The sequence below is a fragment of the Phalangium opilio genome, unplaced genomic scaffold (assembly GCF_054372755.1).
Source record: "Phalangium opilio isolate 3A_F unplaced genomic scaffold, DU_Popi_V2 ptg000060l_1, whole genome shotgun sequence".
In the NCBI taxonomy this organism is placed as follows: domain Eukaryota; kingdom Metazoa; phylum Arthropoda; class Arachnida; order Opiliones; family Phalangiidae; genus Phalangium; species Phalangium opilio.
This window is the reverse complement of record NW_028324177.1, coordinates 5,880,157-5,952,245: the sequence shown is the minus strand read 5'-3', so window position 1 is coordinate 5,952,245 and position 72,089 is coordinate 5,880,157. Positions and strand designations below refer to the sequence as shown.

At 37.5% G+C, this 72,089-nt stretch overlaps 2 protein-coding genes, 1 long non-coding RNA gene and 1 pseudogene across 4 annotated transcripts; 1 reads left to right on the top strand and 3 right to left on the bottom strand.

The window, feature by feature from the left end:
- The first annotated feature begins 3,184 nt into the window (after nt 1–3,184).
- LOC149666828 (uncharacterized) lies at nt 3,185–4,767 on the top strand. 2 transcript variants are annotated; one of them, XR_016368240.1, is made up of 3 exons: nt 3,185–3,982; nt 4,074–4,170; nt 4,240–4,767. It is a non-coding gene; the product is annotated as an uncharacterized LOC149666828 (long non-coding RNA). The 2 variants fall into 2 exon arrangements; XR_016368239.1 differs by lacking the exon at nt 3,185–3,982 and having other exon boundaries at nt 4,020–4,170.
- A 36,218-nt stretch (nt 4,768–40,985) lies between these two features.
- Nucleotides 40,986–42,666, bottom strand: LOC149666827 (zinc finger BED domain-containing protein 4-like; annotated as a pseudogene).
- A 4,271-nt stretch (nt 42,667–46,937) lies between these two features.
- LOC149666826 (uncharacterized) lies at nt 46,938–47,975 on the bottom strand. The gene has a single exon (XM_089841639.1). It carries the CDS (start codon nt 47,973–47,975, stop codon nt 46,938–46,940), a length of 1,038 nt encoding a protein of 345 aa, XP_089697765.1.
- Nucleotides 47,976–65,160: 17,185 nt separating this feature from the next.
- On the bottom strand, nt 65,161–67,770 carry LOC149666825 (uncharacterized). Its single transcript, XM_089841638.1, has 5 exons — nt 67,476–67,770; nt 67,191–67,412; nt 66,291–67,115; nt 66,140–66,239; nt 65,161–66,031 (listed from the first exon to the last, which is right to left on the bottom strand). The coding sequence occupies exons 1-5, from the start codon at nt 67,768–67,770 to the stop codon at nt 65,161–65,163; spliced, it is 2,313 nt and encodes a 770-aa protein (XP_089697764.1).
- Nucleotides 67,771–72,089: the final 4,319 nt, after the last annotated feature.

Genomic DNA, 72,089 nt, shown 5'->3' with positions numbered 1-72,089 from the left:
GTTTTCCCCCGAAAACTTCCGTTTTTCGTTAATTTCAATTAGAATGACCGAGTTGCAATTAACGAGACCGGGTGCATTCGATAGAGGAGTTCAATTAGAATGTGTATGCTTAGTTTCAAGAAAATTCACCGTTCGTGGGGGAAGATACAACGTTTTCCCCCCGAAAACTTCCGTTTTTGGTTAATTTCAATTAGAATGACCGACTTGCAATTAACGAGACCGAATGCATTCGATAGAGGAGTTCAATTAGAATCTGTATGACTAGTTTCATGAAAATTCACCGTTCGTGGGGGAAGATACAAGTCTTTTTAATTTTAGTTTAAATTGGCCTGAAAACTGTTATAGGTATTTTTTGCTTTTTTGGTTTGGCAGAATTTCCGACACGTTCCCGACTTGATTCTGCCAGAACCATTCTGGCAAATTGACGGCGATGCAAACAGGTGCCAGTAGAATCAAACTAAAGACTTCGAATACACGAGAAATAGTACAAATAACTGGAAGTTAAGTTTAATTACCGGAAACGGAAGTTGTTAGATGTCCTTAGGTATAAAAAACCGGAGACAGAAAGATCCAGGAACCGATAAACGAGAACATAAACCGAAGCGCAAGTAGTAATACTAATTGTAATAATAATAATAATTCAATTCAATTCAATCTTTATTGCGTGTCCATAACACCCGTAGACTTTCTACAATGGGTCACGAGGTCTTAAATTAAGAATACACATTGCATTGTGTAACTAAATAAAATACAATGATTCGAAATTATTTTTTCCTAAAAATTGTTGATATTATGATGTTTAAAATTTATTTTTATGATTTTTCTTTATTAATTATGCCTCTGCCAGATTAAGTACTGTACAATTTATTTTCTGATGGGTAAATTGCTAGTTTAACTACTTAAAAACGAAATATTCAGTTAACTAAATTACCCCTTTTTTAAAATAATTTTCAAAATATGATATTGTATAAAAGAATATATCGAGATTGTTGTAAGAGTTAGACGTTATTTGTAGCCTTGATATATGATTAAGTTCTTGTGGTTTTTTACAGTAAAAATTAGATTTCTGGCGTGTATTCTGCTTTGGAACATTAAGATGGACTCTATATAGTAAACAGGAACAATCCAACTGACACATTAGTGATGTTTTTAGGAAATATATTTCATGCATATTTCGCCCAATTCTTAATGAATGTAGTCCAAGATATTCTATTACGAGACAGTATTTGTAAATAGTTTCACATTTAAAATTGAAATAATAATACTCTATAAATTTTCTTTGAATTCGTTCTAGTTTATGTCGACTCGACTCAGCACATCCTCCATAAATTAAAATATTATTCTCCAAAATACTTCTTACAAGAGATAAATATAGTATCTTAAAAACGTTTCCGGAATTTAATGATTTTGCAGTTTTTAGGGACATTGACAGCGTTCTCATACTACGAGATGTAACGTCAGATATTTGTTCCTTGAAAACAAGCTTACTATCTTATATTATTCACAGATCTTTATGGTAATTCGCTCTATGTTATGTAATTCTATCTAAAGTATAGTTGAAAGTTAACTTATTGGTTTTACGTGTGTAAGTGACAATAGTTGTTTTTTTGGTTATTTAATGGTATTTTATTAAGTAAACTCCACCTTTCAACGCCATCAATGTCTCCTTGGAGAGCTAAGCAATCCTTGTGCGTCTTAATTACTTTGTACAATTTTGAATCATCAGCAAACTGAGATATGTTAGAAGATTTAACATACTTCGATAAGTCATTTACGTTTATTGTAAAAAGAAGGGGTCCCAATGCAGAGCCTTGAGGTACTCCAACAGATGTAGTATAGGGTTGATTAGTTAATTAACCATTGCATTTAATTATATTTTGCCTATTTTGCAAGTACGATCGCAGTATTTATAAAATATCCCCACCCATACCATATTTGCCAAGTTTTCTGAATAGTATTTTATGGTCCATGAGATCGAAAGCCTTACTGAAGTCTAGAAATACGCAATCTACCTGCTCCCCTTAACAGGCTATTAGATACTTTGTCCATAAATTGCAAGAGATTGGTAGTTGTCGACCGACCCTCGCAAAATCCATGCTGGGTTGAACTAGCCAGCGGTTTAAACCAATAACTTTTATGTTTGTTAAGGACCATTTCAAAAATCTTAGCAAATCTATATCTATATTAATCAAAACGCGTCTTGGATTTAACCAAGACCTAAAAAGTATCGATAAGAAGAGAGTTAAGCAAGTGACTGAAGGCCCAGATATAAAAAGTTTTTTTTAAATTAAGACTTACATGCTTAAGATGCTGTTCGGACAGTGGGACAAAGGACGATCTTTCTCGTAGAGCTTAACATGGCGGGTGGGTAAAAAAGGAGAGGGCGTCGGCCGTCGGACAGCCCCTTTAAGAAACTAATGTTCCATCACCCTATTCCATTGAATAAACTTAATTTTCTGGTAGTCAATTTATTCCCTCTCAATAATTTGAAAAATTTACTTATCTCGGGTTTTCGAGCACAATTCCATTCCCCGTTTACATTTTATAACTACATTTATCATTTTTAGGAGAGTACGTGTATGGCTTTGTGTCGTTAATAGGTTGCTAACATATCCCCGTTCATGGTCTGAACGATTTATAGTGAAACCTTTTGTTTTTGTGCAAATTTGAACAATGGCGGCAAATTCAATAGGGACGTTATGATTTTTAGTCTTGGTTAAACTTAATATATGTAAGAGGGAAAGACACGGGGAAAATACTTTTCCTTCCATATCGCTCGATGGAAAGATCATAAAAAGAGTAGAGACGTCGAGGGGTCAACCCCCTGTATATCCCGATACTGAGGATTGACATCTCTCTTTTTTAAGTAGAAAGGGTCTATAGCAGCGGTATGATAGACTACGGTCACACGGTTCTATGCCAGGCCCATGGCGTCTCTATCGTTTCTATGGTTCGCAAGCAGTAGGGGGTGCATACTATTCGAAATTTTTTTGATATTCTTTGTTGTAAACTTGTAATTGTCAACTTAAGGGCGCTAAGGGTGTGAGAGTGTCAGCTGGACTTACTCAGCGCGGTCGTAGCCTGAAAATTCTGACTTGGCTAGTTTGCAATATAGCCTGCGTTCACCCAGTCGCGTGATCTAGGAGGCTGTGACTCGACTCTGCTACTTAGTCTGTATCAGGCTTGGAAATAAGGTTTATTTCTGAACTAGTCCTTCGGACCAGTGACCCCTGATGTCTTAAATATGAAACTGGTTCCGGGGTCAGTAACCCTTCCCCTATTTATTTTTCTACTGGTCCCAGGACTTGCGGCCGTTCTCTCTTCTAAAAAAATCTCTCTCGGCTTAGGGTTGTATACACAACTGGACTCATGGAGCCGAAATTTATGTTAAAATGAAAATAATTAAAGAGGTCCCCATATCAATTTTTAATAAAAGTTGGAATTAATAAACTAGTCATTGGGACCAGTGACCCTCACGTTTTGAATAAAAAAAGTGGTCCAAGCTATTAATAAACTGGTTTTTGACCTGTAAACCTGTCTTATTTCCTAGCCTGGACTTTGTATATGTTCAGGAACAAGGTTAATGAATGTATTAACGGTTTTTAAAGGAATATGGGATTTATCAGGGATAGCCCTGGATTTATATACTTGTCGCCGCGAATCTTCCTATATAAATGTAGTATTTCTAGTAGTCGCAGAGACTTCTGGTAGCACTCTGTACGCAATAGGTAGAATACTTTTATAGAAATTGAAATTATTATTATTTACAAAATAAAATTTGGTCGAATTATTTCGTAGTTGTCCTATTTCAAGCCTAGGAATGTTCTCAAAAACAATTATTATTTGGTGACGAATACCTTAAAAAGTACTATTCACACGGAATTTTGGAGCAGCTTAACGCGTAATTGAGTGGGCTATTACCTTGGTGACGAGGCCAGCGAAAGAAGGCACGAGAGTGGCACAAGGCGTACTTCTAGTCGATGTATACAACTATGCATCCTCCTTGTTCGTATCGGGCATAGCAGAAGCTAAAGCAGACTACGACTAAATCGTTTTGTCATTGTTACGTGTAGTTTTATGGTATTTTTCATGACGAAATCCCCTAAAAATGATAAATGTAGTTATAAAATGTAAACGGGGAATGGAATTGTGCTCGAAAACCCGAGATAAGTAAATTTTTCACATTATTGAGAGGGAATAAATTGACTACCAGTAAATTAAGTTTATTCAATGGAATAGGGTGATGGAACATTAGTTTCTTAAAGGGGCTGTCCGACGGCCGACGCCCTCTCCTTTTTTACCCACCCGCCATGTTAAGCTCTACGAGAAAGATCGTCCTTTGTCCCACTGTCCGAACAGCATCTTAAGCATGTAAGTCTTAATTTAAAAAAAACTTTTTATATCTGGGCCTTCAGTCACTTGCTTAACTCTCTTCTTATCGATACTTTTTAGGTCTTGGTTAAATCCAAGACGCGTTTTGATTAATATCTGTGACTTCGGTCTTAATTTTTATTAATTTTGTGTAGACACGTTGGTGATTTTATATTGATTATTTCAACGCTTATTTCTGCATGCCGTAGAATAGGGAGCTAACAGTTGTGACCCTGAAACGTCACACCCTTCTATCACTTACTGGAGTTTCATCCCCCTAACGGTTGGAAACGCGCAAAAATGACAACCAGATAGGGCCTGCGTGACGTCAGACTATCTCATCCCCTAGCCAGTTGTTAGCTCCGTATAGGAAGTAGTTCATCATTCAATAGAAAATTGTTGAGAGATCGGAGTTATGGGAACGTCACATGAATATTTTTAGTCTAAATTGTATGACCTGAGCTGACAAAGATTGTAGTATCACACTATAGAGATCTTTCAGTTGACTAGCAGTACGTCACACTCTCCCAAGTCTTACCGCGGTTCTGGTAGCCATATTGGGTGGTCTCAGCTTCATCCCTGCTTTAAACCCACCAATATGGCAGCGTAAATTACGTCACGAGACTCGGCTCCTCCTCCAACTGAAAGCTCTCTATTTCAGGTGGACCAAGACCAGATGCTCTATTACAAATTTTTGAGCCCCATTTCCAATGTCATTGTTTGAACAAGATCTTATTTAAAATGGATAATTTTTTTAACCTTGACGGGAAATGAAACATATAGAATATGCCATCTAACTTTAACCTAGTTTAAAGAACTAAGATAGTATTTTTTTTGTCGAAAATGGCATTAAATTAGTAAACTAGCAATACTTTAGCAATATTTCGGGGTGAAAACAAATCCAATTTTGTAATATTTTGGGAAAGATGTTAATTCGATAATAATAAGAAGAAATACAATAACAGGCACACATTCAGTCATTCAGTTTTAATGTTATTAGCTCCACCCTTAAGTACAATTCTAATTGGATTCAGCCTTTGGGAAATTGAAGTTGATGTTTAAATGATTTGCCGGAATGCTAGGAGGTCAGGCAATGGAAGTATGCTTTGATTTATCATTAAATATAGGAAATAACAGGATTAAATTATAATTTACTTGTAATCATGAAATTAATGGTAATTTTATGCGCTGTAAACTATTTTACTTTTAATAAAGTTAAATGACAGTTATGGTAATTTATTGATGACAAAAGTTAGGGTTAATAATATTATTTCATATAATAGTTAAAATACAAATAGGAATGTTTTAAGTAATGGCTGTTTAATAATTACTTTCAAATTGCATTAAGAATGTTTTTGTTTGACTATTTTCAAGTTTTTAAACACGCATGATTATGATATTGGAAGGCGCAAAAGATTTATCTAAAAAAACATTTGGTTTGATACTTGCCACGTTTATTTACAGCATGTAATTTGGGCTTAATTTCCCTAGTTGTTTTTAATTATGGTATTCATTATAAATTTATTCCAGTCAATAAATATATTGTTTTTTACGTTTAAAGGTAAAAGTTGCATATTTTAAAGGGTTTTTCCAAAGAAAATTGTTTTTTGACACCAGAAAGGCTTTTGAGGATAATTAGCGATTGCTAATTATTACTATTGAACTCAGATGGCGTTGGTTAATGTCATTAATTGTAGTTTTTTTACTGGTTCCATCGCTTTTGATTTTGTTTTGTTGATGTAGAATCTGCAGTTCAGTTCAGAGAATTAATGAGGTGCCTTGTATTTCGTTAGTGACATCTCCAATCCAGTTGATTTTAGGTTTTTTTTCTATATTTATTACTATTGAACTCAGAAGGCATTACTGCTTAACATCATTAATTGGCAGCATTTTTTTACTGGTTCCCTTGACCTTGTTTTGTTTGGCAAACGTCCGTTAAACAATGTAATATACCATCATGGTATATTACCTTTAAGGCGTTTTGACGAAAATTGAAGCCCAAGGTTAATCAGTTGGTATTTTAGAGTAACGAGTGAAGTACTTGAGGTTTAATCGGGTGGTGAAGGAGGGAGGATTTGGGGTATTTCACCACCCGCGGACGCGGGGTAGTCAGTTCCTGTAGGGTAGGCATGCTGACAAGCCCCTTATTCCCTCAAAACTTTGTCGCCCAGAAGCTTGGCTTACAGGAGTGCGCCTAACTCCCAACATAGTCAAGCACATAATTTTAGTAACAAACCATTGCTTTTCTAAATTTTAACAACGTTGAGGCAACTTTTTGCCCGAAAAAGGTTTTTTTGCGAATCTATAGCTGTTATGAACTTCTATTGTGTTGATGAACTTGTAGGCACGGCTTGCCAAACCGTAACGTAATTATATAGGGAAACCAAAGAGTTGACATGTATTATTTGGCCTTGATACAGCTTGATGTTCTTTAGACACTGACTCAAGCCAATAGAAAGGTTATTTCTTTGAATATCTTTGCTGTTCTTAATCCAAAGACGCTCTCACTCTGTGAACACGCCAGTATAAAGTGTCTGTTATTTCGATGGAGAAGTTGAATATATTTCTTGATTTGTCTATCGAAGTCTTGTTGTGGGTTTTTTTATAATGATGATGATCATCATATTTTTGAGCTGTGTAGGTTTAATCTTTTACTACACTGGTAATAGCTATGATGAATTATCTTTCTGTTGAAGCTTAGCAGTTGGCACGAGTTGATACGATACGCATGTAGTTGTACGAAATTAGTCTTTAAATTGTATGTTTTAAACTTGAAAATATACACTGCTTGTAGTATTTATTTCGGAATAATTTTGATCTTCGTTATATTAGTTACGTAAAGGGGCGGGGGTTGAAAGAAAACTTTACAATTTACTGGCAATTATATGTTCATTTAAATATAAGATTTTGAGGGTCTATTTTTAAAATTTTGTCACGCAACTCTTAACTTTAAGTTTGGAAACAGTGCTGCTAGAACATGGCAATTATTGTTTTGCGCGTGGGTTACCAAAGGGACAATGAAAAGGTTATTAATTTTTGGGAAAAAAAAATATTCCACAAGACTTTGCAAATTGTACCCCTGTTGGATTTACGCAATGCAACCTGCCACGCAGACTACCCCAGCTGGTGAGAAACACAAAGAGACTATGCAAAACTTCCTGGAATATTAATTGGAAAAATGGTTTAGTTGTTTTAATAACAAGGGTAATGTCTATATATATTGGTAACCACAATTTGGGAAATAATTTTCACACTTTATAAAAACAAATTATGCAACAATAGTAGGATATTAGTTATAGGACAAATTAATAAGTTCATATGGCTTTTTTTAAGCCTAACTAATAAATAGTTTAAAAATCAATTTTTGTAAGTGGCATCGGATTGGGACGGGTAAACATTATTGATAAGTTATAGAAAGAAAATGTTATATTAATAGATAATATTTAAACATAAAATCTTTGCTAATCTTTGATATTGTAACAGGATAATATTAGATTAGATTAATTTAATTTAATGTTTTTGAATGGTTTTAAATTGTTAATGTAAAAAAGTTATGGGCGTCTTAATTTAAAAAAAATAGCGCGCTTAAAAGAGAAAAAAATGGAAGATGCGAAACTGATATTTAGAAAACTCTTTGAATATATTAATTTTAATCAGTATTTATTTAAAATTTGGATACGAGTGTCTAAATCTCAGTTCAAAAAATCTGTTCAATGTTAACTAATAGGATGAGTTTGTCTCAATAGTTTCACCAGCTTATTAAAGAATTATATTTAATCACATAGCATTACCAACAGGGGTTACGTTTTTAGCGTGTTTTTTACATAAAACACAATTGGGGCAAGACTAATACAGAGTACTAAAAACCCTTCACTAGAAAATTCTAAAATTAATGCAAGAATCATCGCCTTTTTTTCGTTACAATAGCATGGCCCTACAATCCTCCCTCCTCTCCCTTTCACGGTTATTATAGTAGGCAACATCAAAATTACTCCAGAACCATCGTTAACCTTAAACTTGCTCTAGGATTAACAATCTTACCCAGTCATAAATTACTTTAAAGGGAATATGAAACTATTAGTATATCTTTGACAGATATGATGCTCCTTTCTGGAATATTGAAATTTTAAGCTTTACGCGGGGTAAATTTGATATGGATTCTTCAAGCACGTTAGATTCTCTTTAATGCGTCTGGACTCTTTCCAAGAGCAGAACAGTGACGTCAGTCAAGTTACTGACGAATCTCTCCCTTTTTCTGATCATTGTATCACTGACATCGTACCAGCCGTTGTCTTTTCTCACAAAGTTCACATAATGTCCCTCGGCCAACGATTCACCTTTATGAATAATCACCCCTTTAGTTTTAAAAAGCATCTTACTCATAGTGACATTTTGATTTTGAAAACTTGATATTTTGGTCGAAATCTTAATTGGTCGACCATCTTTGTAATCACCACGGAGAAGACACAAAAATATGTACTTCCCGCTGGATATCAATACATCACGCTCTTGTATTTTTGGGTTGTTACAAAATACGCATGGCACCTCTGTTAATCTCATTCTTTTTTCTAGAGATTTCCAATCAATTTTATCTCGGTTTTCTAGTGGAAGATTGAAAATGTTGCTTTCAACAATATTCTCCGAATTTTGTTCAACTTGACAATTGGGGCATTTGGTAACGTTTCGCGACTTTGACCAAAAAAGATCTTTCAGAGCTTTAGAGTAATCGGCTTCCATTTCTTGACTTAGTGTCGTCAAAAGGACCATCAAAAATTCACTGGCGTCTTGTTGATCGTTTAGCGTAAAATGATTTCCGACAGCCATTCTCAGTTCCAACCCTTTACGACTGAAGCTTCCTTGAGAACTCTCGATGTCGTTTATCGTGTTATGGAGGCAACGTAAAACTGGTTTTTCAACGAATGATCCATTGTAAGATTTAACCAATTCTCTTAATTCCGGCACTAATACGAGTAGTTGCAAAACGCTATTAGAATAGCACGTTACTTGGTCATCGTTAGCTAAACCCTTCAAGGGCAAACTATCCAAACTCTGTTGGGTTTTCCTTTTCTTCTTCGGTGTTTCTGCACATCTCTCTTCCTCGCCTTCTAAAAGGCTTTTAGATAGTGTAGGCGCACTTCTTTTCCTACCTCGACTTTCTTTCAACTCCGTTATTTCCAAAAGAGGCAGATCTGGCCTATATTTTTTGCGAAGCCTGTTATACTCCATAATGGCTCGTCCATCCACCTTAATTTTAGTCGGATCGAACTGTAATAGATGGAGTCCGGCTAAGGACGTCACTCTCGATAAAGCCACGTACGCCATGCCAGTTCCGAATAAATTCGGACCCAAATCCATAATGGCGCATTTTAAACTCATGCCTTGGCTTTTGTGTATCGTAATAGCGTACGCCAGGATTACGGGAAACTGGGAGCGTTTAACGTAAATGTTTGCCATGAGCAAAAATTTTACGCAAATTTTCTCAACTAAAAAGTCAGTGTTAGCGTCATCGTTATTCGGTTCGCGATCTACTCTGAGAAAAATACCAGTAACGTTTCCTTGTTCATCCTTCTTGAATCCAGTTACGAAACCCATCGTACCATTTACAACGCCTTTTTCAAAACTGATATTCCTTCTGACCATTATTCGACAGCCAACGCAAAGAAGTAACTTGCTCTCTAAACCGCCCGTTTTGGACGGTTCGTTTTCTAGCCTTTGCAGCCTCCCGAGAATGTTTTTATTCATTTTTTTCTCACAGTCTGCGAGTCTATCCTGACAAGGAATGCTTTCACCTTTCTCGCCGCTTTTTCGCAGCAAAAGTTGAATTTGTCGCACATGGCTAATTTAGGCATCAAACAAATTGGTTGAAACCCTTCATTGGACGGCTTAATGAAAAGCTCCGTAGCCACCTCGATGTTTTTATCTCCCTCTACCAATCTAGATGGTAAGGTTGCAACATCAGCTTCGGAAATATTTCCAATTCTAACTCTGCTTAGAATGTCGCCGTAACTTTTGTCGTTGGCTTGTCTAACATTTTGCGTTAGTTCATCGTATTTAAAAAAACTTCCAAAAATCACTTCCTCCGATGCAATTGAATCTAAGTTTGGCTTCTTCGGAAGTGATTTTCATAAACGCGGGATTTCCTTGAACCGGAGGCAATTGGAAAAAGTCTCCCAAAACAAGGATAAATACAACTCCACCAAATGGTTGGTTCATTTCCCAAAATTCGTTCAGCCTCAAGTGAACGTGAGTCAGTAAAACCGATGAGACCATTGAAATTTCATCAATAATTAACAGTTTTAAATTACCCAAAGTTTCTTTCATAATGCTTATATTCTCAGAACTCAGGGAATGGTATTCGGCGATACGCCCATGATCTACCGGCAACATTAGTAATCTGTGTAACGTTACGCCATTGACATTCAACGCTGCCAAACCCGTTGGCGCGGCAATGGTCACGCTAGCAGGATTTTGAAAGCGTCGCCTTACAGCGCTGGCGAGAGTGTCGATAAGAAACGATTTGCCAGTTCCACCAGGTTCCGACACAAAAAGGCACTTGTTTCTAGATTTTTCTCCCTCTTGGGAGAAGTGATTCATGATCTGATCATAAATTCTCTTTTGATCCGAGTTTAGTGACGCCACATTGTCAACATCAGTCTCGAAATTCATTTCCATGGCAGCTTCCACATCAGCCATCGCGTGTTCGGTTTCGATAACAATTTCTTTCCCTTGCAGCGCATTTTCATCCTCTTCACTTTCGTCGGCCTCAGAAATTATGGTTTCTGGCTCTTTCGCCTTTTTAGAAGCCTTCCGTTTCTTTTCAACTTCTTTGGAAACCGAGAGATTCTCGTGATATTCTCTCATATCTTTTAACACCGAAAGCGAGTTTTCGAAAGCATCGGCGTATGTTTCAAAATCGCCCAATAGCTCCGTTTCGTCACGCCACGGTTTGAAGAGGATCAGTAGAGCGTGACAATATTTTTCTTTCTCCTCTATCGGGTCGAGAATGTAGTGTTCCACTATGTAGGGCTTAATTCTCTTTCTCATGAAACCCAGATTGTTTTTCAACTGGATTACATTCGCATTTTTCTCGACACCTTCAGAGCGCATCGTATAATCGTAAAACCGACCAAATTCCCGCAAACTAAGATTTTCCAAGCTGTCGGGACGATTCGGATACTTGTCGTCGACGAACCCTTTTTGGCAAGTGTCCATGCTTTCGGGGTCAGTTTCCCTCAAACGCGCGGGTTCCTTGTAACCTTTCAAAACTCTCGATCGGTTTTCTTTCAAGTTAGTGTTTATAAATTTAGTGCTGTCGGACTTGTTGTAAAGATCTTGGCTCAGCATCATATCGAGAGCTTCATAAATTCCTATTTGCTTGCACGTCAAAGATTTCAATCTATAGGCAAATAATTTTTTGGACAGACTTTCGTTCCCTAATTCGGCAAAAGTTTGGTCCATGTCAGCCCGGTCTCCCTTTGTCACGAAAGCCGTGACATAGTTTGCCACTATTTCCGATTTGTCAGCGACAAATTGCAAATCCATGTTGGCTTTGGAAGCCAAAAGTAGCGTGGGATTGTAATCATTGATTAAAACTTCGTGCTGTTTTCTCGGCAAGTCGTACAGTCGTTTCTGCACCTTTTTCATTTTACGGTGACGAGTAACTGATCTAACAGAATTCATAGTGGCAACGTTTGTTACGTTTCGAGGGAAACCGTAACGACACACTTTCAATCCTTTTTTAGAATTTTTCACCTTCTTATAACAACTGGAGGTGCATTTGTGAGTTTGGAATTTTTTTACCAGCCGGTGCAGTTCCGGACTTACCGATGCTCTTGGCATCGAACACGTGACGTGTTTTTGCACGTAATCCAAAATAGTCTCGGTCGAAGAAGTTCCAATCTTTGGAGCGTCCTTGGCCCACAAAAGCATATGGTAGTGAGGTAAACCTCGAGATTGGTATTCAACCCTCCAAAAATGATGTTCTATCATGCCAAGAACTGGATTTTGCTTACACAAGACAAAGTTGTTTAACAGCGACCGCACTTTGTTGTGAAAGTGCAAATTGACGCTAAGTGGGTCTAAATTCAACAATTCAGCGACTGTTATCGACTCTACTCCTGGAACGTCTGAATTCACTTTTCTCAAGTGATCGTGCAGTTCCATATCATCGTACTCGGCCGGATTAAAAGTTAGAAGCCAGGTGGGAGGACCAAATTCCCGAATCATCGCTAAAACGTATCTAAGAACTTTATACCAGTAGTCCTTCGTTCCTCGAATATGACCCAAGAAAGTAGCTAAATTACTCTCAAGTTCTTTATCGCCAGATTCAACTCGATTGAGCAAACTTTCAACCCCAATAGGCATGGGTTTTTTAACACGAAGAACGTAGTTCAAACTGCTAGAAATCGCTTTCATTTCGCATTCTTGATAAGAATGGAACAAATAGGCGTAATCTCGTCTAAAAATTGGACTCTTGTTCAAAAGACGGGATAAACGATACTCGGTTTCCGTTATTTTCCCAAATGGTCTATCATCGTGCTTGCCAAAGCGACTCTTAGGGAACAAATGAACAAAGCTCATGTATTCCAAGTTTTTGTCCAAAGTGCTAACTGGCTCGGCTTCACGCACTTCATTTGGTAAGCGCCCAGTAAATCTTTCGGTGGTTGCACGTTCACCGGATGAATTGAGTAATGATCGTACAGATCATTGGCTTCACCCTCAGATAGTTTTCGCAACAAAGCCTCGGGCTGTGTTAAAATTTTGTAGGCGTTGCCTGGTGCAACCCTAGACTGATTTTCATCCTGCTCCTGTATGTTCGAAGCGTTTTGGTCACCTTGGACGTCGTGACTACTATCCTCTAGTCCTTCTGTTGGAAGGGCAGCGGAAGCGCGTGTCAACGCATCAGATCCTTCACTAATTAACGCAAGTGGATCTGTTACGCTCAGTAATTTTTCGGGAGTCAATGAATTTTCATTTCCATCAATTTCTTGCGTGCCACAAATATATTCCTCATTCATTGTCGAAATATCAATGTCTCTGTAAAAAGGGTTTATCTTTTTCAGCACACTGAATGCTTTCAACACTTTCCAGGCAAACAACCTGTTGCCAAACTTTTTTGTCCGCTGTGGGAACGCCATTCACCAAGATATGCAGTTCGTGATTTTTGGGCAATGTCTTGGGAATCATCTTCAAATTTTTTTCCACGGGAATTGGAAGATAAATTACTCTTACCTTCAAAGCTTTAACCGTGCCAAACTGCATGTTGGAGTTGGTTTTGGTGCCTAACCGCACCACAGTGTGGAAGGCCTTCACAAGCTGAGTTAAAACTTTCTCAAACATGTTTAAACTGGTGACATCTGGTGGAGGATTGTCAACCGCCAAGTTGTTCAGAAAACATCTGATGGGAACTTTACCCTTTCCCAAATCCGTAGCGCAGTAACGACATAGTAGCATGTCTGCTTCTCTCGTATCGGAATTATTCATTATCCAGCCAGCTCTTAAAATCAGATAGGCCTCGTACTCAAAAACAGCTCTGTTTACCAGTTTTTCTACTGCTCTTAAATCAGATTTTTTCAGTAATCTTAAACAGCAGTCGCAGGGCGTATCGTGAAACTCGTTGGTGTTTAGCATTGCCCGAGCGAATTGATTCTCGTAAAGACTCAAGATTTGACTTTCATCGAGACTCGGCTGAGGAGCGTTAACGCTTCCTTCGGGAGCATCGTTTTGTTCCTTATTTAAATTTTTCCCACGTGTAGCAAGGGTTTTCCTTAATTCCGCCATGACATTCGTCACAGACTCGTAATCACCACTTTCAATTTCAGTTGAGATTTTAGTTAACGCGTTGAGTAACGCTTTGACGTGATAAATATTATTCAGAATATTTCTAATTCCCGAATAGTGAGGAGCCAGTTCAGCTAAAGCACGCAAATGACTTTGGCACTCTTCGCTATCAGCGCAGTAAGCAGTGTGTCCTAGGAACGGAACTATTCTCACCACTATTTCGTCCCCATCTGGTGGTATAGACACGTTTGATTTTTTGCAAAATTGTTTTCTTAATTCGCAAAGGTCCAAATCAGAGTCAAAAATTTTAGTCAAAGATTTTTCATTCGCATTGGCAACTGTGTTTACGAAAGCTAGTACTTTTGCAATGGCTCGAGTTCGAACATTACAAATATCACTGCTTTCCCAATATACAGTTTTGTTTAAGGTTTCAATAAACCCACCTTCATTGATCACAAAATTTGCTTTTGGATTCTTCTCTTCAGTTTCAACAATGTTGAAGAGATTCGTAACAACACCCGACTCATTAACTTGTAAAACTAGTTCAACATTACTAGTTGCGTTATTGTTTTTCATGTCAACGATATTTCCCATTTCGTCAACAAACAATTCTTTAGTCGAACTGGTAGCACGGTCTCTCAGAACGTTTCTTATACTACCATCAGAATCCAATTGAAAAATTTTGCCGTAATGTGACTCATCGCCATTTTTCAATATTTTACCATTATTTCCAATCACATAATAGGTAGTTTCATGAAAATAGGCCTCTTTCATGCTACTGTGAAGCCTTTTCCCACCCACAACTTCTGCCAAATTGCCAGGGTCAATGGACCCAATTTCTTTGATTTTCTGAACAAAATCCTTAAATTCACTAACAATGCTCGTTAGTTGGGCGTGGTAAGCCGAATATAATTGCCTTTTCAAATGCAATATTCTACCAGCTAGCACTTGGCATTTAGCTTCGAGAGATAGACTTCGTGCGTTGTTTTTTAGTCTCACCGTTAAAAGACTCTGACGCCGCCAATCTTTCAGTGAGACGTTTGACTAAAAACCTTTTATAGCTTTCGGCTATAATGTTTTTGTTTTTCGTTTTGAAAATCCCCGCATTGAGGAGCTTTTTCGCAAAACCAAATTTATCTACTTTAGTTGGTTTAGGTTTGGGTTTGAATTTTTTTGAACAGAAACCAACATTAGTGGTGCCACCTGGTGCCATAGCCCTTTTACCACCTTTTGCTGTACCACGCGCAACTTTATGCTGAACATAATTAATAATTTTTTTCTCTGAATATTGTCTTGGTTTTTCAGATAGTATTTCTTATTTTCAAGTTGTCTACTTTGCTGTTTTTGCAAAGCTTTACTGTTAACTAACAGATCCAATTTATTTTGGGCTCTTTCTTTTTGCATTGCTAAGCATTTATTTTTTCTCTTTATTTTCTCCCGACAAACATTTTGAAAATTTACGAATCGCACAAGAAAGCGAATCTTATTCAACCCCTGCAGAGTTCTAGTCAGTACAAGCAGTACCGTATTAGACGCAGATTGCAATAGGTCACAAGGAAACCTTAATCCCACACTGGGACTTGCAATTTGGATACACAAAGAGATCCAATTAATGGGAGCACAGAGAACCCAATTAATGGGAGCACAGAGAACGCAATTAATGAGAGCACAGAGAACCCAATTAATGAGAGCAGAGAGAACCCAATTAATGAGAGCACAGAGAACCCACTTGCCAAACACAAAGAATTGGCCGAATAATAGGTACACAGGGAACCTTTTAGGCGCACAGAAAGAACCCAGTGTCAAAAAAAAAAACTTCTGACAAAATTGCAAATTGTAAAAAGAAAAAAAAATTCAATATAAATTAATGAAGATAATATAATTACAAGGGAAAGTGAAACCTATTAAGACTAAGAGTAAATAAGACAATTTCACAATCTGAAATGAGAACAAAAGTTATTGTACAATAGGAACATAAAAAAACCAAAAATACTTAAGTTTATAAATCATATAAAACCTAAAAAATTAAGATTCGTGGCAATTAATATTCTTTTACAAGTCTTCGGAATTGTAAGAGAACGGAACGAGGTGGAAATTGTAACAATTCCCGCCAAAATAGAAGCCAAGGCTGCCAAGTGGGAGGGAATAAGTCATAAGCTACTTGAATTTAGTGCCCTCTGGAGTAGTAGCATGGAGCAATTATAAATGGATACGTTGCTGTAAAAACATAGTCTCCAATCCCATTTTATTGCTCAATGCCGCTTCTCCTAGCCCAGGGAATTTTTTTGGCGGGAAAGTACTGTTACCAAAGCCCCTGCCAAAGCTATTACTTTATTTAAAGCAAGCTAGCGTATATCAACCTCGTAAGTATGTTTTAAACACAATTTCTAATAGTTAAAATTATTAATTAATGGGTTTTGAAGCTAAGTCATAAAATTTGAAGTTATAATGTTTAAATTTATTGTTAAACTTTAAACTAGATAGAAAGTAATTTATTGTAAACTATTCAATGAAATTTCTTGTTTGTCGGTTTGGGTTTAGTAATGGAAGGCAAAAACATAAATGTTGTTAACGCCTATTTTTACGGCGGCGGTCGCGGACGGGCCGGAGGACGAGGCGGCGGTCGCGGACGGTGGCAATGGGTCCGGACTTGCTACAAGTGCAAGAAGGCCAGCCACATAATGCGGGAGTGTCCGCAAAACCGAGGTACTAAATATTTTCGATTGCTTTTCCCAGGGCTACCTAAAAACTTCTATGCACTTCGTTAAAGGTCTCATTTAGGGAAACTAGTTTTAAATTTAATAAAATGTTATAGAGAGCTTTCACTTGGAGCTGAGTCTCGTGACATAATTTACGCTGCCATATTGGAGGGTTTAAAGCAGGAATGAAGCCGAGACCACCCAATATGGCTACCAGAACAGCGGTAAGAATTGGGAGGGTGTGACGTACTACTATCCCATCTGAAAGCTCCCTACTGAAAATAAAAAAGACAGTGAAGTTCCCTGCTATCCCTAGGTAGCCCTAATGCAAGCAAAATTAGTTAGAGCCTGTTATTGCCATGGCTTTCATAGCGTAATTTTGTTCTAATATTGGCAATAAGGTAGAAAGATATTCTATGGTATAAAAGTATCTAGAGAAAAGGGGATATTAGACTGAAATTGTAGGACAGAGAATCTCTGCATGTAAGACCAAAATGAAATATATAAAAAAGTATATCGCACACAAATCAGCCAAAGGTGTTAAAGGCTCAAGCATATATATATATATAGTTGTCTTATATACGGTTACATGATAGACGACCCGTTGCCGGTCAATACCACCACAACCACAACCACCACCACCACCTCAAGCACAACCACCACCACCACCTCAAGCACAACCACCACCACCCCAAACACCACCATCCCAACCAACAATATGGAAACATCACTGTAAGTATTTTGTAAGTATTAAACCACATTTAAAAAAGTTAACACTTTTATTATATTGGGGCACAGGAAAAGAAGTTACTATTGGGGTTTTTTTTCATTAATATCTTGAAAGCCAAAGTTTTAAATATTTTTGCATTCTCAATTCTTTTCTTGAGTTTCAATTAAATATTTTCATTGAAGATAATTAATATATTTTTTCTTATATTTTTTGTAGCATCATCACCATATTAATTTTCATTAAATTTTTTTGTCAAAAAGCATTTAACCAAATAAATTAATTTCATCCAAAATTATTGCATTCTTTTTAATTCATTTTAATGGACTAATATTCCATTCATATTAATCCATTTTAGAAAAGTTTTATTTCCTTTAAAATAATAAATGGTTACCCCAATCATTTGTTTATGCTTTGAACGGGAGAAATGGTTTCCCAGCCATTTTGTAATACCTTAAACTTAAGACACTTTTGACCCGCAATTACGTTATTCCTTGACTTAAAAATGGTTATCTCTTGAACCAAATAATTTTTTTCATCAATATTCATCTATTTAATAAATTAAAGGACCGTTCTAATTAATCCATTTTAATAAATTTTATCCCTTGAACCATGGATTAACTAACGCTAGGGATTGTTCATTCCCCCTAAAATATAAAGTATACATATTCCAAACGCCCCCTAGCAGCAGCTTCAATCCCTAACAGGAAGTTATAAGAAAATTGGACCAAATATCACGTGTCCTATGACGTCAAAATTAAAATCCCGCCTAAATTGGGCGCCGCCATCTTTAAAATCCGGAAAAACTGTTTATTTTGCCTAGAGATGGCGCCATATGTACATCCGTTTTGGTCCAATAAATTGGGGGAGTGAAGAGGGAAATCAAGGAATAATTCGGAACATGTAGTTGGCAATATTATTATATGCGAAACTCGGTTAGTGAACAATCCCTAGCGTTAGTTAATCCATGCTTGAACTTAAGAAAATGTTTCCCAGTGATTTCTTTATCCCTTGAACTTAAGAAAACGTTTCCCAGTTATTTCTTTATCCCTTGAATTGAAGACTCATTTTCCCAGCCATGTTGTTATTTTTAAAAAAAATTCAATTAACTTTCCCATCATTATTCCATTCTTTTTGATCCATTTTAATAAATTAATGTTCGTTCTAATTAATCTATTTTAATAAATATTATCCCTTTAACTGAAGAAAAGGTTTACCAGTCATTTCATTACCCCTTGAACAAAGGAAATGATTTCCCAACCATTTTTTTATCTTTTGAAAAAATAAACTAACTTTTCCTTCCTTATTCCATTCTTTTTGATTCAAAACCATTTAGTTTTCCAGTTATCTAAAAAATGGTTGACCCGTTTGAAGCTACAAATATATTTCATAAAAACATTTTCTTATCCCTTTAACTCCTATTAACAAAAATAAACAATTTATACCAATATGAATGTATCATTAATAGCTGTAAGCAAATATTAATAAATGAAACAATTTCTTTATCAACTCGCGTTAATCAATTTCTTCAATCTTCATAACTCAATCAAATGTTGTAGAATTTTAAAGCAAATAAATGGTGTGGTTTCGATTAAACAAACGTTACTAGATGGTACCGTAGTCCAAGAGTGGGGTTGACAGGGTTTATTTGTTTATCAGTGTGTAAAGGGATTTAATTAGCCTCTTTGCCTAATTGCTAATTAAGTCATAATTGTCCAATTGCTAATTCCAATTCAATTAGTTGCCAGTTAATTAGCACAGCTCTGGTTTTTTGGTGATACGGTTTTGTGATCGTGCGACTTAATCAATCATTTATTCTACCAGCAATTTGACAAAAAATTTATCTTCGTAGCAGTTATCATTGGCACCTGGTGAGAATTAAAAACAGGCTATTGCTTATTGTTTTCTTGGGCAATGTTAAAATAATCATTTTATAAATAAACTGGTCATCGTTTAATTTTTTCTTAGGTAACTAAATATAAGCACTAAAAAAATAATAAAAAATTTAATAGTTACCCAACAAAAATGATTGGAAGAGTCTGAATAAAAAATATTGGTTTGTTGACAGGGTTTAGTGATCGTGAGATCTATCGATTAATTTACCAGCAATTTCAACGAACAAAATGATGTACGTATTTGTTATCATTGGCCGGTGACACCAGTTTAGAAACCAGTTACGTAGAGTTTGCAAAAAGACATGAAATTTAGCACTTAAACTTAATTTTTTTCAAAAACCTTTAAAAATGGTCCTAGAAAAAGGTTTAAATTTTCATATGCAAGGCCTAATACCGTTTTGCTTGACTGCATGTCGCCGTCAAATTCCTTTTAAAGCCTAGATCATATAGGATAGTATCCACCCTTGATTTTCATTTCGCAACACACGTTGGATTCGTAAACCTCGACGCGCACAACGATTAGAAGCATTAAAATGCAAACACAACAACACACTGAGCGCATACATTTATTATAATAGTAAATAAAATTTCTCACTACAGCTGTTTTCAGGTCTGAAGCGACCGAAAGGCGGCGGTAAAGAAAAATTCTCCGGCCCATTAAAGGGAGGGAACGAAATTCAAATGCAAGGCGCGTCCCATCAACAAACAACATTGAATTCGTTTTACGCAATTATAATATTGAAATTTTATACAATTAAGTAATATTTAAGAAAACAAAGCACTACTTTCAAAGTCTAAACTTAAGTACGACGATACGAGAAGGCGAAGTAACGGGCAACGAGAGGTAAACATTTTTTTAAAGGGCAAAAATTAATGGTAAGCCAAGGCTTAGCGCAATTTCACCGCCTTAAAAAGAGTGCCAAGTTTAGAAATAGATTGTGGGACAATAAAAAGGTGGAAAATTATGAAATTAGGCTTATATTAAAGCTTGAAGCCTACTTTATATTATATTTAAAATCCATCCATGAGCAAATCCTCAAAAAATATGAAAATGGCAACGAAAAAGGACCCACTCTCAAATTTTTTTCCCCTTAAAAAAAATGGCGGCCACAAACGGGGTAATTTGTCACGGCAGCAATATTAAAGCAGTCTTATCTCACTATCGATAGGCCATTTCAACCAAAAGGCATTAAGAAAAAACAATCGGATTATTATGATGCAACTATACTTAAAAAAAGGCCATTATTGGTCGCGCTGATATTTACCAATAAAACAGCGTATCCATGCTAAAATATCGCAGATTGGGGTAGTTTTTAAAATTTAAAATTAAACATACTTAAAATTAATTTTTCTCAAAAAACTTAAAAATGGTCCTAGAAAAAGGTTTAAATTTTGATATAAAACCGTTCCCAAACGTAACAAACGAATATTTCATGTCAAAAAGGTGGCCACAAAATGGCTAAATTTTAAAAAAACTCCATGTTATTTCTATGGGAAAATTTAACTTTTTCACCAAAAACACTGACAAATTTATGCAAATGAAAACCACCCTTAGCAACTTTATTTTTTATAAAATAAACTAATGAGTGGATCTTTTTGAAATTTTAACCACATATTGAGGGCCCCAATGGTAGTTCTGTGGAATTTTTTCAAAGCAGTTAATACGATACAAAAAAAGTTATAACCAATCAAAAAACCATCCTTATACATTAAAGTCGGTATGAAGTCTTATCTAAGAGAGCTATCGCTCTCCTAGAATAACCAAGGAACGATGAAAATGGCTGAGAATCCAACAATCTCCGATAGATCAAAGCATATCGAACTAAGATATTTTTTTGTGAGAGAACTACTTGAAGATGGGAAGCTCAAACTCACGTACGTCAGATCAGAGGACCACGTAGCTGATCAATTCACCAAGATAATACCCAGCCCAAAACAAAAGTAGCATTTAAAATCGATGGGGATCAAAGATCCAGGAGGGGTGTGAGAATTGAAAATTTAAAATTGCGCGGTCTTATCGATTAAATGAACTTTTTAGACGTGGCGACATCTATGTAAAAATATGTCAAGATACGCACACTGCATTGTTGTACTTTTTTTTGTTACTTGTTATTCATTAAATAGAACTTGACGACTTAGCTCGCCTTAATCTAGCGTTGGTTATTTAATTATAACATGTTTATCACGAAGTGGATGATGCCAACCCCACTATTTCAACCCACCCCATCCTCCCGTTTTTGTGGGAAATTATATCGCGGGTCGGGGCAGAATTCGGCACAATATTTCGACTCCTTCCCCCTTTCTCCATGGTTTGAAGTTCTTATCGTATTTCTTATCCCACCACAAAGATCCCTGACTTGGGGGCGGGTTATAGATGCGATACTGTGCGCGAGTCTCTGCTTTACTGAACAGTCGAGTGACTCGAGCTCGAGCTCGACTGCTCGAGTCGTAATCCGTATGCAAAAGTCCAAGAAGTTAATCAACAGGTTTTTCGTCGTCGACTTTTCTATTTTGGAGCCGTATTTGGAACCAGATTTATTTCTCTCCACCCAGATCGGAGGAGGGTATTCGAAGATCTATTGAAGTGAATTAGAGAAAGTATTGGACGAATTTGAAAATGCAATAATCCCAGTTTTAAGTAAGTTTCTGAGCTAATTTGGACTTGAAATGAAGCCTAATGAGCGTATTAACCTGAAATAAGAGAATCTAACCAAAAGCAATGTCACGTCATTTTTTGCAGCGCGAAATTAGATCCTGTCTGTCAGGCAGTCACTCTTTAGACATCGCCTGCATACCCTTCTGGCCCAAATTGAAGACGAAATTAATGATACCAGAGATAGATAGAATTCTTCTTCCAATGATGAGGACAGTTTTGACGAGTAAGTTTCAGTTTTAATAGAGTTTAACTCTAAAATGGAAGAAGAAGGAAAATGAGGTAGCAATCTGAAGAGATTTTCTTTCGGTTTTTTGTCTTTGCTAGGTCAAGAGAGATAGGAGGGAAAGAGAGTCGCAAGGATCGAATGATAACCTAGATAGCTAGTCCAAAATCCAAACAGGTTAGACTAATTCATTCATTATCCTCCCAAGTTTATTTAAAGGGTTTGTCTGGAATGTTTTTTTGCGAAAATTAAAAAAATGTTTAGCAATTAAAGTTCAAGCCCTCTAGATTTAAAGGTTAATAAATGTTTCTTATATTTAATACTACAATAGAAGATTGAAAATCCTAGGCATACATGTGTAGCTAATGTGTTTTGCCGCCGTATAAAATTCTTTCAAAGCATGGCCCAATCGATCGATCAGATGCTGTTAACAGGCGGGACGTTCTAAAGAAGACGAAAAATTAACCTGGGCGTGGTGGGGGTTTGTTTTTTACTGAGAGGTGTGTCGCAATCAGTTTCTCTTTAAAGTGGGTTGTTTAGAATAGAAATATTTATTTCCAATTTCAAACTTTTATTTAGAGTATTTCTGGTATGGGGGGCTTCGAAAGCGAGAGCGCGTGATCGAGTGGGCTATGGTCAAACCCGCTGAGCGGCTAATCTAATTCAAGCTGCGAAATAAGGTGGCAAATGCCTGGACAAATGTTTAGTGTACTGGCCCTGTGACCACTTAATTAATTGAAAACGCTCCGAGGTTTAACCATGTCAAGTGGCCAGTTTTTAATTAAAAGTGCTTTGGCTCTACTGGTCATACGGCCAGCTTAAAAATAAAATCCTGTTTCTCAGCCTGTAATCTACACTTAGTTTTCGCGCTAGAAGGATTCGTACTATTTACACAAGGAGGCTTGACTTTCGACTCCATCCTTGTGTAATTGTTACGAATCCTCCTAGTCTGAAAACTGTGTCTATTTAAGCAATGTTTAATTAACTCGATTGAATGATCAAAAGGCTAATAGTTATTTGTCAAATTTACATGCCGCGTTTAATGGAAGTGTTGACTGTACAAACACAATATGCCTTTAAATTCTCTCAAAGCCAGCGATTGACACGCTGCTAATGTCCATTAAAGCAATTTTTAAAGGGGGCACCAATTTAGCTAAAATGTAGCGTCACGTTTCCTTTCAATTTGCCCCCCCCCCTTCATTGTTCCTCTAAACTGTAACTTGACGAGGGAAAAATTACGCGGGCCGATACTAGATGGTGCCATTTCTCGGTCACCCGATTTTTTGGGGTCAACTTGACGCGTTCCCTAGCTTCCCCTTACTTATTACAGGGTTGTTGTTCCGTACACTTTTTTATACTGAATTCGATGGTTGGAACTTTGGCAAAACCAGTTATAGCTATTTTTAATTAAAAATTCCAGAGAGGCTGGTATGGAATCAAATGCCTTTTAGCAACTAAATCTAAAGAGTATTTAAATTGAGATATCGCGTAGAGCAGTCGCATGAAATTTAGCTCTGATAAAACTTATCTAATCAACAAAGCAATACATAGATAAGAATTGGCTTGATAGCGATATACCGCTGTTTTAACCGGGTTCAACATGGCAATCTGCAGCGCTTGTGAGATTCTTTTAAATGATCCTAAAGAAACAATACAATGTAAATGGAAATGCGAAGCATTATTTCATGTCCGGTGTACATCAATTAAAACGGAAAAGAATCTACGAAAGCTTGCGAGTAAAAGAAATACGTGCATCTGCCAGCCTTGTAAAAACGAGTTCGCAGCGTCGGACATAAGAGACTTAGAAATCGTACAATCAAAACAAAAGACTGGTGAGCCAACCCTCTCAATTTTACTAGAGAAGATTAGCGAAATATCGGTAAAGCTAAATAGACTAGAACCAACTGAAAAGAAGCTGAGTTATTTCGAAGCAGCCGTGAGCTTTTGTTGCGATAAAATTGACGATTTCTCACAAGATATCGGAAATTTTAAGCAAAATCTAGATAAAATCGGCGAAGAAACAGCCGACCTTAAGATTAAGAATACAACCTTAGAACAAAAAATAGCTATTATGGAAACTAAAATTAACACCCTGGATCAAAATCAAATTAAATCTAACGTAGAAACTATTGGAGTTAATAAAACAAAAAATGAAGACATAGCTACTATTTTAAAGTTAATAGGTGAATTTATAGAGGTCAAATATGACCCAAAGGAAATAATAGACTTATAGACTACCTGAAATTAAAATTAGTCCAAATAAAATTAAACCTAGTAAAATAATAATTAAATTCATAAATGAAAAAGTGCAAAGAAATTCGATTAAAGCGTTTAAAGAAAAGCGGAAAACGGTAATTTACGCTAAAAATATAGTAACAAATTTGCCTAAAGATCCTATCTAAATAAATGAACAATTAACAGGCTACAATAGAAAATTACTTTATGCTACGAAAGCTTATGCTCAAAAAAATAAGTTTAAATATGTTTGGATTAATTCAGGCGAGATTTTTATTAAAAAAGACGAAAATTCCAAAGCCGTCCGAATAAAAAACCAAAATGACCTACATTAAATAATAACCTAATTATATATTATTAAAACCACTTATGTTAACACAACTTATTCCCTCAATTTCAAATACAGATAAATTTATACAACCTATTATAACTGAAATAGATTTATGCAATAACATTATGACTGCTAAAGGTACAAAATTCTTGCAAATAAATATTAGAAGCATATACAAAAATTTTGATGAACTTTGTGTTCTCATAAACGCCTTTAAATTTGAAATCGACTTTATTGTCTTGACCGAATGCTGGCTAAAAAATGTAAAAATTGAAATGTTTAAGCTTGAAGGATACCAAGTTATTCAAAGTACGAAATTCTCAAATAGAAGCGATGGTATAGTAGTCTATATACGGAACGGTATCGATTTTCACCACATTGAAGTGACCTTAGGACCGGCAAATTGTGTAAAAGTGGACTTATTAAATAGAAATATACCCGATCATGTAGAATCAAGAATACTTGTGATCTACAGATCACCAAATTCTGAAACCGATAGTTTTTTACGAGACTTAGAGCTTGAAATACGGAGTTGGGATCATAATATAAAGAACTGTGTGTTGATGGGTGACACTAATATTGACATATTGGATGTTTTACCTGGCTCTATAAATGAAGAATACTGCGATTTACTAGCTTCAAATGGTTTTTTGTCGTTTGTTACAAATATTATAAGGACTACGGCTAATGGTGGTTCGTGTCTAGATCATTATTTTGTTAAATCTAAGCCATGCCCTTTAAAAAAGAAATTAACTTTTAGTGTCATATTTGATACGCATATAACGGACCATCGTGTTGTCCTACTTAACCTACATGCAGAAAAGAATGTCACTATTGGTTCAGGAGAAAATGACGAAGTAAACAACGGACACATTAATTATGATAATTTAAAAACCCTAGTAAGCTTTGAAAAATGGTATAATGTCTTGAATGTAAATAATCCTAATTTAGCAACTCAAAATTTTGTTGATACACTGCACTTTTATATTAACTTAGCTAAAACCACAAAGCCTGTTATTAAGTTAAAAAAAAAAACAACAACCTATAAAACCATGGATTACCATTGGACTCATAACTAGTATACGAAAAAGAGATAAACTAAAACGCAGATTAAATAAGGAGCCCTTAAATTTAAACCTCAAAAATTATTACAAATCATATAGGCACAAGCTATCGTCTCTCCTCCGTCTTACCAAAGAAAATTACTATAAGAGTAAAGTAGATTCTGTGAAAAACAACCCTGTAAAAATGTGGCACATTATCAGAGAAATAGGCTCCTTGAAAAAATCGAAGGAGTCGAGTGACACAATTAGCCTGAAAGTTGGAAATAATCTAGTTACAAAACCCCGTGAGATAGCATCTACATTTAATAAATTCTTTTCAGAGATAGGTAATAATATGGCCAAGAATATTGAAGTTCCTAAGGATTATGACAGAATATTTCAGATAAAAAATGTGAACGAGAAAAGTTTATATCTCGAGCCTGTTAGTGAAGGTGAAGTACTAAGCTATATCAAGCATCTTAAAAATTCCTCGCCTGGTATAGATAAAATTGATATTATGTCATTAAAATCAATCCAAACCCTTATAGCATTACCACTAGCGTATGTAATAAATCTGAGTTTCATGTCAGGTACTTTTCCGGAGGTTTTGAAGAGAGCTTTAATCAATCCTGTGTTTAAAGCAGGTGATAAAATTAGCATGTCGAATTATAGACCAATCTCGGTTCTTAGTCATTTATCAAAGATCTTCGAAAAAGCAATGAAAAAGAGATTGGTTGGTTTCTTAGAGAAACATAGAATTATTTCAGAGAACCAATACGGCTTTCAATCAGGGAAAAGTACAGATGATGCTCTATACAACCTGACTAAAACTATACACCATTCATTAGATAGAGACAAAAAGGTTATAGCTATTTTCTTAGATTTGGCTAAAGCTTTCGACACCATAAGTCATAGAATTCTACTTGATAAACTGTCTAAGATAGGTGTCCGTGGACTTGTACTTAAATGGTTCTCAGATTATATATCAAATAGGTCTTCTTATGTCAAAATCAATAACGAAGTAAGCAAACCTGAAGTCATCACTTGCGGAGTACCGCAAGGTACAGTATTAGGCCCCATACTATTCCTCATATATATCAATCAATTATGTGAACTGAGATTCTCGGACACATTGAATGCATTTGCAGACGATACCGCCCTCTTATATATCGCAGATACATGGGAAGATGTATATAAAAAAGCAGAAAAAGGATTGGCTTCTGTATACACTTGGCTAAGGATAAATCTACTTAGTTTAAATATTAATAAGACTAAATTTATAAAATTTGGGGTGCAACCGAAGAGAGACGATAGCGGATGCTATAATGAAAAGCTTATCCTACATGATAACAATAAGTACTGTATTAATGATGGTGCTATCTCATGCCTCAATTGTAGCGAAATTGAAAATGTAAATAATATAAAATATCTTGGTATTATTATTGACCAAGAACTTAAATGGGACATACATATAAATAATATGTGTAGAAATCTGCGACATCTTTTGTATAGCTTTAGAGCCTTACGGAGCATTTTTAGTAGACAGATTATACGAACAATATATTTCGCCCTCTTACAATCCTCCATGATATATGGAATTATAAATTGGGGCTGTGCAACTAAAAATATTTTAAACCCACTTATTACATTACAAAACCGCATTATTAAAACGTGTATCAATAAGTCCTACCGATTTTCCAATATCACTGCTTACCAGAGTTTCAGAGTACTATCCTTGAGACAATTGTTTATTAGATCAATAATTATGAATATCCATAAATATAGAAAGATAGATAACTTCTTACTGCAAAGTACCAGAAATGTTAGGATGTCATATGTTATGAACTTTCAGTTACCACGAATGTATAAAGCAAAGACGCAAAAACAAGCTACTTATCTAGGATATAAATTTTTTAACATATTACCACTAAAATTAAAAATTGAAGATAACTCTCAAAGATTTAAAATTTCCTTAAACAAATGGATAATCGAACAATACCGCGAGCTAGAGAATTATTTAAATTTAAACTAAAACAAGCAAATAAAAGAAAATGTCTATGTATTGGAAAAAAAAAAAAAAAAATTTATAATAATAATCATAAGAACTAACATGATCTGTATAGATCTACGCAAATTAAATTAAATTTTGTCTCATGTCCCCCACTACGCACACGCATTTCGCATATGTAGTGGGGAAGAAAGTGCAATACATACCTTTGTAAAATAGGATGTTATATTCAGTGCATTAAAGTATATATATAATAATAATAATAATAATAATAATCTAGTACCGTTTTCTATTGACATTTTCCCTCAAGTAATATTAAAGGATTAACAAGTTTGGGAAACCAAAATATACCTCTCCGAGTCGAGACGAATTTACTTTCCAAACACAGGTCCACCATGGACGAACCAATACTGAAGGACGGATGGCAGAGGGAGAAAGTCGAAAAATACTTGTTAATTCGCCTTCTAGCGGCAGATAGTAGCAAACCGGATAGTGGGGGAATCAACGTTCTAACGGGGGAAGCAGCTAAAGTCTTATTTTGTCTAGATGGCGCTAGCGTTTTCCGGGATTTGACTCCGCATTTTCATAACCCCCTCCATTTTGGGGCTGAAAAGGTGGAAGTAAGCTTTACACTGGTTGTTTAGTCGCTTAGTAATGGGGGCAGTAATGGGCTGCTATTGGTTCTTCAGTATAACTTCGTCCATGGGTCCACCAGCCAATGAGAAAAACCGGAAATACGTAGCTCAAATTGGCGGGATATTGCGAAGGTCATTTGTAAAGGTTTGATCGTTTAACATTTCCCTGTGTATTCTCATAATTCTAATGAGGACCTAATATGTATCACTTAAGTGTGTAATTAACTTTCGGCTCACTCTGAACCGTTAACAACTCTTGTAAGAGGACACGAAACAAGGTCAATTCTGGTTTAAATCTAGGGTGCCTTATTTCATAGACCCAATCGCTTCAACACTTACAGAGAGGCGAAGTATTAAAATCCATACAATGCAGTGAAGTTAAAAGTTGCATTTACACTATATATAAATGTAGTAAAGCTGAATTAAAAAGTAAACACCAAATTTGAAATGTTAGTATCAAAAGATGTTCTTGAATATTGAGATGAAACAGAGTTTTATACCTACACAACTACTAAAAGAATCGTAATGCCGAAAATTATTTAAAATATTTCCATTTAATATACTGCAAAAAGGAAATGTTATCGTTTTGTAAGAGATCTTATCATCCTACTCGCTTTATATTAACTTTGATATGCGTGTAGTGTTTCGATTCAGATGCAATCTTCATACTCGTTCTATGTAAACTCTCACTTGTGTCACTTCAAAGAAATAAGTTTATCTTAAATAATTAATTAAATATAAATGATATTAATTATTTTAATCGCCAGTAAATAACTTTAAAAATAGTTAAATCGTTTAAAATAAAGTTGTTCCTATTATATTTCGAAACTTTGCTAATATTGACGTTTAAAGTGAAGGGTACCCCTCTTGCCCGCTTTCTTCTAATTTTGGGGTATATATACGATTATTTTCCATTATAATAATAGATAAAAATGCATTCGCGTGAACCGATGGTGGAAGCCCTGCCATTGGGAGGCTAGACGTTTCTCGTAACCCTAGCCGATCGCCGCGTATATCTTGAAACCAAATGATGACGAAGGAAAAGAAGCCAGAATGTACTGACTGGCGTCCATGTGGAATGGACAAAGACCTGAAGATGGTGGTGCATGGAAGCTGGTGTCAATGTGGAATTGTGGAAGAACAGAAGATGGTGGTGCATAGAAGCTGGTGTCAATGTGGAATTGACGAAGAACAGAAGATGGTGGTGCATAGAAGCTGGTGTCCATGTGGAATTGACGAAGAATAGAAGATGGTGGCGCATAGAAGCTGGTGTGAAGGTGAAATTGACGAAGAACAGAAGATGATGGTGCTTGGAAGCCAGCAAGTACAGACTAGTGTCCATGTGGAGTAGAATAGCCAGCGGAGACAAACACAATTTTCCAAATTTCCGTGAACTGTCAATGCAGTCCGGAAATTGGGAACACGTTTGCTCCGATACGCAAACTGCGAACGCGGTCACGTGGGGTGTGACAGACAGACAGACAGACACACCCACACGTCCAGTGTAATACCTCTCCGTGACATACGTCACTCGGAGAGGTAAAAATGAACGTTGCCTTATAAGTGCTTTAAAATACAGCTACGTCTCCTTCAGTATAGTGCTCCTAAAAATAGGTAGGGTGTTCGGCCCTTTGCTTTTTTAAATCTTCCATTTTAAATCAATGTCTAAAAACCATTAGACCTCCTTATCTATCGCAATGTTTTAACCATTTGGTTTTCGGTCGGCTAGCTGGAGGTTAGTTTCCAGCTTTGCGTCTAAAATTTACCCTGAACATATTTTGGACTTCAACATATAACAGCAAGTTAAATGATCATGTGCCATTCATTTTCACGCATTTAAAGATAACGTTATGATATTTGTTAGTAACAACAACGTGATCTTCACTGTTGGTTAACGTGAAAAAGACGGTGCTTAGAGGTGACATGGTATGGGTATTTTACACGTTGATCATTAGGTTTACCGTACACCGCTTTTAAACCTGTAAATCACGAGTTTTGGGTGCCTGAGAAACGTTCGGTACACGTGCTACCCACGTAAATTGCACGTTACGAACACTTAATTACATTATATTATTTTCACGTAAATTTTGAGTGAAAATATTGTTTACATATTTAATAAAAACAACGTGATCTTCACTATTTGTTAACGTGAATAAGACGGTGTTTAGAGATGACATGGTATGGATGTTTTACACGTTCATAATTTGGTTTACCGTACACCGCTTTTATACGTGTTAATCACGGGTTTTTGGTACTTGGGAAGGTTATTACAATTATTAAAATAACCCTTAGACACCCGCTGAGGGTGAGATGTATTTTACATGGCGAGGGGCGATTTTTTTGGCCTATTCTAAGAAATTTAATTTTAATAATATTTAAATAAATAATCATGATTAAAACGAATCATTAATTTTCTAGAATAATTATCAACCGTTTCCAAACAATATAGCAATCTCGACTATAAAAGTCATTAAAGTATTTAATGAAATATGCTTTAATTTCTGTTCTCACCATTGAGTCACTTGTGTTTATTAGGGGGGAATACTTGAAAGGTGTTTACAGAAATAAAAAGTGAAAACGTTCTATGGGATGAAAACCTAGATGGCGCGAAGCGTCCACGAATTTTGCTATGGATGATATTTTCCGAAGCTCTCCCACCTGAGAGAATTCAAGTTGGGAATAAAAACTTAGGTTGATAGACTGTCTAAAAACCACATGATCAGAAATTAGAGACCAGTTCCAGTAGGACTTTCATGTGACCGAAGTAAACCTGAGAGTTGACTCTAGGCTCCCCCGCTCGTTTGAGATCCAGCGTCATATGTAATGTAAAAGGCGAAAGCTTCCATTCCCTTCATTAATTTTCTCTGCTCTACCACTCGCCGAAGAGCGGAAAAAATTATTCCGGTCAGAATCTGTTTGGCGTGTGGGACCTCCACACATTGCTTTCGTATAGGTTGTCTTATAGCTTTTGAAAAGCCTTTTTAGAGTGATTTAGCCAAACACGATTCTTAATAGGAGGTCCAAAACGCTTTAATTACAAGCGATAAAACCGTACGCTGTTTTCAACAGTATGTTAGGTTAATTTTCTAATCGAATCAGAAACATTCGTAGAGAAATTGAGCCAAGTATAAACTTTGTACGTTTTTCTTGGCAAAATTAAAAAAGGAGAGCTAAAGTGCCTCTAAACTGAGCCTTTCAATAAAGAGCCAGTTTTCACGGATTTAAATAAAAACAACAAATTGATCCACAAAAATCCAGCCGAGTACAAATTTAGTTTTTTCTAAATTTTGAAACTGAGCCTCATTAAAGAGCCAGTTAATTGCATTGCGTTTTAAATGCTCTAAGCTATAAGAAGACTCCTGGAAACGAAACAGGAAGCCAAGCGTTTCAAACGGGAGAAGACGAAGGCACCGAGAATTCGCTTTAAATATTTTCAAGAGACAGATTGACGGGTCTTTTAAAGGGAAGTTGCTCTCTAGCATTCCCAAGGAAGGCGTAAAGGGGGGTTACGTTTATGTTTTATCAAACGAGACATTTAGTGAGAAACAATTTTTAATGGGAGATGACATGTCTTGGCGACTAAAGCAGACAATTGCCAAGAACGATAACAGTTCAGTCATCCAAAGGTACTATTATCTCAAACTAGGCAAAGGTCGTGACAATTACACAACTGAATTTAATAGAATCGTCTTCACATTAAAAGGCTCGAAAGATCGCCCCGCAGTGTGCCTCGTTCACTATTTAGGAAACCAAAGCCTAGGTTAAAGATCAACTCCCGAAAACATCCCTCAAAAAACTGATAAAAGAAATGGTTCTATCAAAAATGACCAACAACATGTTTCTGCAGCAAACGAGGACCTTTTGCTCAGAAATGAGGAAGAGTTACTTGTCAAAAATAACACGGAGTTACCTGTCGATAATCGATCAGAGACACGTTTTCCTCAAGATTTAGAAAGCATTGATAAAAGGGAAAATATTGATCCAAGGGAAAACTGTGATCCAATTTTGCTGACTAAATTTTTTTACATCATTTCTACAGCCGATCAAAATGAATTGCAAACAAAGCCTTTTTCGCGGGTTATTTCGTAATTGCCAAGGTAGGTCGCGCATAAAAGGTTACATTTGGCCGTGCAACGGTTCTCGTCCAGAAGCCGTGGCAGACGACGGAGGACTGAACCCTCCTTTAGGAATATGTTCAGTAGGCCGCCGTCCACGTCACCTCCTCTTCTTTCCTTCCTTTTTTTTTTCTGCAAAATAGCACGAAAAACGACGATATAAAAACCACGTGGTTAGAAACATTTTTCTCTCAGTTAAGAAGAGACCAGGCTCGGGTCGCGATTTTTTCATTTTTGTCCGCGAATCAAATATACGCTAAGTTTTCCAGAAACGAATTTTGTGAAACCTTTTGTGTTCCAACGAATAAAAGTACATATACGCTATTAACATGAGCCGAAGGTATGTGTCGTTCGCTATTTTTACTTAGGTTCCCGATTGGGATTTGATTGACGGATTGGCTTATATCAACTTGGAATCCCTGTATCGTAGACTTGTACCAGTAAATCCCCCCGTAGAACGGCCACTCATTTAGGTTAAGGGGATACCTGTTACAAATGGTGTCGTGCCCGTCTTTTTGAGCCTCGGTCCTTTTTTCGCGTTCTGTCGCTCTCTCTTTTGCGAAGGGGTGGTCCGGCCCGATTCGCGAGCTTAGTTATAGGTTAGTTCTAGTTTAGACAAGATCGCCGCCATATTGGGTACCCTTCCTTCTCGAACATTCGAGGCGTAGTTCTCAAATTTCTATTTAAATCGGGCTGAATCATAGATTTTATTAATCCTACCATTGATATAAATTGAATTTATTTAATTTAGAATTAAATCGCATGATAGATATTATTGTTTTCCGGGATAGATAATTTTGAATTAAATTATTTTGTAAATTTAAATGAGCAATCCCGAATCGTGCCCAATTTCGAAATTATACCGCAAAAGATACGACACAGAATCTTCTTCGCCTTCAAGAAATATTTCGAAATCTTCAGGGTCCACATTGCCGTTAGCTAAGCCTAAACTCGTGGTCGCGGATATCATACGCCCCCCTCGGTTGATTGATTCAAATATGGCGCACGCCCTAAACCCAACTGAAGATTCCCCATGGGATGATAATCTCGATGTAACCCGTATTTGAACGTATTACGAAAGAAAGGATAGAAAATTCCGCCCCCACGTATAAGATGAGTAACCCAAGAGAGGAAGAAAAAAGTAGACATGCTAATAATTTAGCCCTCTTTAATCGTATGAGCAAAAGTTATAACCCCCAGGGGAGTAGCCTAGTTCAAGCCAAACCTAAGGGGAGTACCCCTGATCTAGTCATGTTAAGTGAGATACCTAGACCGAGTCCACCAAAAAGAAAAGGTAGAGGTTGAATCAAACTCATATGCAAGGGCAAAGCATTTTATGAATAGTTGGGTTCATTCGAGGCACGTTATACCTAAAGCCAAGTCAACTGCGAATATTCCGACAATAACATTGACTACTACCTCTCCCTGTGGGGCAGTTCCACGTAGTAGTTCGGTTGTATATACAAATGCCCCCAGATTCCATAAGGAATTCCCCAGTCTCCACCTAGCTTTCAGCCTCAGGGCACACAAAACCCTCGCCATTCAACCGGGACATCCAACCCACCACCACAACAAAGCGCTCCAAATAGTGGAGGTGCTCAGCAAGCCGCATTTTTAGCATCGGTTCTGCAATCCTTATCAACCATGGCTATAAGCCAAGGCGCCGTCAGAGGTCTAGAGCCCCAGGAATGGTTAGCTTTTTACGGCAGGAAAAATGAAAGCGTTCCGGAATTCCTCAGAAACTTTGACGAATATGTAAGATTCCACAAAATCAGCGAAGATGACAAAATGCTATTTAAGCTCCTTTTTATGAGGGAAAATGCTCTATATTGGTTTCGATCTTTCCCCCAAAATATAGAATGGCCAGCGTTTAAAGGGAGACTAAAACGTCCTTATTAAATAGAGGCTGAAGAGGCAAAGGTTAGGATCGAATTACTTAATAGGCGACAAAAACAAAATGAGTCTGTGGATGAGGTTTTCGGCTATTATGTTAGGGTAAATCAGAACTTACATCCTCCAATACCGGACAATGATCTACTTTTAATGATCAAACGCAATTTAAGACCAGAGTTTAAAGGATTACTTATGTTCCTTCCAATGTATACAATCTCTGATTTTCATGATGCGTGCTTAAAAATAGAACAAACGTTCGACTTAGACCTACCCCTCTCATCCCAAGATAAACCCAATCCTATCACACAACAAAATATTGCTGTTAGAGAGCAGCCTATAGATAGTTTCGATACTATGAGAGAACTCTATGTTTGGAATTTTATAAATTGTTTATGCGTGTCTATCACCCATACGAGACAGTTATCAGCGGCGGTGTCTTTTTTAATTAAGAGAGGTTGATCGCGTTATAGGAGAGAAGAAAAACAAATGTTTCCCTACAACGTACTTACAAGTACAGCGTACTTATCTTGTTTTACATCTACGATTCATAGTAACAGAGGTACATAACACTTCTCTTCGAGAGAAGTGTACCACCACAAAGCGGGGCAATGTAACGTCATTCTACGCAACATCCCTTAACATTTGGAGCAAGGTTACTAAACCAAATCATATTCCGCGATAAATAGTTCCCCCTCATCATTAGTCTATATGCGTTAAACTATTTGACAAGACGCGCTTGTGGATTTTTGTCTCACCCCAAATGAGGTTAGGGAGTTGATTGATAAGGATTTAGTACCAAACAGTTATAGAATTCACCCCGTGCACGATGCGATGCCCATCTGAAGTTTGTTGAGCGGGAGATCAAACAAAAAGGGGTGAGCCTGGGAAGAATGACGTTACGTAACTAATGTATTAAGATGATACAGAGTGGCATCCTTCTTCTATTATCCCCTTCTGATAATAACAAAACATGGAAAAACTATGCGGAGAAATGTAAAAATGTTTCATTACGCATATTTTTTAAGTGTTTAGCTGTATTTAGAACGTTAGCTTTAATTATTTTCTAAATTTAGGCATTTTGAGCAATTTTTTTGTATAAATTTATACAATAATAGTTTTTCTTTTCTGCGCTGTTTTTCTTTTTTTTTTCTTGTGAAAGTCTTCCCTCAGACCAGTTACTGGTACTGGCCGCTTCCATATCTACTTCTTTTCTTTGTTCCCGTTCTTTTTGATTTAGGGAAGGACTTGCTTCCGGCTCGCCTCCTCCTCCGCTACTTAACGGATGTCCTTCACCTAGAGTAAAATAATACGAACGTACGTAAGTTCATGATCTAGGTCTCGTGTTGGATAGTGACTTTTAGTCGAAGCTACCCAGAAAAATTGATCAAATGGCCTATACTTACTATCCGAAGCGCTTTTGTCACTAAAACAACTTTCCACTTGCTTTCCGGTTGTAGCCGGACTCTCGTTTTCGCCTACAATCATGTAACATTATTTACGCCTAATTTAAGGTAAATGATTAATATAAAATATTCTTACTCTCTGTTTTGCCCGGAGTAGTCGGTACCGAGCCGTGTTCACTTGAAGGCGATTGAATTTCTTCTTGAAAGTCTAAACGAAAAAACAGTTACTTTTTCATTACGGAATAATATTTATAATACCAACCATTAGGTGGGGATTTCGACAAGCTCGCGGTCGCGGGTTCTTCATAATCTAAAAAAAATTCAAGTTATTATTGCCAGGAAATATAAGAGAAGCTTAAGCGCTTCCCCGGCACTGTAAATTAGCGCGCGGTTGTCGGGAATGCTTAAACACTATAGAATTGGTAACTATGTCTAACCAGAATCATCGGGGTTTATAAGCCCTTTGCTAGACGCTAACTGTCGAAGCGTTGTCAAAAGATATCCTCCTGTCTTTTGCGTTATCTTTTCGACGATCGAAATATGTTTGTTAAACTCTGCTGGTGTCGAGTTGTTTGTGGCCAATCTCAGTCGCAACTGCTCCGCCTCTTTCTTTTCTACCATGAGTTTTTTCAAATTTTTAATTTTCTCCTTGTGGTCTTCTACCATTTTATCTGTGGCGCGGAGGGCCACCTCAAATCTCTCTCGATTATTTTCCAAAATGGATAACCCCTTTTCATAAATATTAATCATAGTTGGTAGAGTAGAATGCTCTTCCGAGCTTTCCTCCGGAATAATTGGAAGCTCTTCAATTTCTAAGAGTCGTCAAAATTGTACAAATAATTATATTTTATTACATCATCATGATATACTTTATAATGCAATAATTACCGGTAACCGGGAACCTAGCGTGAGGAACGTTCGCGTGGGGCTCTTGGAAACATCCGCTTTCCATTTGGAAGGGTTCTCGCCAATTCGGATATTTTTCGCATACCTTATGGTACACCACCACAACCTCTTCCGGGAAAAGTTCCCTTAGATTCGTTTCAGGGCCTAGTTTCGCCTCTACAATGAATGAGCAATATCAAATTTTAAAATGTCATATTTGTCAACCATAACAATGTAAGACTTACGGACTAGTTTCACAACGAAACAAAGATTAAATACACGAAATAGTGCTTTTCAATTTTTCCCTCCTTTATTAGGAAAAGTTGGGAAAACTTCTGAATATTGTCAGAAATTGCTTTATAAACTGTTCGCGACGGCCTGTAAACGTAAACGGATGAAGTTTGTGTCTCGCATATTGGTTGTAAACACTCACTGTTCCAATTCTCCTCTTGTGAACAACTGCTTAAAAATTTCCTTCCAAGTAAAGGAATGACTTGTTTTTCGAAATAAGTCCAATTGTTCCCGGCTAGTCGGGAACAGTTTTACTGAGCCGGCATTGTTGAAAGTTTTTTGAAAAATTAAGACCATGGCGTCCACCAACTGGCTCGTCGTGAGTAGTTTGCTTGCAGACCCAGGCATGGGCCTTCTGTGGCATTTTGCAAGTTCTTCTTTGACGAACCCGATCTTAATGAAGTTCATTTTGAAGACTAAACGATAAACGGATATTCAATGAAGTAGCCACCTGCATTTAACATAAGCCAATCAGCGGTATAAGTTAACGGCAATAAGTTTGCCGGTGTAACGCGACAACAGTATTAAAAGTCTTTGAATAGATCGGGGCTTCTAAAAGGTTAGGTATGGCTAAAACAATATTACCTACGCAATACTTTTTCACCCAAATAACATTCTCGGCCAAAGGGGTTTCGGCTAATCAAGAATGTTATTTGAGTCAAGCTTGACCCTGGTAATGTATGGCTAATAGTGTTACCTTTATATTACCTTTTCACCCATACGACTCTTTCCCCATTAAAATTAAAACGGCAACCATCTACGTAGCTATACTAGCGTTGCCCATTCCATACAGCTAAGAGGAATCATTCTGTAGCCTCCCCGACTCCCTTTTATAAGTCGCCAAAGACTGAGTGATTAGCCCCTCGACTACCATTAAAAACAGGCAATGATTAAGCGAGTAGCCCCTCGACTCCCTATTAAAATCTCCAAAGATAAAGTGAGTAGCCCCTCGACACCCACTAAAATAGGCAATGATTAAGTTAGTAGCCCCTCAACTCCCTTTATAAATCGGCTATGAATAAGTAGGTTGCCTCTCGACACCCACTAAAACAGGCAATGATTAAGTAAGAAGCCCCTTGACACCCACTAAAACAGGCAATGATTAACTTAGTAGCCCCTCGACTCCCTATTAAAATCTCCAAAGATAAAGTGAGTAGCCCCTCGACACCCATTAAAACAGGCAATGATTAACTTAGTAGCCCCTCAACTCCCTTTATAAATCGGCTATGAATAAGTAGGTTGCCTCTCGACACTTTTGAAATCGAAAATGATTGAGTTAGTAGTCCCTCGAATCGCCAATCATTACTTTTTCACTAATAGCTCCTCGATGCCCTTTAAATATTACCAATTATTAAGTATCAAAAAATATAACAAGCCTAAACAGAATCGTTCCTAAACCAAAACTTTCCCACGCTCGGAGCCTCGGATGGGGAAAGAAATTCAAATAAACCCGGTACGAGAGAGAGGAAAGACGCGAGATTTTCCAAAATTCGGACCCCCAAACCCAGCGCTTCTGCAAGCCACGGTTTCTGTTATATTTCTCAGTCCCTAATGTAAGGTCTTTGTACCACGTGACTCAATTGGCCAATGGGGGCTGATGTACATATTTCAAATAAAACGTACACGCCCCCTGAACATCTCGCCATCTAGCGTTAAAAATCGGTACTTTACGGAGTAGAGTATTCCTTTAAAACAATCTCAACAGGATATGCGTGGTTAAACTTATCATTATATGTGATAATGTAAGATAATCTGACGAAGCGGCTCAGTGAAAGTTGGGGAATGTCCTCAGAGTTTTGCTTGCAATGGTCAAGCTAAAATCCTCTTATTAAATAAACAACACTTGACGCAATTTTCTAAGGAGCTATTAGTAAAATAATATATTACGAACAAAAATGGTCTCACTTAGACCACAAAAATTATACTTAGCTTGAAAAATTAATATTTAAATCAAAGTAGAAAATTCAGTTAAGCAAAGGCTTAGAGCATTGACGTCGGCAATTCGAATCGCCGTGAAAGCGAGCGTTGCCTACGAGATTCCCGCGTACATAACACTCCCGGTCTCCCGCTGTCAAAGCCCAAAGGCGAAAGCTCGCGGCTCGCGCAGCTAAAATTCCAAACAACACTTGACGCAATCTTCTAAGGAGCTTTTAGTAAAATAATATATTACGAACAAAAAAGGTCTCACTTAGATCACAAAAATTATACTTAGCTTGAAAAATTTATATTTAAATCAAAGTAGAAAATTCAGTTAAGCAAAGGCTTAGAGCTTGACGACAGCAATGAAGATAGGACTCCCCGCGTACATAATATAAGACTACCGGGTACCGGTAAAGCTGAGCCTGAGCTGCCTGACGCGCCGCGGCAATATCTAATTAGTTTATTCTCAGTATCATCTTAAGCTTAAAATACGAGGTTACCTACGTACATAATATCGAGTCAATCCATAATCAATTCAATAATGCGAAGAATTATTTTACGAACCTTGAATTCAATCGGCTTTCGGCTCTAAGCCTTTGTGAAAATACGATGTTGGCTACGTAGTACGTACATAATATAAATTCAAATTGGAAACAAGCCCAAAAAACCGCCCAAACAAGTCAAAAATTTGGAATTCCTGCCAATATTTTAGAGAAGCAGCCCAATTGGCGGCTTTCCCGTCCAATATGGCATCCCTGCAGGCTGCAGAAGGACCCCCCCCCCCCGCAGCCGCACTGCAGAACGTCGCGGACTGCAGAACGACGCGCTTGAGCGGCTCGCACTGCAGAACGACGCTCTCGAGGGATCGAGAAAATAGCGTCGTCCGAGGGATCAGCCACTGGCGTATTCTCCCGGTATTACCTCTTTGGAGGTTTTAATGCCGTAAATTCGGGCGATATGCCTACAATCCGTTCTAATATTGAATTAAAAACTGTAGAAAGTAATCCCGAGTGTATTTCCGCGTTAAACGGCGTAATACGCTTCACATCTTACACCCTCAGAAAGACTTTATTGCCGAGTGGCTTCTCCCTCGTCAATTGTCCCGTATAGAGACTAACATTTTTGCTCCGCCAGATGGCGTGTTCAAAAATAAAAATCACAGGGCCTGTCGAAAATTGTAGGGCTGTGCGAATAGTGGTTTTCCAAACCGAGTCGAATACGAATCGAATAGTAAATCTCCTATTCGAAATGCGAATCGAGTACTCGTTCAAACGAATATTACTCGTTTTCCAAAAAATCTAATTCGAGAATTCGTTTTTTTCAAAACGAATACTCGAAAGTTCGATTACTCGGTTTTTGTTGACGAATATTCGATTCCAAACGATTAATCGTTTTTTTTAATACATATAGCAGTTTAATGAAAGTCAGGGATATGTAGAGAAAACGGAACTTCGCTTAATAATTTAAAGAAATATAATTTTACATATTTAAATAACAATTTAAATATGTAATACAGAAAAATAATAAGAATTGAACTAGCACTTATCTTAAGACCTTAAAAATTTACTTTTCAGTTACAAGTTTGTTACTTATTTTGAACTTTCAAAATAGAAATTTATGTTCAAAATGAAAATATTATGCAGTAAACTGAATAGTGAAATTGTTTGAAACAGGAGGGTAACTTAGCTTCTCCACGAAAAAAAGAAAAATACAGTAATGGAATGGAAAATAGAAATGCAGTAATCTTGCTAATGTTATTATTAAAAAAGTTAAGGAGCGTAACTTAGCTGCTTAAAAAAATAATAGAATGGAAAATAGTAAATAAAGTAATAGTTTCTTCACTCACAACTAAGGCCCTTACAGGAGATTTTACTATTAATTCTTCTTGAAAAAGTTGTACTGATTGCGAACCAAATTTTTATGGAGAAATACAAGCTTCTCAACATTTTCAGGAAGCAATGATTTCCTCCCATCAACGATGTTTTCAAACGTTGAAAACATTTTTTCGCTATCAAAAGAACTTGCTGGAATTGAGAGGTACAACCTGGCCATTTCAGCAAGCTTTGGATATTTTTCTTTTTTCATCTTCCACCATTTAAGGATTACGTTGGTTTCCGCGTTCAAAGCGAAAGGTCCAATTGGGTCCTCTTCGAGATATAGTTTAATCATTTCAGATTCGCTTACACCAGCAGCTCTACAGGTTTTTTCTTTCAACGTTTGATAATACAAGTTGAAGAGTGAAGATCTCTGGCCGTATATTTCTTCTGACAAACAAAAATGTAAATAACCTTTAAATTAAGCACACTTGAAAATTAATATATACCTGAAGTGTTGATGTTCAAGTTAGCGTCACTAAACGTTTGTTCAACAGATTCGTCTTCGGTAGCTGTGTTAACTGAAAAGCTGGCAGCTTCTTCTTTAAGTAAATTGATTGCAAAATCACTGGACTCTTTATCCTTGAAAATAATCGTTTTAAAACGAGGATCCAAAAGCATTGATAGAAGGTAAAGCTTGTTTTGTCTCAAGTCCGGAAATCTGCGTCTTAAACTTTGCAACAAGGTTTTTGACTCATCTTCAGAACAGAATGGTGGAGTAGTGAGAGATATTTCCAAACTATCAAGAATCACATAAATCAGGGACAATGTAGGGTAAAGAGTTCCACTTATTTGGACTGTTGCTTCCTCGAAAGTCTTAAGAATGGAAACAAGATAAAGATAGATTATAGATTAGATTATAGATAAGAGACCTTGTTCCATTCCAATCCTGTTAAGTTGTCAATTTTTGTGTTAGAAGATAACTCCATTGATAGTGGCTCCTTTATTTCGAGAAGTCTTTTCAACGTGTAATATGTCGAATTCCATCTAGTTGGAACATCTTGAATGACCTTGAGTGGTTTTAAAATTAAACTCTTCTGCCTTAACTTAAGGCTCTCATTTGCAATGTAACTCATTTTAAAATGGCCAACAATTCTTCGGCATTTGCTCGAAAGCTTTGATGTTCTGGGTCTTCCTGGATCTTCATCTAAATCTTTCTTCTCAGGACTCAGGGTGTCCTTCACCACAAGATTCAGAGTGTGTGCGAAACATGGAATATGTGTCCATGTGGACATCCTCATCGCCTTTACAGTATTCTTTCCATTGTCAGATATAACAAAGATAGGCATAGATGGCCTTAGTTTCAAATCATTTAAAGTGGTTTTCATTCATTCGAGAATGTTTTCACCCGTGTGTTGTTGAGTGAACGAATAGCAATTAAGTGTGAGTTCCCTCATTTCAAAATCTCTGGTGATGAAGTGACTAGTGAGTGACATATAAGAGTCCAATGCACTTGAACTCCAAAAATCAGTTGTGAATGACATTGATTGAATTCCTTCAGTATGATTTACAATTCCTTGAATGCTTTTAATATCTTCATTGACCAAGTTTTTGACTTGTGCGTACAGCTCTGGTATTATTTTTCTTGAGAATGTGGTTCGTGAAGAGGGCTCATACTGTGGTTCCATAGTATGAAGCACTTTCAGGAAACCCTTCCTTTCCACAATTGAATACGGTTGCATGTCAACACGGCCATCAAGTATTCGTAATTGATTTTGCTTTAGGGTGCTCAGATTGCCACTTCTGACTCTTCTCAAAAAGTGAAACGATGTTTTCAATCTGGGAACTTGGTTCTACTTGTGCTCCTTGACTAGTTGATTTCTATTTCTTGGCCAACTGTTGCTCTTCTATCATTTTGTAGCTCAACGAATGTTTCAATTTTAGATGGTTTAGCATCGAACTCGTACAGTTGTCTATCCTTTTCAGTTCTTTTCCGCAACCTTCAATTTTGCATTTGGTAATGAAAGTGCCACTTACTGTACCACAATTTTCAAAGAAAGCCCATACACCACTCCTGTTTTTTCTTGTGCCGTCGGAACAAGTGTTAGCAGGCACTTCTGTCTCCAAAAGGTTACACGAAGCTAGTGTTGAATTTGCAGACTGGTCTTCTTCAATGTCATCCTCGTTTGATTTGCGACAACGCTTCGCCATTTTTTAGATTTTTTCAAATAGGAGTTAAAGCTTTAATTCAGTTTTAACATAACCTAAGATAGCGAGTTGCTGAACAGGCGACCGACAACTACTTTGCTCCTTTAACTTCTAGTTCTAGTTCCCAGAGTTTTAGTAGTAGAATGGAATTTATTTTTTCCGTTCTCTTTTGGTTCCCACGAGTTTAGTATAGAATGAAATTTCCCACGCTAAGACCTTGGAGGAAAGAGATGAGATGGAGTCACATGATGATAATGTACGATCTGCGGCATTAAGTATATATTTTGCCGTTAGTTAGGGACGTAGGGTCAAGGTAAAGGGACTCTGGGAAAACTCTGACACGCTCCTACCGAAACGGTGAATATGCTGGGAGGACTTCGTTTCCGTAGTTGAAGGTAGAGAGGTCAGGCATTATTCCATATCACCTACTTCCTCCAAGCAAAAACTGGATATAGCGAGAGAGAAAAACCGAACACCGCGATATGCGCAATCGCGTTGAAATTCCAAAAATAAACGCTTGAAATACATTTGGGTCTACTACAATACCTCTTTTCATTTACGAAGATAAAAGGATTTTGAACATTTTACAACTCTTTTACATATTTACATAACGTTTTCTACTAAATTTAATTCTATAAGCCCAATCTGTCCGGTATGATTCTCAACCGGGATGATCGACGTAGTGACTGATTTTGGGTATCAATGTCCGGCGGTTTGTTTGTGGAACCTCTCTTTCCTTCTGTATCTGCTGTGGTTAAATGGCTCTCTGGTTTGGCCAATGAGACTAACGGCTGGGCGACCGGAAGCAACGAGTGGGCAACCGGAACCGACGAGTGGGCAACCGGAACCGACGAGTGGGCAACCGGAACCGACGAGTGGGCAACCGGAACCGACGACTGGGCAACCGTAACCGACGAGTGGGCAACCGGAACCGACGACTGGGCAACCGGAACCGACGACTGGGCAACCGGAACCGACGACTGGGCAACCGGAACCGACGACTGGGCAACCGGAACCGTGTCGTACCTTTTCCGTATCTGGTCGTGGTGTCTTCTTAATGTGCCTCGAAGCGTTTCTATGTCGTACATCGTAGTTCCTGTTTTCCCGTTTATTCTGCCCTTAATCCATTTGGATCCTTTGCCGTAGTTCCTAGCATATACTGTTTCCCCTTCCTTGAAGGAGTCGGTGTTTGGTTCTTGATTCTTTTGTTCCATTTCATCGTTTTGGGGATGAATCAAGTCCAACCGTGTCCTCATTTTTCTCCCGAACATCAATTCTGCCGGTGATTTCCCTGTGGCTGTTGGTGTTCTCCTGTGGTTTATCAGAATCTGGCAAATCTTCTGTTTAGGCTTCCGGACCCATTTTCTTCCAACCCCTTTTTTATCAAATGGACCGCTTCGAGCTTCTCTCCGGATATCTTCTTCAACGCACTTTTGACCGTCCTTACGTTACGCTCTGCGAGCCCGTTCGACTGAGGATGATAAGGTGCCGTTAGTACGTGCCGTATCGCGTTCTTTGTCGTGAATTCCTTGAATTCATTGCTGCTGAAACACGTGGCGTTGTCTGACACTATGGTGACGGGTAGACCGAATCTCGCAAATATTTGTCGAAGTGATTCAGTAACGGTCAAGGTGGACGTTGTGTTACAAATGGATACCTCTATCCATTTGGAGTAGGAGTCTACGACTATTAGCAGGTATTTCCCTTCTATGGGACCAGCGAAGTCTACGTGTATTCGGGTCCACGGTGCTTCTGTTTCTCTCCATGGTGATAACTTCTGGGCAGGCATCGGGGCATATTCTTGGCAGACTGGGTACTGTTTGACTGTCTGTTCTATTAGAGCATCAAGTCCTGGCCACCAAACTTTCGACCGGGCTACTGCTTTCATGTGCGTCATTCCTTGATGTGTTCCGTGCAGCTCTCTTATGATTGCCTCTTGGTATGTTTGTGGTACGATGACCCGATTGTTCCACAGGAGGATGTCGTTGGTCATGGATATTTCATCCTTGGGTCTTTGATATTCCTTTAAATCTTTAGATGTCGTTCTCGGCCATCCCCTTTTCGTGAACTGGAGGATTTGTTTCAGCAGTGGATCATTTAAAGTTGAGTGTCTGATGTCCTCGCAGGTAACAGCAAAGGATTCGCTGAAGGTTGACATGTAGAAAACATGCTCCTCCGGTATAGGCGTTTTGAACTCGGGTGTTGCCAACGGTAACCGGCTTAGGGCATCGGCATTCGCGTGATGTATTCCCTTCTTGTATCGGATTTCGTAATGGTAGGCTGATAGCGTCAATGCCCATCGTTGTATTCTTGTCGCTGCCATTATAGGTATGTTTTTGTTTTCCGCAAAAAGGGTTATGAGTGGCTGATGATCCGTCAGCAAAGTGAATTTCCGGCCCAGCAAATAGTTCTTGAATTTCGCTACGCCGAATACAATGGCCAGTGCTTCTCTCTCGATATGTGGATAGTTTCTTTCAGCTTTCGTGAATGATCTCGATGTGAAGGCTATGGGTTGCTCTTGGCCTTTTTCGTCCAAATGGGATATTACCGCGCCAATGCCATACGGTGATGCGTCACATACTAGGACGACCGGCTTGTCCTGGTCGTAGTGGACCAGTACATTTGAGGTATGCAGTGCTGTTTTGGCGTCTTTGAATGCTTGTTTTTGCTGTTCGTTCCATTCCCAATTTCTTCCTTTCTCCAGTAGTTGGTGCAAGGGGGCTAACCTCGTTGATACGTTCGGGATAAATCTTCGGTAGTACCCTAGCAATCCAAGGAATGACCGCAGTTGCTCAACATTTATAGGTTCCGGCGCGTCTGATATTGCTTTGGTTTTGTCGTCCAATGGGTGTAAAGCTTCTTCGTCTATACGATGTCCGAGGATCTCGACCGTTTTCTGGAGGAATTGACATTTTTCCTTGCGCAACTTCAATCCAGCCATTTCCAGCGCGTCTAGGACTCCTCTAGTCTTTCCAAGTGTTCTTCCACCGTTCTTCCGCCTATTGGAATGTCATCCTGAAAGACTGCTGTTCCTTTTAGTCCTTGTACAACCGATTCGATGTGTCTCTGGAAGAGTGCGGAGGCTGATGCCACTCCATATGGTAAGCTGTTAGGTTGGTACAATCCTTTGTGCGTGTTGATGACCACGATTTTTTTTGATTCGTCATCAAGTTCCAATTGTGTGTATGCTTCTCTTAGGTCCAATTTGGAGAAGTATTTACATCCCGTCATTTCAGCAAATATGTCTTCGGCTCGCGGTAAGGGGTATTGTTCTACGTCGATGACCTGGTTTGCCGTCGTTTTATAGTCCCCGCAGACCCTGAGACTTTTAGTTGGCTTCACCAACGGTACTATAGGCGATGCATACTCTGAGTGTGGTACGCTCTCAATGATGCCTTCCCTTTCTAAACGTGTGAGTTCTTCGTCCAGTTTCTCTCTCATCGCATATGGTACTGGCCGAGCCTTGCAGAACTTTGGTTTGGCATTTCGTTTGACATGAAGATGCACCTTGACTCCCTTCAACCGCCCTAATCCTGGAGTGAATAGCTCTTGATGCTTACGCAATATGTTCTTCAACGCTTCGTTCTCTGTTTCGATATGATCCACCTTCAGAGTGCGTGTGTCCAGACTAGTCCTCAAGATGTCCAACTTGGAGAAGATCCATTGTCTACCCACGATCCTTCATAGATCAGCAACGGTAGTGTCTCGATTCTGCTGTCAAATTCCACTTTGACGTTAGTTTTCCCCAGAATCTTCACTTTATGTCCTGAGAATGAGGTGAGGTTGTTGTGGAATGGTTCTAGTTTTAAATTGTGTCCGTCCATCGTGAATTTGCTTCAGGCATAAGAGAGTACGCCGACCCGGTGTCCAGTTCCATCTGGATGGGGAAATTGTTGATGCGGCACGTGATATGTATAGGATCCATGGCTTGACTATGAGTCGGGAAGTTGCCAGCTTTAATGTGATACATCGAGTATTCGCTGGGTGTCTCGCCGTGCTCGAGGGTACATGGTTGGATGGTGTGAACCGTTTCGTGCTGTTCGGATAGTGGCATGATGCTGTGTACTTCGCGGTGGGAATTCGTTCTGGCTCCTCTGCGGCAGGCTCTTTGCAAATGACCCTTCTTCCTGCAATTGTAGCAAGTGTACTCCTTGTATGGGCAATGTATCGCTTGGTGCTCGTACGATAGGCATCTCATACATTCCGTGGGTCTACGTGATAGGGTTTTATCCGACCGTCTGGCTGGCCGGCCTTTATGTTCTTCCCGTTGCGATATTTTGTTGATTGCATCCATGTGGTTTCCATTTTTGCCCTTAATCTCCTGTGTGCTTTTAGCTGCTGCCTCGATTGATTGCGCTAGTGCTAAGGCTTGATTCAGTGATATGGAATGTTCCGAGAGGAGTCTGTTCTGAATAGTTTCGTCTTGTATGCCGCATATGAATCGATCCCGCAGCATTCGATCCAGAAATGTGCCGAAGTTGCAAAATTCCGTCATTTTGCGAAGTTCCGATAAGTACATCGTGGTGGATTCCTCCGGTAAGCGGTTGCGATTTAAGAATTTGAACGTTTCCATGATCTCCGACGGGTTGGGATTGAAGTGGGCGGATAACGTGTCTGTCAGTTCCTTCGTTGTTTTGTCCGTGACTTTGACTGGTGCCAATAATCCCCGCAGAAGACTGTACGTGGGACCACCAATGGCCGTCAGGAACATCGCCCTCTTATTACCCTCCATTTCTTCCGTGTCGATGTCATTGGCTGTGAAAAGCAGCTCTAATCTCTCGGAGTAGACTGCCCACGTCTGCGATGACTCGTGAAATGGGTCGACTTTGCCAAACATAGACATGCTGATTTCTTTGGTCGTTTTCTTTTAAGCGTTGGAAAGTGGAAGTCCCCCACAACGTGGTGAATAAGTTCTTCGTGTAGTTATGGCGATTCGTACTGGTCACAATTATCACGATCTCGCCTCCGTCGCCATTGTTGTGTCTGTTGCTTAAAGTAATCAAGACTGGTTTTAAATCAACGTTTATTTATTTGGTTCTATGTTTTAGTGCAATACACCGCACGCGTCTCTGTACAATATTTACATCTAGCCGTGACCCGTCAATTGATAACTTTAAGCCCGTCTGCCCCTGTTTATATACGTTGTTCGTTATCAGTTTTGGTCTACTGTTGTTATCTCTCGCCCAGGTCTACTATATATATTTTTTTACATTATGTCTACTACAGACATGTGACCATAGTTCCTCCCATTTTTAATCGAATACTCGATTTATATTCGAATTTAACCCCATGAAAACGATTACTCGGTTAAGGAAACAATATTCGTATTTAAATCGGTTATCCGAATTTCTTTTCGAATAATCGTTTTGTAATTCGAATACTCGTTTTTCCCCAAATGTCAAATTCGATTCGTCGAAACGATTACTCGATTCGAATTAAACGAATACTATTCGAAAATTCGAGTATTCGCACAGCCCTAATAATTCCCTAGAAAATTGCAAAAATATTTCCCAAGAAAATTCCCAAAAATATTTCCCTAGAAATTCCCAAAGATATTTCCCTAGAAAATGCCCAAAGATATTTCCCTAGAAAATGCCCAAAGATATTTCCCTTGAAAATGCCCAAAGATGTTTCCCTAGAAAATGCCCAAAGATATTTACAAAGATATTTACAAAGATATTTACCTTGAAAATTCCAAAGATAATTCCCTAGAGAATTCCAAAGATAATTCCCTAGAAAATTCCAAAGATAATTCCCTAGAAAATTGAAAAGGTATTTCCCAAGAAAATTCCCAAAAATATTTCCCTAGAAATTCCCAAAGATATTTCCCTAGAAAATGCCCAAAGATATTTCCCTAGAAAATGCCCAAAGATATTTCCCTTGAAAATGCCCAAAGATGTTTCCCTAGAAAATGCCCAAAGATATTTACAAAGATATTTACCTTGAAAATTCCAAAGATAATTCCCTAGAGAATTCCAAAGATAATTCCCTAGAAAATTCCAAAGATAATTCCCTAGAAAATTGCAAAGATATTTCCCAAGAAAATTCCCAAAAATATTTCCCTAGAAAATGCCCAAAGATATTTCCCTTGAAAATGCCCAAAGATGTTTCCCTAGAAAATGCCCAAAGATATTTCCAAAGATGTTTACCTTGAAAATTCCAAAGATAATTCCCTAGAAAATTGCAAAGATATTTCCCAAGAAAATTCCCAAAAATATTTCCCTAGAAAATTCCCAAAGATATTTCAATAGAAAATGCCCAAAGATATTTGCCTAGAAAATGCCCAAAGATATTTCCCTTGAAAATGCCCAAAGATGTTTCCCTAGAAAATGCCCAAAGATATTTACAAAGATATTTACCTTGAAAATTCTAAAGATAATTCCCTAGAAAATTGAAAAGGTATTTCCCAAGAAAATTCCCAAAAATATTTCCCAAGAAAATTCCCAAAAATATTTCCCTAGAAAATTCCCAAAAATATTTCCCTAGAAAATGCCCAAAGATATTTCCCTTGAAAATGCCCAAAGATGTTTCCCTAGAAAATGCCCAAAGATATTTCCCTTGAAAATGCCCAAAGATGTTTCCCTAGAAAATGCCCAAAGATATTTACCTTGAAAATTCCAAAGATAATTCCCTAGAAAATTGCAAAGATATTTCCCAAGAAAATCCCCAAAAATATTTCCCTAGAAAATTCCCAAAGATATTTCCCTAGAAAATGCCCAAAGATATTTCCCTAGAAAATGCCCAAAGATATTTCCCTAGAAAATGCCCAAAGATATTTCCCTAGAAAATGCCCAAAGATATTTCCCTAGAAAATGCCCAAAGATATTTCCCTAGAAAATTGCCCAAAGATATTTCCCTAGAAAATGCCCAAAGATATTTCCCTTGAAAATGCCCAAAGATGTTTCCCTAGAAAATGCCCAAAGATATTTACAAAGATATTTACCTTGAAAATTCTAAAGATAATTCCCTAGAAAATTGAAAAGGTATTTCCCAAGAAAATTCCCAAAAATATTTCCCTAGAAAATGCCCAAAGATATTTCCCTAGAAAATGCCCAAAGATATTTCCCTAGAAAATGCCCAAAGATATTTCCCTAGAAAATTGCCCAAAGATATTTCCCTAGAAAATGCCCAAAGATATTTCCCTTGAAAATGCCCAAAGATGTTTCCCTAGAAAATGCCCAAAGATATTTACAAAGATATTTACCTTGAAAATTCTAAAGATAATTCCCTAGAAAATTGAAAAGGTATTTCCCAAGAAAATTCCCAAAAATATTTCCCTAGAAAATGCCCAAAGATATTTCCCTTGAAAATGCCCAAAGATGTTTCCCTAGAAAATGCCCAAAGATATTTCCCTTGAAAATGCCCAAAGATGTTTCCCTAGAAAATGCCCAAAGATATTTACCTTGAAAATTCCAAAGATAATTCCCTAGAAAATTGCAAAGATATTTCCCAAGAAAATTCCCAAAAATATTTCCCTAGAAAATGCCCAAAGATATTTCCCTTGAAAATGCCCAAAGATGTTTCCCTAGAAAATGCCCAAAGATATTTCCATAGATATTTCCCAAGAAAATTCCCAAAAATATTTCCCTAGAAAATTCCCAAAAATATTTCCCTAGAAAATTCCCAAAAATATTTCCCTAGAAAATTCCCAAAAATATTTCCCTAGAAAATTCCCAAAAATATTTCCCTAGAAAATTCCCAAAGATATTTCCCTAGAAAATTCCCAAAGATATTTCCCTAGAAAATTCCCAAAGATATTTCCCTAGAAAATGCCCAAAGACATTTCCCTAGAAAATGCCCAAAGATATTACCCTAGAAAATGCCCAAAGATATTTCCCTTGAAAATGCCCAAAGATGTTTCCCTAGAAAATGCCCTAAGATATTTACAAAGATATTTACCTTGAAAATTCCAAAGATAATTCCCTAGAAAATTGCAAAGATATTTCCCAAGAAAATGCCCAAAGATGTTTTCAAATGCCCAAACTTATTTCCAAAGATATTTCCCAAGAGAATTTCAAAGATATTTCCCTAGAAATTTCCAAAAGATTTTTCCCTAGAAAATTCCAAATATGTTTCCCAGGAAATTTCCAAAGATATTTCCCTAGAAAATTCTCCAAGATGTTTCCCTAGAAAATACCCCAAGATGTTTCCCTAGAATATACCCAAAGATGTTTCCCTAGAAAATACCCAAAGATGTTTCCCTAGAATATACCCAAAGATGTTTCCCTAGAAAATACCCAAAGATGTTTCCCTAGAAAATGCCCAAAGATGTTTCCTTAGAAAATGCCCAAAGATGTTTCCCTAGAAAATTCCAAAGATATATCCCAAGATAGTTCTTTAGAAAATTCCATAGATAAATCCCTAGAAAATTCCCAAAGATATTTCCCTAGAAAATTACAAAGATATTTCCCTAGAAAATGCCCAAAGATGTTTCCCTATAAAATGCCCAAAGATATATCCCAAGAAAATTCCAAAGATATTTCTCTAGAAAACTGCAAAGATATTTCCCTAGAAAATGCCCAAAGATATTTCCCTTGAAAAGGCCCAAAGTTATTTCCCGAGAAAATGCCCAAAGATATTTACCTAGAATATTGCAAAGATAATTCCATAGAAAATTGCAAAGATAATTCCATAGAAAATTGCAAAGATATTTCCCTAGAAAATTCCCAAAAATATTTCCCTAGAAAATTCCAAATATGTTTCCCAGGAAAATTCCAAAGATATTTCCCTAGAAAATTCCAAAACATTTTTCTCTAGAAAATTCCAAATATGATTCCCAGGAAAATTCCAAAGATATTGCCACTATTGAGAGACACTAGAGTTTTGCTAAAATCCTTGCAGAATTAGCTACCCATTACAAAAACTTTAGAGTTCTTTAGAAAATTCCTTGGGAAGTTCTTTAGGCGTTTTTGGGAAATTGGGGAATATTGGCCTCTTTTTCTTTTGAAATTGCTTTGGAAGTATCTTTGGAATATCCTTGAAAAATAACTATGGAGTTTTCTTTGGAAATATATAGGGAAAATTATGGGACGAATTTAGCAACGAGGGTGAGACTACTTATTAGGTCAGGCATTTAATCGACTTACAAACATCCGAAAACGGTAGAAGGTTTTGACCTTGAGAAAATGTATGGGGTACTAAGAGGGTTATGGATGCTTCAATGGTGAAGCCGTAGATACAGACGTTGTTCTTAAATGTTATTATGTATTTTCACTTTGAGTTTAACGAGTACCAGATAAGTGTTTTACCTAACATAATCAACAATATTTTTTTAAAAAATATTCTCTAGTTGCACTCGAAATAAAGATAAAACATGCCACAAGGGAATAAATTTTATGTTAAAGGAATGGTTCACCCATAAACTTTTTTTGCTGTAATCCCTTTAATTACACCCAAAACCAAGATTTCGAGAGTTGAAAAAATTTTACATTAAGTATATTTTAAATTAAATCAGAAAAACTAATTGCATTGAGGACCCTATAGCGCCTGTATGGTGCTTTTCCGCAAAGCCAGAGAGAGTGCGATACGTCACTCTCATATATTAATTCAGTCCTCCATCTTATTGGCCGAGGTATCTATAGGACAAGCTTCTACTAAAAAGTAAACTCGACTATTACGCGGTTGAGCGCTAGACCGGCGACAAGGTACGTTGGCAGCGCCCGTAGAGAGAGCCGTAGTCAAGCCCGTAGCAAAGGCCTAGCTAGTACGCTAGCGAATCGTGGCATATCGTAACCATTTTAATGCACTATAAGGGTACTTACAGTGATCGGGAACAGTATAAAAACTCACCGCACACCTAGAGTTATCACTGACAGTCTTTTATAATACAACTTGGCATTTTGGCAATTAATTTTGATTCAAATTGATCAACGAAACGACTAACGACGAGAGCTAACATACTTGAAGACGAAATTGTCAGACACAAAAAAAACCGACCGAAATTCTTCTGCTTGGAGTGCTAAAATCTCATTGGCTAAACGCTATTTAAACCAGCCAGTCATCTGGCAGGTCGGCCAATCACGACAATGAAGTTTAGAGATAGGGGTTAAGGGTTTTGTCCATTTAAAATTTTATTTTAATTATAAAATGAAAACTAATGCTAATAATTTAATTTCAGTAGTACCACTATCTTTATAAAAGTACTATTGACGCTAAGAGACAAAAAAAGTTTATGGGTGAACCATTCCTTTAATTTTGCTTTTCAAAAGTGAAAGTTCGTATAAGCAAAAGTTCCGACTGCCAGCTTATATTCCCTGTAAATCTAAATATCACGATTTTAATTACGCATATTTTACTTTTAATCTATTTTATTCTTTGCATAAACCCCTAACGGATTATTATAGGCAAAAAAGGTAAATATAATAAACCATTTCAGCACTTGCTGAGCTCTAGCTACGGGACAAGCCTTTGTGAAACGTTTTTAATTTTGTAACCATCAAGTCAATGTCGGTGTAGGAAATCTTAAGCTAAACCATTTGGGTAAAAATATTTTTAAGTATCTATTTATGTTTTTTAGCGCCAACTGTCAAAATCGAAAGGCCGCCCAATGAAGCAGAGTGGACTCCTCTAACGAATTTCACCGCTTTTCGCACCGTTGCAACGAATTTAAATTGATTATTTCGTGTTATCAGAAAGTGGAAACCAGTAGATTATTGTTGGGATAGATTATTAAAGTAAATGGGTGGGATTCCTGGCAAACACTAGACGCCATTACCCTATCGGCAGGAAAAGCCCCAGTACACGAGGTTGTTTTACGACTCGAATCCCATTGTGCGCTGAAATAAAACGAATATGTCCCAGTGAACAGGAATTCACTCCCATTGAAAGTGAAATTTTCCCAATATATGCTAGCAGAATGTTGTCGAATGAGTACATAACTATTGGCAGAAGTGGATCATATTACAGCTCCCTACAAGGACTGGACGATATAACATCGCTGTGCATCAGCATTGTTTTCCAGCACTGAAGGGAAAAGGGTATATGCGAAACGCAACGTCGAATTTGTGAACTAAACCAGAGGAATGATTTTGACGCGAAAGGAATTTTTAAAAAGTGGGGCAAGCAAACGGAAGTGGTAGCCAATGAGGCAATGTTTGAGAGAGAAGAGTGCGGAAGGAAACAAGTTGTTCCATTCATAGTGTTGGGTTGAGAATATAATAGTAGAAGTCCACTTCAGTTTTCCAATTTTAAAAAATAATTGGCGGTCTATAGGTATTTTTAAACGCTTGTGTTGAAAAGGAAATTAATATGAATTCAAATGATCAAAATAGCCTTCATCATGCTAGAACATTTTAATGCATCCCTAATACAGCTCTGAGCTTCCACCGATTTAAAGGTTTTTAGCGGAGATAGTTGGACCAATTTATTACTAATTAAAGGTTATGTGCGTCGACAAAGAAACTTGTTTTCCTTTTTTAAGTCTGAAATTTTTTTCCAATGCTTTAACGTTTTCCGTTTGCGAAAGATGCTGGTCAATATTTTTCAGTTTTACAAAATGTTTTAGACGCTTACGGTTAAGTGCTTTTAATGTCACATAAATCGTGTTTAGATTGGACTTTCATTTGGGCATGCGGCGATTGTAATTAGTTACATTGATCCTAGGTGTTTTTCGTAATTAGCAAAGAAACATAAGCCATTCTAAATAAAATTATAACGCAATAACAAGTCTCACACTAATCCTGACACTGACGGTGGTCTGACAGCCATAACCATCCACCGGAACCTCCGCAGGTCAAAGTAACTCCAGATCAGGGTTAATGGGAAAACTATACTTGCAAAACTGAGCTATAGATGGCGGGCTTGGATGTCTTGGAAGAAAACGCTGTTTACAAAAGCATAACCTACGTCCAGTACTTATAGGGAGCGGTAATATGATCCACTTATGCTATAGTATTACATTCTGCTAGTTTTTCACAACCTTCACTCATGACGATGTATCCCAGTCAATTCTGAATCGAACCAAAACTACTATTGTAATACAGATTATTGCTCCATCAATTTAAAAATCGAGGTAGAATTCAAGACTTTTTTAAACGTCTGTCGAAAGCCTGGATTACATAACCATCAAAGGTTTAAAATCGTGTCTCGCTTTTGCAGCAATCTAAAGTTTTCGTGATCGAAAATTGAGAGTCTTGCCGTATGTTTCTTTCGAAATAGCGCAAAGTTGGAACGTGATTCCTCATTCGCTACGTCCGTGTCAGTCGAGGGACCTCGGAGCACACCATGAACGAGTCCTTGAGATTTGAGGTTCAGAGTGTGAGTATCGCGTTTGCTTTGGTGCGAATTATACAAAACTATGATATATTATGTTAGGGGCCGCGTTGCTGTAACGCTTTTTCGCCAAAAATAAACCCGTGTTTTAAAAATGTACTATTCGAACAAATTAGTTTAGGGACGGGGGAGTTTCAAAAAACAGTCCGCGTCCAAGGCATGCTGTCAGACTGGAGCGGATTCATTTTAAATAACCATAAGCGGATAATAAAATAAGTGGGACATTTTTTCGGAAAATGCTGAATAATATTCTGTTTCAGAGGGATTTTGCAATCGCGAAAACCGGAAGCGGAATTACGGCATTCCAGAACCGGAATACTTAGTAGCTCTACGCACTCAACGCTCCTATAGTTGTTAAAAAACAGATAACTCCGCCGACCGTCGAGAGGGTTATCGGTATAGTAACAGATTTTGCTTCACTGCATTTTGAAGCTTCACTTTTACAGTTTTTACTAACAGATTCTTTAATTGCAAGGCTCAAAATTGATTTTGATTAATTTTTTTGGGTAAACTAATCATGTGTTAAACTTCAACATAAACGCGATAGCGTCCGCAAATCGAGTTGGCCGGTCATAGTAAACAACCCTGCGATTTCAGTGGTGTACAATTTCCATAAGGGTCAAAATCATAGGTAGAAAATGAAGTTGAACTAACAACAAGGTAGATGGTCCTAGATCAGTCCGTTTTTGTCTCGTTCTTCATGAAATAGACATTCAATGCAAATTTTGAACAGATATAATGTGTAATGTCCCACTTTTTTGTTATTACACGCTTATTCTAGAACTCAATATGTTGGCACATAAATGATTTGGGGATATTGGAACGTTATTTTTTTATTTATTGAAATGAATGATTGCCCTAGAAGTAAACAATGTGACGTGTAAATGGGCATCGTACATAGATACAATTGTCAAGGAGAAAAGAGAATAAAATACAGGAGCGACGGTGTTTACAACAACTTAAGAGAAATTGGGTGTAAATATAAAAATAGAAAAAAAAATTACGCGCAAGTAATCAAGAGCAATAAATACAATAGCATAGGACACAAAATAACATAACACGAGATTAAGGCAGACCATGTATATGTAGGAAAAAAATAATAAGCTGCGAAAGGAAGAAAACAATTTAAATTCTTTCTTATCCTCTTTTAGGAAGGAGATGTTTATTCTTCTATGTTATATGTTTTCGCTGAGTATTTAAAATATTTGGAAACGTTCAATCGAACTTTAAGCCACCCTATTTGGTTTCACGAACATAACATGGTGTCTTATTTCCAAAAACCCGAGTACCAAATATCACTGAGTGGAATCATTGAAGTCTATCTGCCGAAAGTGCGTGCATGTTTCAACTTTAGGAGACTTATTATACCAAAAGCCCTGTCTTTTGAAGGTGTGGACGACGATCATTCTGTTTCTCTTCTTTTTCAATTTCTTGACACTTGCCAAGCGATTCGTACCAAATGTACAACGATTACTTGTCGGTGTCTCCGACAACTTGTAAGCTAGAAAATAAATGACAATTTTATTCAAAATCATACACTTTTTGAAGAAAGTGTGGAACTTTTCACAATGATAAATAAGGGTATATATATATATTGGAAATATGCGAAATATATGCAGCCTAACAGATAGAGTATCTCAGATCTACGAGGGGGATATTCTATTGTACAAGGGAGAAGTTATAAGATGCCTTAGTATTCGCGCGCCGTAGTCAAAGTCCCCCTTTCGAAATAAACGGGGGAGGGGACGTAAAATGAGACCAGGCTACTTCGCCTCTCCTCAGTCGGAAAATACGTAATTTTTATCAATCGCGTCTCGCTGACGTGAGTTTTTAAGACCCAATGACATGCTGGGGAGGGAATGAACTCCGGACCTACGTTTGGACTGGGAGATAAAGCTAGAAATGTGGCGAATTTATACCTTCTCTCTAGTAAACTAGGTATCGCTTTTTGTTTTCTGTTATTTATCACTGTGCGAAGTTTCATGAACTCCTCGCAAAGTGCCTGATTGTTTCCCTAATCCTCCAGTCCATCGGGGAACACGTACGAAACGGCCAAGAAGGTTATTTTGGCCAGCTACTTCGTCGGCTGTTTCATTTTGATGGAAGTCTTCAAAGCCAACCTGTCGACAAAATTGACGGTGGACATTGATCGCAACATTAACACCTTCGATGATATCTTAAAATACCCCAACATGCGCATTGTTTTTCAGGACAGAGAAATCATAAAGGATTATCTTAATGTATGATATGTTCTATAACTTTGTCAGTGGTTAATGAGAGCTTGTCTTGAAGAGACGTAGTTTAAACATCATAGATTCAGGCTAAAGCGACGACTGGTGAGGCGCTGTCAAAGGCTAAGTACAGACTAAATACGAAGGCAGACAGCAAAGACGAGTGTAGTCAATTCTCGCGTCGTTCTCGAACTAGCTCTCACTAGGTCTCTAGCATTTACAAGTATAGGTTGTGTCATACTTATTTAACATATCTTATAAACCCATGATTTCGTGTTATTAATCTTTGTGGGGCTAATCATATTCAAGAACTCCAAGGTTCAAAATCAGTAACGATTTTTCTTATATCTCCTTGATTATTCTTATTCTCGTATTCTAAAAGTTGGTACAATTTCGGTATGAGTGAATAAGGTTTTAGAGCGAAATCAAGCACACCATTCGATAGAGCGTAAAATTTAGATCTAAAATGGCCGCCGCTTTTTTCAAATTTCCAAAAAAAAGTCTTATCCCCTATAAGAATTGCCACCTTTTCCAAAATATTGATGTTTAACGTTAGGGCTCATTTTCACTTAAGAGGCCGAATTGGTTAGGTTAGGTTTGGTTAGGTTGGAAACGGTAGCAAATTATTGGCCCTCTGCTGTTTTCCACACTGTTTTTGACCTTGTTCACTTATACTGCAAAATTTTCTTTTTTGGGCTTTTTTTGGAAATTTGAAAAAAGCGGGGTTTTTTTTAGATCTAAATTTTACTCTCTATCGAATGGTGTGCTTGATTTTGCTCTAAAATGATTTTTGACCTTATTCATTCATACCGAAATCCTACCTAAAAATTAGTATATAAATAAAACGCTTTTTGTTTAGCTCTACAAATAAAACCAATCACTAAATGTCATGGAGGGGGTTCTGTTTCGGCCGTATCTGTGTGTGTCTGTTGTTACACCTAGGGTACCGCGTTCCCAGTTTGCAAATCAAAGTAAATGTGTTCACCATTTAATTGTTGTACAAATAGTCGAATTTATCAGTTTTAAAGCACAGATCTTTCACGCGCACCGATCCAACTATGTAGAAATAGGGGTGAATAATCATGCTGTACAGTAAAAAAAGAGCAATAATTATGCTGTACAGTAAAAAAAGAGCAATAATTATGCACATCATTTAAGCGTATGTCTGCAAAGATACAAAAATAATCAGTAAATTTTAAAAGTTTGAACTGCAAATCGAGGGCAAATCACTCGACGGAGCTACCTGTCAACGACTTTTTTGAACTGCTACTACAGTAACAGGTGTTTTAATCGTTTAATCACAAGATATTTCGAGCTCCCCAACAATGCACAATCTTTGTGTCTCAACTCAGAACAATTTTATATAAAGAGAATCCCGTCAGCGATTTTCTGTTTATACTCAATCGGAAATCGTAATGTTAATCTCTAAGAAGCTTAACATTACATTATATTAAAATTTCAAATCTAGCTCTCAAATTCACCATTTTATATTCTCAAATTAAAGTACATGATTTATCTAAAACCCTTTGGGCCTACTTTTTGTCCTGCTAAACCGAGGGTTAAATTGATCACAATGAAAGACCTGGAGTTTTTTTTTCCAATTATCAGTTGGTTTCACGTAGTTGAAACGAATATTTAGCATAGTGTGCTTTTATGCAGTGCATTGCGTTTTCCGACCATTCCAACTGTAAGTTACGATTGAGTTTGACAATTCCAGAACTAATTTACTTCATAAATAACGTTTCACCCCGAAAAGGGACAGATATTTTTCGAAAAAAGAGTTTTGCTTTGCAGTTCTTTAAAATTTATACACAATCGTTGGCGAAACAAGGGCACTTTTCAAACCTAATTTTAATAATTCGAGGTGGACCAGATAAGAAGAACACTTATTTCGAGTAAAAAGACGCTTGACTACTCCTAAAATGAGATCCATCCATTTGTGGCTTTAAAAACGTCGTCGTATTTTTGACATTTATCATACATTCAGAACAGGTGTTCTTTATGTGTGTTTTTACACCCTGTATGAGTTTTAAACTTCAATTTGAACTCGAGTCATCGTTGTCCTTGATTTTAGCTGTTGGTTCCAAAACGCCGCATTTATACCCGTTTTTGTTGTAAAATGTCTAATCATAACAATTGTTGTAACTACGCAATTAAATTCTCATGTCGATTAAATTTAATTTCAAACTGCATTACACATAATATTTTCTGGCCCCATTGGGGTTTGAAAAAGTGTCGCGAAGGATTGTGTGTAAATGCAGTTTTTTAAGGACTTTGAAGCAAAACTCGTTTTTGTGTAATTAGTCTAATTTTGTAATTTCATAACAAAAAAGAACAGCAGGGGCTTATATACTTCCATCATATTATTACTTCACTATGTTTCCTTGAATCGAGAGGGTGGAGCGCTCGTGTGAGTCAAGCTTCTCAGAGATGACTGCCCCGTGTCCACTGGTGGTGATTTGACCCCACTACCCCTTCCGTCACCTCCAAAGTAAAAATCATTTCCTTCCCCCGCGTATTTGCATAACCAATTACTTGGAATCTTACCACACTTGGATTATACGCAATACAATTAAAATATGTAATTTTCATTTTAATTAGGCATACCGCAAAGACGTTTTGCTAGAATACGAAAGAAGATTCCAAAAAATGAATCGAAAAAAGGGAGACCGCGACGAAGTCTTCAATCAAGGGAACGCCGTCTACTTTGGCACCGTTCATCATTTGGAATACACTTGCAATTGGTTTTACAAAGCGGGAAAAGACTTGCATTACGGTAGAGATCCTTTCTTCCAGATCTCCTTCGCTTTCCAAGTGTCCAAGGCAGCTTCGAATACATTAAAAGGCTTAGTCAATCTGAGGTAAGACACCATGTTATTGGAAAAATCATTTGCTGAGATTTTATTTACGCGAAAGAATAATGAACTATTGGGAGTCTGGACATGATATCAGAGCCAACTTTCTGTTGAACAAGAACGCCTGCTCAAAATACTTGAAAACAAAGCAGGGCTTAGCGTTTTCGAAGACGTCTCTTGATGATTTTGGAGCCATATTTCTCGTGTACATCTCTTCAATGGCCATTTCCTTTTTGGTAATGCTCGTAGAGCTACAACATGCTTTCAACAACTAACATGCGGAACGGAGTTCTTGAACTGAGTAACAATAGCATGAACTAAAAATTTTATTCTGAAATAGACTCTCCCCTTTGGAATTTAAAAAATGGAAAAAATATTGGTTGTATTTTGTTGGGTAAAACCGTAAAATACTTGTTACAATTTAAAATTTGTTTTCTACTGAAATAGAAAGCCTAAACCGTGTTTTTCAAACAAACGTTCTTGTGTCGTGGGACTTTCAGATCAACTTTTAATGTTACGTCAAAAAATTGGTAAAATATACTACTCTCAAACATGCCACAAAGTGGCTCATTATGTCATTGCTGGATAACAAACAATTACGGACTCACAGTCTCTAGGTAGTCTAGTGACGGTTTTTTAACAGACTGTAACATTCATATTTTCACCACCATATATCGGTCGTTAGAGCAAAGTGAAATATAGAAACGGTTTAAATTGTAGCTCTCTCAACTTTAAATGAATATAATTAAGGTTTAAATATACTTATGTCACTTTGAAAACTTTGGGAAATAGTCAGGTAGAGTAATAATTCAGTCTCCTTTTCGCCCACCATTGGGAAAAGTCTCCCTGCTGGGTATCGACATTTTTAAGTATATTCCTTTAATATGGAAGTCTCTAGCTTAATGAACTAATCGTGTTTTAATCAGAGCAATATTGTAATGTTTTAAATAGCATTGATTGTATTAGGCAAAGTCCCAAAATTAAACAATTCGTTTTAGGGCTAATTAAAAAATACTGTGCGAGTAGGCAAAGACTTAAAAAAGTAAACGAAAACCGGACAAAATGGATACTTTCGAAAACATGATTAGAATTTAATTATTTTAAAAAATAACTGCATTAGTTTTTTATCAGAGTTCCCTTTTCCGAAAATATTTTATGATGAAATGATATCATACAAGTTTCAGTGAAAACAGTTAGTTGCCCGTTTTTTATTATTATTTTTTAACGAATATTCCACTAAATTAAGGGGAATTGTTTTTACGGTTCGATTGTATACTGTATATTGTATATTAAATAGTATTTAATTTAAAAATAACCCATCCAGCACAAGCACGGAAAAAGCACAGTGACAGTTTGGGGTTTGTCAAACCCTCCAATAGATATGTTAACTAGTAATGGGTCTGTCCGAAAATCTTTCAAGGGCTTGGGGCATCTTGTTGAAACGGTCCCGCCACGTGCGTATGAAGGTAATAAACTTAGGCGTGTGAGGCTTTTAACGTTGAAATAAGGTTAGCTCTTCGTTTCAATTATGATGCGACCTTTAAATTAGCGTAACTGAGCTGGCGATTGTAGCCATAACACCATTCACCCAGGATTCCTTTCAATCTATTCGGAAAGGCCTATATCGTAACTTGTTCGGTAAGAAGTTAAACACGATTCAATACCATTAACACTGGATTGAGATCAAACCGTTTTAATTCAAAACACAAAACTACATGTATAACTCTAACGTCTCAAGATGCAGTTTTAAGATATTACTGTTGCACCTTTTTAAATTACCTAAGTATACATGTAATTGGTTCTGTGTAGGCTTAATAAACATTTATGTAACGTAACGAAAAATAAGTATGACAATCGATTTAACACGCTTATGAAGGTACGTTTGCTACAACTAAGATTTATTTTTTCAAAACTAGCTTGCATAGAGGTGACCCCTACCATATCGTTCAATTGTCTCTAAAATAGTCAAAGGCCATGTTCTTGCTATTTCACCACCCCAAAACATTTACTTGATATATTTTAATGAAAATAACACTTTTACTAACAGAAACGTTACCTTTGGGTTTAATTTTTGTTTCATTAAGTGTGCCAGGTAAAATTCTCAAAATAGGTAGCTTTTTAAAATGTTTTTAGACGTTAACTACGACCAAGGCTTAAGTTGCCTGTCTTAGGCTGTGTCTCTACTTAGTGTCTCTAGTAGTGTATACTTTGGGTGATTGCACTTATAACTGCCGCCAGCAAATGCCTTGCCAAGCCAAAAGTGGAGTTCGTAAGGAACGTCAACTTGTAAGGGAACCACGTGACCCTTGCTATGCTTTAAAAGCTGACTCCTTTGACCAGAAAGAGCAAATAAACATTTAATGAAAACAGTGTAAACAGGGAGAAAATGACATTTGTGAAACGAAAAGGCTCTTGGTCGTTTTAGTAGACATAATTTGTATACTAAACGACCCCCCCCCATTGTCTTCCATTATATTCCCATTTGTACCTGCGGAACCGCCGTAAAGGCACACAGGGACGACCAGTGGGCCCTTGAGCAGTTGACTTAAGCGGGACACCGTCAGCGGCGAGCCCAGCCTGGAGTTGGTCGGCGACAGGGACGGACTAAGGCAGAAGAAGGCTTGAGGGGACGGGGGAGGCCCCATCGAGCACAGCAGTACTATAAAGTCCAGACGTGTATCCGCGACCCTCAGAGGGTTGCCAAGATCTGGGAATGAGCCAAAGCAAGACCCTGGTGGGGACGAAGAGCCGAGCAAAACGTACGCGGAACGGGGCAAGGAACGGTCTGAACCAAGGGTTAATCCCAGGAACTCGCGAACCGGCAAACTGAATTCGGGCCAACTCCACGACGATAAGGCCTTTTGCTCTGCTCCACCACAGTCACCAGCCAATGAAGCCGGAGGGGGTATAATTGACCACAGGGTCAAAATGCGCAAGAGGGTCAATTTGTTGCTTAACGTGTCCATAGATATGAAGTAGTTCAGCCTTCTCTCGCAAACGTTTTAGCTTTGTTTAATTTTGCACAGGGTTCGAGCAAATTTTCAGCTGAAATTCTATTCAATGTCAAGAAAGTGTTAGATATGATCGAATGCATAATCTAATATCTAAGTTACACAATTGTCCGAAATCTGAATAATCTTGATCAGACATAGACTGTACAAATTTTACCAAATGCGATTGGTATTTCCTGCAATATAAAATTAAACAACGTACGTATAGCTTCGTTTTTACCACTTTGCTCTATTTAACCTCATCATTTGTAAGAAAAAATGAACATTACGCTTAATGGCGTCGAAAACATAATGATGAAGGGAAAATGAACGCCCAATGGCTGAACGATTAAAATGCTAATTGCTTTCTTGATAATAAAAGCCACACTCAAGAAGAGGTGATTAACGGCGTTGTAATGGAGACTGGACGTTTAAATGACTGTAAACTTGGTTGCTCGATAACAGCTAGGGTGATGTGTTTGAAGCGTTGCCATGGTTTTAAAATAATTTAGCAGTTGGGAAAAACTTTGAAGTTTTAACCACTCGGAAGATCGTGCTAAAAATCTCAACTGGCGAGAACACTTCTATTCGTTTCATTGTGTTCAGGGTTCTTAGCATGTTTTGACATAAAGTTAAAATTAATGTGAAGAAATTTTGAAAGGTTAATCGTAAAAAAACAATCGAGTACCTTATTTACATAATTGGGTCACGTGGATACCCTAGAAGACGACTTTCCTTTCGAACTCCAGTTTTGGCTGGGCGCGGGCAAGAGGCATTTATGGGCGGGATTTACATGTGAACTTATAAATCGCGCCAACTTGCTATATAAAATGAAAAGTAAACTTGTAGGGATCCCCTAGAGTCGCGCTATGCTGTAGTTAACCCGGTCGTTGCAGTATGTTTCTACTTAAATTTATAATATTAAAGCCTTTATTAGTACAACTTTGCCCTATTAAACGACTACATCCTAGAAAAGTAATTATATAAAGTCAAAACCCATTATTGATTGGAAATCTCGTTAAGAGGAACGGACGGTTAAATGACTACTTAATTATTCTCCAACAGTGGTAAGCGCTAAAGAGGATCAATAATGGCCAAGTGATACTCTGTGGAACGGACGCGTTACAGAAACAAATCAATCTCGAGAAGATAATGACCCACATATTGGCCGATACTGAAGAAGATTAATTTTTTTTCAATCTCCCTTTTCATTTATATACTAAACACTAAAAAGATGAAAAAACCTTCACTCTCGCATTTCATTCATCTACTTTACACATTTTTATCTTCGAAGATAAGACAGAATGAAAGCTCATAAGTCTCAAAGCGGTAAAAGGAGTAAGTTTACCCTGCCATTTAATTTTTTTTGATTAAGCATACATTAGAGAATATGCAGCCATTATACCGATCCAAGATGGCGGCCACTCAAGGGGGAGGAACCGGGTTTTCCCGATCTCCTCTCTTTACCTGTCAATATTTGATTGATTGTATAGGCTTATAACAAAAGATGGTTTTGTAGGAATAAAGACTATAATATAAGGTTAAGAACATTTATTTCGCAATAACAATGATATTAAATAGATTAATGAGCTTCATTTGGTATTAATAATAAAAAATGTCTGCAGACATACCCCCAGTTAATTAAAAACTATACAATTATATACAACTTTACAAATTTAAATTTACTTAAGATACCCATAAGGGGTCGTGGTGTAATCGGGGAAAACTCTGACTTTGTCAACGACTACCTGATATGTTTTAGTTTGATCAATAGTAACTAAAGTGTGATTAGGTAATCGTCGAATTTGGGGGCCAATCGGTACTTGTACAGAGTTCATTTCTGGTTTGCCGTTGTTGTTTACGCCTAACAACTTTTTCATGATATCGAAATTGACGTGATTCTCAGTAGACGAATTTAAATAAAAACCTTTAACTTTAATTATGTTAGTGATTTTTTCTGTTGCGGGATCATAAATGTTCATGGAGTAATTTTTTGCACCTGCGCTTCCAAACTCGCAAATGTAAGCGTCTTTCCCGTATGGTTCTAGCTCGTTCTTTAGCTCACCAAGATAATCACCTGTGCGGAGTATAGGGACTCCATCTGGAGAGAGGTAGATAAGGCTATCGGTATTCATATAAAAACATAGGTCTCCCACCATTTCGAGATGTTTTAAGAGGTGAAGGCGCGCCATAGTTGTAGTATAGCACGCTATAACTACGTTTGTATGCTTGTGAGCTATCTCGTTTTCTGCAATGTCTTCTGATTTGACGAGAATAGTGTTGTCATTTAATGTCAATAGAGTTTTGACCTCTTTGTCTGGGTTAAGAAGTAGTTCGTATTGAGTCTTAGCGTCTTTTACTATATCTGTTGAGACGTGTCGGGTGTTTTGTCCGAACTTCCCCCAAAAAGAGTTCAGCATGAGTTTACTCAGGCATCTTAAGCCTTCATTATTTTCTATTTTATTTATGTCTAAATCGATCCCCTCGACTTCATTGTAATTATTGACGTACTTTTCTTTATCCTCTTGGGTGACGCAATCAGCAGGGAATCCGCTAGTAAGGGTTTTATATTCAAGGAAGACGTTTACGTAGTCTTTAAAAAGCCCGCCTTGTTTAGTATTGGGATCGTATTATGTTACCTGGTACGACCAAGCTTCATACATTTGAGTGATTTTGTATCCTCGCTCCACGGCGTACCTCAACTCATCGGTTACCCACGTGCCCCGCAGCTCTCTCTGATCAGGTGTGTGTACGCAGTCACCTTGAAATTGAGTTTTGCAACAGGTGTAACACAAGGGGAATGTGAGCTTACCGTTTATCCTAGCTGGCAAAACCGAATATATCAGATTTTGGGCCGGAAGTACGTCACATTTGAGAAGCCCATCGAATGAGAAGATGTCGGGGAAATTATCCAAAATAATTTTAGGGTGTCCGATAGGAATTTTTCCCGTTTTGTTGACGAATGGGTATGGGCTAGTGAAGTCAACGTAGTGCATTTTTTCTGTACCCGTTGTTTTATGGTATAGTTTGTTAGCGCAGCAACGTCCCCCGAAGAAAGCGTCGCGAGGGTTCAATCTTTTGGATGTTTTAACACGAATGTCGTTACGCTTTAAAAAGTCATTAATTTCGGGGTTATTTATTTTGTCTTGTTGCCATTCACATTCCCATTTGACGTTTACTTTATATTTTAGTGACTCTAGTTGGCTAGTTTTTTTCTCTGTTCTCGAATAACGCGTGTTTAACGTTTCAGTAGGGTCGCCATGTGACATCTTGTTTCTATTGATGGGAAAGTGAATTTTACAACCATGGTAGTAGCATCCCATGTATTCAAATACTTCTTTGTTGACTGGACAATAACCGTCTACCTTTAGGGTCTGGATTTTAACTTCCTTACCCCTAAAAGAGGATTGAATAGGTATATTTCTGTCATGTGAAGTCCATTCAAGCCATTCAATGGCGCCTAAAGATTGGTTCTCGCCAAGTCTGTAATAGTTTGAGGGAATGATACTAATTGTGTTCGATTTGAGATAATTTTTTCGATACACATAGGAACAAACGCCAGGGAGAGTAACAGAGCCGCAATTAAAAGGGTCTACGCTGGTAACTTTAAGTAGAAGGGACCGAAAGGTTAAACAACCTAAAAATAGGAATAGAGTGTCGTTTTCGCAATAATAATAAAGCTCCTTTAAAAAACTAAAGCCTTTGCCCTTACTGACTTCTGAGGTGTGCCATTTCATAAAGATGGCCAAGTTTTTCTTGGTAAAGTACTGGCAACCATAGGCTTCTGTAGGCGGTAGAGTGTTCTCCAAGACGTAGTTTGTCTCTTCCTGCTTGTCTATATCGAACTCTTGTTCGACTACGTTGAAAAGAAAATGAGGAAAGTACCCTTTGGCGGCGTTAGGGAGACCAAAAGTGGCGGGGAACTTAGATAAAGCTACGGGGATAAAATTGTATGAGTCGAGGAATAATAGATTAGAGAGCTTCATCTCTAAAGTACGTGTACCGTTAATTTTCAGAGTTTCGGGTACAAATTTCTCGTCCCTATTAATTATTTCCCTAATTAATAATTGATTGTCGTAATTGCTACCAAAATGAGATAATACGATAACCTTCTTTACGTCGAATAAGCTGACTAAGTAGTCTAGGAAGGTAGCTATGGGTTTGCCTCCTGAGAAACGTTGTTTGCGAGGTCCAAATTGGTTGCATTTGATACAATTAAAATCTAGGGATTGTTCTTCAATACAATCTTCGCAAACGTGCCTCGTCACCTCTAAAACCCGAGTCGCACCCATTAAGAAGTTAACCATCCCTCGCTTGGAACTCATGGCCGCCGTCATTGGTGCACGTTTAGTCACCCACGTAAGCAAAACACTTACTAATAAGCCCACTAGCAAACATCTTTGGTCCGACTCGACCATCACGCTGCAATGGATCAAGGGATCCGCCTCAAGATGGAAGCCGTTTGTCAGCAACCGCGTCCGAGAAATTCAAGAGCTGACAGACCCGCAATTATGGAAGCATTGCAGGGGAGACACCAATCCGGCGGACCTCCCTTCCAGAGGTATCAAGATGAGGGAGCTAGTAGAAAGCAAGCTATGGTGGTTTGAACCCCCATGGCTCCGTCAAGAGTATCAAAATCAGGCCGAGCCCCTAGACTTAAGAGAAACCCCAAGCGAGGCCCTGGAGGAAGAGAGGAGAAGCGTCTCGAAAGATGCCATTGCCATACTAGTAGCCAGTGAGGGTACAGAAGATACACTCTTGGACCTTAACCGATTCAGCTATCACTCAAGGTTGAATCGTACCGTTGCATGGGTTCACCGTTTCATCCACAACTGTAGAAACCCTCAGAACCGTAAGAAAGGCGAACTGTCAGCGGAGGAGATATCACAAGCAGAGCACACCCTCATCAAGAACGCCCAAGGGAATAGTTTTCCCGAAGAAGTGGCTTCCCTTAAAAAGGGTGACAGAATATCAGTTAATTCGAAAATCAACACGTTAAGCCCCTTTTTAGATCCGTACGGATTACTTCGCATAGGCGGACGATTAGACCAAACCAAATTCTCCTACGAGGAGAAGCATCCTTGGCTTCTGTCATCGAAACATCAGCTGTCAGAACTCATCGTTCGAGGAGCCCACAACCGAATCATGCACGGAGGCGCAAACGAAACAATAGTAGAGGTACGAGAACGTTTTTGGATACCGAAGGCCCGTCAGTTGGTAAAGAAAACTATTAACAATTGTTACAAGTGCAAGAGATTTCGCGCCAAACCCTCGGTAGCAACCATGGCTTCTCTTCCGGCAGACCGTGTCACGAGAACACCGCCCTTCGAAACGTGCGGATTAGATTACGCGGGTCCGCTATATACCAAGTCGGGAACAAAAAGTTATATAGCCCTTTTTACGTGCGCGGTAACCCGCGCAGTTCACCTCGAATTAGTTTCAGATTTAACTACCGAAAACTTTTTATTAGCATTTAGTCGCTTTATTTCGCGTCGCGGAATCGTGCGCCACGTGTTTTCTTAGAGGTTTCAAATAACATGAGTCCAAACAATTATTATGGTAAAGACTAGAGAGTAAATCGAGGAAAGACCCAGAAGAAAGGGTCTAATTCATTTCGGATCTTTGAGGCCTAATATCCGCCACTTGGAAAATCGATTTTAAAATAACGGAATTGTTTTGGTGTGTCTCTAACGGTTTTGAGTCTATTTTACCATTCTAAACCGAATAAAATAAACTTGCACGATGCCTTTAAAGGTCCGAAGTAAGTTTGACCATTTTTACTCTTGAGTTATTCGAATTTAACCGCAAAAACCAACATGCATATTTTTAACCAAGTATCCATAGTTTCTACGCTTTGAAAAACATGGAGGATTCATAACAGTTACACAAGGAGGTCAGGCTACCAATGTCGACATCTACTTTTTTCGACACAAGGTAGTAGCCTGGTCTCCTTGTGTAACTGGTATGAAACTTCCATGTTTTTCAAAGCGTGGAATCTATGAATAGTCGGCAGGGGGGTGTTGGCCGCTCCTATATTTGCTTTACACTCACCAGTCAAAAAACGCACATTCCATGCTAGTGTTGTGAAGATGAGATAAAATCTAAGCGGGTAAAATATGGCAAGGGGTTTTTGTACTTTCACTTTGAACTGTCGCTTGGACAGTAACACGCATTTATGTTATACCGAGGCAAAGGTTACGGTACTGGCAATCTTCCCTGTTTTACGTGTGTAGTTTTCAAGATAAGATGCGATAATTGGGTGTGTTGCTTATATTTTAGTAGAAATAAAAATATCCACGTAAAATTAGAAACGGTCAAATTCATTACGGATCTTTCAAGCATTGAAAATCGATTTAAAAAATTAAAATGTTTTGATGGGTTTTATTAAAATTTTTGGGCACATTTTATAATTCTGAAGGGAATAATATCAACTCGTTTAACCTTTTATGCCCTCATTAAACAGTTAAAAAAACTTATATTTAAACAATTTTAAATATTGTACTAAACACTTCTAACATATTTTGAGTTTTAAAACTTTAAAATTTATTTTACCTGGTATATTATGTCTGGTCCCATGAAATCTTTTAACGCCTCATCAGCTTTAATGAAATCCAAAAGCCCATTAAAAGTGTTATCTTCAAGTTAAATTTTCTTTCTTCTTTCGCCAAAACACAAGAGAAGTACAACGGGTCCGCTTTTAATATTCATTTCGTCGCGAAAATTTCTACCGAAGTTCCAAACCTATTTATGCTCTGTTGCTCTACTTAGCTCTTTCTTCCAGAAAGAGTTCGACTTTATGACAAAATCTAAAATCCGAGAATTTTTTTTTAACAACGAACTTGGCAAATGGGTTGGGAACAGCAGAAGGGGTCGGCCACTTTATGATGTGAACATTTGAGGTTTCCGCGCCTAAAAAAATAGCTTTGCTTATTCAACGTGGCGCCAAGTGCGGATGCACTTGACAATATATCATTGATGCATTATTCTGCAAGTTGTGCCGTGTCCAGCCCCCTGCTTCTTCTTCAAAAGAATTGAATCGAGAGGGGGAAGATTTTTGTGTACACAGTAGGTCAAAGAGGTGCCAACTTCATATGACATAAAGCTTTCTCAACGACATGCTTTTGCCCCTTTCGCCTTGACATTGCCTAGTATTAAAAAGGCAGTCAATAAACGTTGTCCACTGGCACGAAATTTTTGGGTATTTACTATCTACCTCCCATAGCTCTCAGGCGTGGAAATTTTTCTCGGAATTTATATTTTCGAAGTACAAGATCTATACCTCTAAGAATGAAGCCACCGTGTGTGTGTCCCATGCCCTAAGCAACTGCTTATGAGGACTTCTTGAATTTTCCTATTTACAAAAATGAAGTTCTGTTTTTCTTTAAATGATCGCATTAAATAGTCTTGATTACTAAAAAATTTACATGTCTTTTATAGATTAATTATGGCAGGTTTATTCAGTTGCGTTAGGTGTACTTTTGTTACCAAAACATTTAGTGCTCTCTTAACTCATATGCTACATAAACACGCCCATGATCCACTTTTCCGAATTGATTGTGGTCTTGACAACTGTGGACGGACCTTTACGAAAATTAAACAATTCCACCGTCATGTGAGGTATAAACACAGTTCAATCTTAAAAAATTCCAACAAAATCGAAACTCTTGAAGAGCATGTACTCGAGAAAAATGATGGAAATAATTTTGATATTGAAAACCCTGATGATATCCCCGAAAAAAATAGTGAATGTGATGCAATCAACGGAAAAAGAAAGGAGCCAGAGTTAAAGCCTGTGGAAATAAGGGAGACATTATTGAAAATAATTTTAAAATTCCGAGAAATGCGTCATCTTCCACGAACTGTTGTTCAATCATTAACAAACGACTTACTTATTTTCTGTGAATACATTTTATCTACCAACAAAGAAAATTTGTTAAAGGCGCTTCGCTCCAAAAATATCATCATTGAGGAAACCGAATTATTTTCAAAAAACATAGAGGTTGCACAAGCGTTTGAGAGCATTAATTCAAATCATAAAATAACAGAGTTATGTAAATCGGATTTTGGATTAATAGAACCGATTCAGTATACATTTCTTGAATCATTGACCTCAGATAAGAAGAGATTTTTCCACTATGTTCCAATAATAGAGGTTATTAAAAAATTATATTCATTGGACGATCAAATTGGAAAGCATGAGGATTGTCAAAGAATACCAGATCAATGTATTGGTCACTTTCTTCAAGGTGAAACCATTAAAAATATAATGTCTAAAAATGAAGCTTATTCTCTGAAAACTCTTCAACTACAAATTCTTCTCGATGAATTTGAGGCTTGCAACCCTCTTGGATCAAAGCGGGGAAAGCACAAAATACTTGGGTGCTATTTCTCCATTCTTAATATGCAAGGAAAATACAGGTCAAAATTAAGCGACATAAATCTTGTGTTTTTGGCAAAGTCAGTTGATATTGACAGATTTGGGTGGAATGAAGTACTCGAGCCACTAATTTTCGATTTAAATTATATGGCAACTTACGGGACTACAATTGAAACAAAAGGAATCACACTCGCAGCTACTGTTGCAATATTTTCGCGAGATAACCTTGGTCTT

Bases quoted from the DNA above. Each gene is read 5' to 3' on its own strand.
- LOC149666826 (XM_089841639.1), bottom strand. From the start codon at position 47,975: ATGTCTATGTTTGGCAAAGTCGACCCATTTCACGAGTCATCGCAGACG.
- LOC149666825 (XM_089841638.1), bottom strand. From the start codon at position 67,770: ATGGGTGCGACTCGGGTTTTAGAGGTGACGAGGCACGTTTGCGAAGAT. The intron at 67,413-67,475 runs GTACTTTAGAGA...TTATCCCCGTAG, and splicing joins TCTGAAAATTAACGGTACAC to CTTTATCTAAGTTCCCCGCC. The intron at 67,116-67,190 runs GTAAGGGCAAAG...TCCTATTTTTAG, and splicing joins ATGGCACACCTCAGAAGTCA to GTTGTTTAACCTTTCGGTCC.